At 40.7% G+C, this 72,089-nt stretch overlaps 1 protein-coding gene across 1 annotated transcript; it reads left to right on the forward strand.

The window, feature by feature from the left end:
* The first annotated feature begins 8,840 nt into the window (after positions 1-8,840).
* Positions 8,841-55,293, forward strand: CLINT1 (clathrin interactor 1). The gene is made up of 12 exons (XM_027682442.1): positions 8,841-8,950; positions 32,947-33,051; positions 33,689-33,785; positions 35,242-35,350; positions 36,238-36,402; positions 39,462-39,636; positions 44,102-44,342; positions 44,863-44,944; positions 49,181-49,258; positions 51,960-52,240; positions 52,668-52,869; positions 53,567-55,293. The coding sequence occupies exons 1-12, from the start codon at positions 8,910-8,912 to the stop codon at positions 53,926-53,928; spliced, it is 1,938 nt and encodes a 645-aa protein (XP_027538243.1). The 5' UTR covers positions 8,841-8,909; the 3' UTR covers positions 53,929-55,293.
* Positions 55,294-72,089: the final 16,796 nt, after the last annotated feature.

Here is a 72,089-nt window from a genome sequence, read left to right on the forward strand (position 1 = left end):
GATGTTTCTGTTATGAAACAAATGCAGGTGCATCCTAAAACAAGTGGCTTCGATGCCATTAGTGGAGCTGGCTTTCATTTGCAAAGCAGAAAATAAAAATTACCCAAAATAGATCTTTTACTAAGAGGGATTTATTCAGATAATAACTGTGGACCTGCAGAAATCAAGAAGAAGGCAAATAAAAAGTACACAGATTGCACAAGGTATAATGTAATCTCAAAAGAAGAGAGATGGCACCTAGTAAATATTGGTACAGAAAGATAAACTCTGAGCAGCAGATGCACACTAGACACTTGCTCACTCAAAATGGAAGACTGTCTTAATGACTTGCAGCTTGCAAGCTCCTTACTTAATGGAGCCTTGACTGGGTTAAACCATTTAACACAATCCTTTAGGCAATAAATAGCTTCTATTCCCAGTATCACAGAAACATCTCTAAACACAAAAGCATCCTTCATATGTGCTAAATACAAACTGCAATTGAAAAAGCTGTGATGTCAGAAAACTCAGAAGGATTTGAGAAATTCTTTTGAATGGCTTGTGCAGGATGGGTTTGTGCTCCAGATTGGCTCAGCGCTCCTGAGCCACCAGTCGAGGAGCCAAGAGGGTTTGCAGGGAAGTACACACACGTCACTTACAGTGGGGACTCAGTGGCAAAGAGCTAAATAGTTTTTGAAAGATCTGATTACTGAACGGTTCCCTTTTATTGGCCATGTGCTTTCTCCATGGATGAATTCATTGGATGTGCAACAATAATTGAGTTTCATCCCATGGGTGAAGTCCATTTGGCGACTTAAGTGCAGTCACTTGTCAGGATGGATTTTTCCACAAATGTACATTTTTCAAGTTTGCATGTCTTTTGTCAATACCTCGGCTCTCCAAGGGACAGCATGTCAACTTCCTACACTCTTACATTTGACTGGTACTGAAAATCCGTCTGCTATGGTTCTCTGAAGTCTGTTTGATGGGGAAGGCTTTTTGACAACTCCTGCCTCTCTAGAGCTCTTACCTCTTTGTTTCTGTTGTAGCTGGTTGGGTTTTTTTCTTTTCCCAATAACAGAACCTTTTATTCAGTCCAGCAGCATTTATACTTTCTTTTTCTGTTCCTGTCTTCCAAAACACCAAGGATTCCCCAAACTGATGAACTCTAATGAACAAGTGCCTCAAAGCTTAAGGGCTGCTGCTATCTTCTCTCAACTTAGCCCTCAGCCTCCATCCAAAGGTGAGCATTAAGTTCATGATACAGGGGGAGACAGTAAGTAAGAGTCACACCAATGGGAACAAGAGAGGAATTGAAACTATTGTAAATGAAAAAAGCAGTAGAACTAGTACAAAATTAACCAGGCCACTATATTAAAGTCTTGTGCAACATACCTGTTTTACTGGAAGGCAAAATTTTTAGATCTGTCTGGCAATTATTCCAGAAGGAGGAGACAGGCAGTTGGAAATGAGCATCACTTTGCTCCCAAACCTATCCTCAAGATCAGAGGAAGAGTAGATGGTAGTTCTCTCTTTCTTTGACATGATCTAAGAACTGAAGGTCCAGACACACTAAATTCAATACTGAATGAACCTCACAGAAGAACTTTGGAACTGGAGATAATCAGTATGTTCAATTCACTGTCTTTTACCTGATGGTGGCCAAATAATCCTAAAAAAGAAGCTGTAGTAAATGACTATGGATAAGGCTACTCAATGCTGCAAAGAAATGTCCACTTGAATCCTAGTGGATCAAATTTGCTTCTTGTAGACAGCACAAGAAATACATGCTGTTAGTTTATGATATTTTATCCATCTGACATTTCTTTCAACTTGACAATCAATCTCATCAGTTTCCCCTTTGAGACTGAGTTTGTTCTTTCAACTTTCCTTTTATTTTGCTAAAACCTCAGTAACTTTTGTGCTGTTGATAGTGTTTGCTTTTGTAGAACACTAACAGTCAACAGCAGCTTTTAAAGCTCTACTTTTGTAAAAAAAAAAATGAAGCAAAACAACCAGATTCCATGCAAGCAATGGAAATAAAAAAGAAAGAATAAGGGAAGCACAGGAGTAAAAGTTGTTAAAACACCATTTTTTTCCCCTCTACCAGAAGTTATTCTGGTGGGAACTCTTCATGACAGGATTTGCATTTGCACTGTTTTCCTGTTGATCATATAAGTTATTATGTAAACTGATACAAAGAGAAGAAACTCATTAAATGGCACTTTTAAAAACTATTATTTGAACGTAGAAAAATCAGCAGCACTTTCTTCCATTCTTTTCTTTGAAACATGACCTAATTAAAAATTGTCGTGGGGAAAAAAAAAGGCAGCATTTTAAGGCATTGTCTCCCACTTTGAGATAGAAAACCAGTTTCTCTGACTAAAACCGGCTGGATAATTCCAGTCCAGAGTGTCCCAGTCTGCCAGTCTGTGAAAATATCTCTATCTACTGTGTTTTGATCCAAATCCAGCGAAACAGTCTTAAAAAGGAATTTGGAGACCATCTTGTGATGTGTTACCCCAGCAGTTTTAATTTCCAGCCAGAATAAAATGAGACCAATTTTTGGTTGCTCAAACACTGCTTTCAGATCTCCCCATTTTTTGTTTGTTAGCTTGCATCCATGCAAATATGTACAAATGACCTTTAAGAGAAAAAGCTGCAGGGATTCCATTAACCATGCTTCACCAGCTTACCAAACAGCAGTTGCCCTGGACCACAGCTTGAAGATGATTCTGCTTTGCCATTTCCTTCAGCTGTTTTGGGAGCTATTTAGATGCATCAAGAGGGAAGCATGACCACAACTCTGTCCTCTCCATGTTCACAGCTGATGGAAAACCATAGCAGGGCTTTATCTGATAGGATATGTAAGACATTTATGGTAATAGTTAATCTATGAAATGAGGTCTTCAGAGAGCAATGAAGGAGACCTGTTTTCCTGTAGTTTTGTGGTCAGATTCTCCTGTGTGTAAGAATGAACAATGTCCCACAGAAGCAGGAACACTGGTAAGAATGGTCTCCGAGGGGATTCTTAGTTATCCAATTGAACTCCTACTGCAACCTTTCTACTCCTGCCACACATTTACAGGGGCATTCATATGTATCTCTCTCCACACAGCTGTGCATTTTCACAAAACATAACTTCAAATCCTTAAGCCTGCCATCCCTGTATCTCATTTGATTGAAATTGCCCCAACAGTAATTGCAAGGGGACTGAGAGACACAAATACAGAGACAGCAAGATCTCATAAGCTTCATATCCTTAGGAAATCAGGCAAACGAGACCTTTCTGGCTTGGGATCTGGCACAAAACTGAGTGACTTGGACTGCAGTCAAACTGACAACGTAACAAATGGGAACACTTACAGGCTGCATCCATCCCCGAGAATTCTGACCTCACTAGTCTGGCATGTGCTTCTGGTTCAGCCCTGTTCTGCTACCAGTTTTCTAACCCTGGCCACTGTCACAGGCATTTTGGAACTTGAAACCCAGACTGCTAACCAAGACAAATCTGTCAAGGGCTGACTGCTACAAAAAGCAGATGATGGCCTGTCCTTTTCCCCTCCTACTGACAGTTTAAATGCCAGAGAGAGGTGAATTGTTGTCAGTGGACAAAAGATCTTACTGGAACACTGCATAACAGCAAAGATCAGCAGCAATCCAGGCTATAGGTTCTTAGAATATATTGGAGCTATAGCAAAAGACTGGTGATTCTATTGATGAGTTTCTGTGAGAAGAATAAAGTTCATGTATGGTTTGTATGAGAGAATTCTATTCTGAGGATCAGTTCTCAAATTTCCCATGGAAAGTACCACATCCACTTTAAGGAGATGTCTAAGGGCATGGCAGAGATAGCTGTGACATCAGGACATAATTCAGAGGGGGTTTCCCCATATTTTACACTTCTAACAGTGGGAACATTTTACAAACTGTATCTCCAAAGCCCTCCTAAGAACAGTGTCAGATAATGCCACATCATCAGCCTGAAGGAAAGCCCAGAACATCTAATACCATCCATTAATTGGCAATCCCCAAAACCCCAAATTTCTATCCTAATTTGGAGACATACACACTCCGCCAGTTACTAATGTGGAAGAAAATGAGAAACCAAAAAAACCCCAAGTAGCTCTGTAAAAAGTGGAACTAATGAAGACTGCTTCCCTGGGGACATTTGTCTCACAGTTGATTGGTTTGATAATTAAATGGTAATATTTTGGCAGTGGGAATTCACCCCTTTCTAGACATCAGGGGATCCACAACAAAAAGCAACGCTGTGAATGCCCCAGGCACAGGAAAAGCCAGAATTTACTGCTTGATGGACAATGGAGAACCCCAAGAGGAGAACCTTGACCTTAAATGCTTTTCATTAAAGGTTGAGCACATCTTGCACTTCTTTTTCAGGAGCAGTGACAGGAAGGCCTCTCTTAGTCTGTCATTTATTTTCAGGAAACTCGTAAGAATTTTGCATAAATTTGTAATTCATTTGGAGAACAAACCACCTCTTCCTCATCTAAGCAAAATGGTTCAATTGTTTCAAAAGATTGTGAGGAGACAGAGTGAAATCCACAGTGTGAAATCAACTTTCATTTCTTCAGGCTAGAAAATAAAGCGGCACTGGGCTGGATGCAACCCGATGTTAACATTCAATCCCTCTCTACAGGGACTTTCTGCAAAAAACTGCCCGTGTTACCCTGGCAGAAGGAGCTGTCTGAGGGGCAGATTTGTCCTCCCAGCTCCTGAGATAAATCATCACTTCTTCCTGGCACTCCCAGTCTTCTGCAGGCACAACATGGGCAGTTGTAGCCTTGGCTCTAAAGCTTAAAATAGAATCATTTTCACTTCTTAAAAAAAAAACAACTTTGAAGTTTGCTACCTACATTCCTTTATAGTGAGTCAGACAGGTCCTGGACGTGCAGATGCTGGTAGTAAATGGTTGTATCATCTCAGCGGGGCAGCATTAGGAGGGATAACATTGAAACATCACTACTAGTCTCCTTTTCACTTCCCCCACACATTCCAGAGGGGGCATTCCCTTCCAGTATTCCCTGTTACTGCCTGCCCCCCAAGGTTCTCTCCTGAAGTGAGTGTGATATGGGTTCAGGTGCTGGGTGGTGGAAGCTTTATAGGCAGTTCTTAGTCCATGGAAGTGACTGGAGGATTTTGCCAAAGGCAGAACAATTCTGTGGCAGAGCAGGAAAACAGTTTCTGAAACAGCCCACCTAGGGACCTTCAGTTTGGAACATGATATGTGTGTGTGTCTATGGGATGTGTTACAGAAAGACAGATTTGGATTCGGAGAAGCTGCAATTTTTCAGAAAAGCCTGGATACTAACCAGTCTACAAAGAGAGGACATTATTCCAGTGTTACTTCTGCCCTACTGAGTAATTCTTAAAACAAACAAACTTTACGAAATTCAGATTTCAGCTGTGCAAGTGGGTAAAAAGTGGAGCTTTATGAAATCATGAAAACAAACACTGCTTTAAATGAAAAGTTTTTCTCAGTCAGTGCCATTGCCTCCCTCCCCTGCCACAATGTGATTTTCCTTGACATTCCTCTCTCCCCCCCGCATTTTAATTTTAAATTAATCACTGACTTGGATATGTCTCTACTGTGCGTTAACATGGTTGATATTAACAACAATATTGCTCTCCAGGCATTTGGAATGTGCAAGACTTTTTGTGCACCAAATGGCCCATATTAACGTCTGGAATAGCCAGGTGCAAACTCTATTGCAGTGTTCAAATTAGTTCAATTTCTCTAACTGCTTCTCCTGTAATTGATGGCTCAAATTATAATAAAGTACAGTTCCTCTACATGATATATGTTACAACTACTACCTGTTATGCTGAATATTGCATTGCTTTGAAACTGCATTACCCTCTCCCTACACTGATCAGATCTCTTTTTTTTTAAAGGAATTACTTATGAACCAGAAAGTCTCTTCACATCATTCAGAAATTATACATATGCTCATGCACTTTATCAGTAGCTGACAGAATGGGGATGGTAAAATTACTGTCAGTCATGTTGCATTCAATGTCACATAAAGACCTGCTTTTTACTATACCTTAAAATTGACAATAAATGCCAGTCATCTCTCCTTGCCCCATTACTGCATCCAGACACAGCGAGCAACGCTTGAAAGATACCCACCTTCATCTGAACTGCTTTTAAATTCCAGCTTCAGTCTTCCTTTCTTCTGCAAATACTGTAATTCTTCTATGCCTGGACCCAAAATACTCTGTACTATTCTCTTTTTTTTCTGAAGTGTGCAATTACAGTGGGTCGGAATTTTTTTTTTCACATGGAAACAAAAATTCCCAAAAAAACAAACAAATAAACCAAGTCCTGGTGGCTTATTGACCCCTAACTGTTTCAGTTCAAATGTCATCCCTGACAGGAAAATAGTGAGGAATGGGTGTGTTTGTCTTTGGGGGTATGTGCTCCTTGAGGTGTGGCTGAGCCTGGACCCTGGAAACTGCCTCTGGCAGCCCATCAGGAGTTGGCAGGTCTGGTCCAGCACCCAGAACTCTGCAGCTGCTCAAGGAAACCAGCACTAACAAGAACATCAATTCCACTGCACCACAGCAGAATCTGGGGAACTTGCAGTTCATCAGAAATGTATTTAGAAATTTGATTTTGATCCAATATGGACTGAAGCCAAACATTAAAATAACAACATTTCCAGCCAATCAGAAAAGCGTGTTTCTGCAAGCTCCAGTTATTATACTCTATATTAGTTCTTCATTAAACTGTAAACATCATCTTCTACTCCTGAAGACCAATGTCCTCAATTTTTTCACAGAAAAAAAAAGGGCAGATATTAAATGGCAGGAGTCCTCACCCAGCTTGCTTTGCCAGGTGTTACAATATGAAATTAGGGATGTCCCTTCTCCCAGTCCATAATGGAATGGCACATGGATATATTGGGGCAGCAAAACTGGTGCTGAGTTCAGTTACACACAAACCACAAACAGTCACCATAGGCATTGTGCTGCAGATTAAAATATCACCTCAGTGTTCTTTAGCATTCAAAAAGGCAAACTCTGTTAAGAACTCATAAAGGGAACTGAGAAAAAACTCATAAGCTATCACTAGGCCAGCCAGTGTCTTCAATCCTGCAGGGTCAGCTCCTCCCCTTCACTTTCAGATTCGATACAGCAGAATTGGAAAAGTGAAGCACAATTTCAGAACATGCAGAAATTAAGTATATTTCAAGTCTTAGGCAGTGAAGAAAACAGTGCAGTGAGAAATCTACAGATTCCTAAATTTGCAACTGACAGGGAGAGGAGCACTAGGGAATTGTTATGTCCTAATTCTCATAATACTTGAACTAGCAATGCTATTAAGCAGACAATTTAAAATACAGAAAAGGAACTATTTTGTCATGTGACAGTTATAACACTGAATTCATTGCCATGAGGTATTGTGTAAGGACTCAAAAAGCAATCAGTTAAACTCTTAAAACAAAAGTGCTCCTAAACAGGAAGCTTGAGGATGAATACTTCAGAACCATGGCAGGGGGGTGGAACAAGATGATCTTTAAAGTCCTTGCAACCCAAACCATCCTGTGATTTTATTCCATGATTCTATTCCATGATTCTACATGATTCTATTCCATGATTCTACATTATTCTATTCCATGATTATACAGGTTAACTACAACACCTGGGCACTCTGTTCATGTCCTGTCATGTACAAAGACATAGCCAACAGATTTCCCACTTCTCTTCCACTCCCTACCGTGACTGGTCATTCAAACTCATATCAAATACAAGTTGCTAGAAAATAAAAGTAAATGTATATAATGACACTCTCATCAATCCTGATTCTAAAATCATGTTAATGACTTTACTGTTTTCAATTCACTGTTTATAGCCAGAGAGCTGTGATTTCTGTGATTGCCCAATACCCTGCATGAGCAATATTTGAAGACGGTCTTGCAATGCCTGTTGGCAAGTTATGTTAAAATAGGCAATATTCTCCTGAGGCAGCTTTAATGTATGTGATTGCTCCTTGGTTTTCGTCAGTCAACTTGGTCTTTCTGGAGAAGTGCAGACAAGTTCCTGCATGCGCTATGCTCCAGCGGACTGTGGGGCAGCCATCATGCTGCATCCCTCCCACCTCCTTTCCTGTGTGCCCCTGCTGCAGAAATCTGGGTCTTGGAGGCAGGGGAAATTCAGGAAGTCCGCTGGAAATTCACTCCAGCCCTTACACAGTGACCAGCAAACGGGCAGCCATAGAGACAGAACGCTGCTCTTAACGAGTCCCTCGCACTAAAAGCAGGGTACAAAACCACATTCTGGCCCGACATGCGTTTTACACCAGTGCTTTGACTTTAACCACCTATTTCATATGCGTTTTTCCCTCATGTGCCTCGCCGGGCGGTGGGACAAGGCTGGCTTTTACAGGGGTGTGAGGGCGGGTCTGACCTGGGCTGTACCCGCCCATCAGACAGGCACGACGGCCCGGTGCCATCGCCGTGTGACAGTGCCCGCGGAGCCCTTAGGAGCCGGGCAAGCCCCATCCCAACCAATCCCGTCCCACTCCGACCCACCCCACCCTGTCCCCTCCCCTCCCCTCCCACCCCATTCAATCCCACTCCGCCCCCTCCCATCCCATCCCATCCCGTCCCACCGCCCCCTCAGGACACGCCCCCGCCCTCCCGCTCCCGGCAGGCCCCGCGCGCGCGGCCGCGAACTACCAGTCCCGGCAGCCCCCGCGGCTCCCCACAGGCCCCACGCCCGGCCCGGCTTCCCGGGACTACACCTCCCAGCATCCCGCGCGGCCGCCGGACCCTTCATTTCCGGGAGCGGCGCCGCGTCCCTGGCTCGGCGGAGGCGGCGGCGGCCGGAGCGCGGCGAGCGGGGCCTCCTGGGGCCGGCGGCGGAGGGAGCGGGGCCGGGCGGGTCTCCGGGCGGTCGGCGCCATGCTGAACATGTGGAAAGTGCGGGAGCTGGTGGACAAGGCGTGAGTATGGCGGGGCGCGGGCGGGGGGCCCGGGGGCGGCTCGGCCGTGGCCCCTCAGCCGGGCCCGCGCTCCCCCCGCCCCCCCCAACATGGCCGCGGCCCCTCCCCTGCTGAGGTGGCGGCCTCGGCCCCCCCGCCCCGTGCCCGGCTGACCCCGGCCCCGCTACCCCTGCCCGCCGCCGTCCCTGTCCCCCAGTGGCTGCCTGGGGTGGTCCCTGCGCGTCCTCCTGGCGTGGCTGTTTGGCCCCTCCGGGGCTGCAGGCGGGCAGGGGCTGCTTTTCAGGTGCTCTGTGGCCTTTCCATTATGGCTGGCTGCTTTCCCGCCCCTCTCGGGCGTATCTGGGACCCTCCAGCTCTTGGCGAGCAGCGCTTCTGCTTTGGCTTCCTCCTCCTCTGTCGGGGCTCTGTGGGGTCTGTGCATGTTTTGGTATATAAGCCCTTGGAATCTGTCTCAGCTGGATTTGCTCCCAACGTGGCCCTTAGGCCCCTTAGGAGCAAACAGAGAAGTCACTCAGAGAAGGAGGGGAATAAAGAACCACCTGTACGTTTTCAGAGTGCTCCCAAAGTCACCACATGCTTTCCCAAGTGTATCCCTGCTCCCTACGGACAGGTTCCCTGCTGCGATTGCCATTGACTTACTACCCTGGGCCTTTCAGAGGTGGGGCATAGTAGAGGAGTGAAATGCTCATTCCCACCCCTTAAACATTTAAATAGCTCAGATATTTACAAGTTTATTTCCTTGACTAGAACCTCCTCACACTGAGAACTTGGCTGTGGTCTTGGTTGTCGTGATCACTGCGTTTGCAGCTTGAGAACGTGACGTTGTTACGTGTGTCAACCACTCTGTTCTTGGCAGGAGAAAAATTTGACACGGTGGAGATCTTAACAAAGATTGTTTTGCCTCTTTAAATAAGAAATCTTTAGGGGCAAAGTTGGAGCACTTTTCCATCAGTCTTTTCAGTGGTGCCCAGTGACAGGACCAGGGGCAACAGAAACATACTGAAACACAGGAAGTTGTGTCTGAATATGAGGAAAAGCTTCTTTACTTTCAGGGTGACATAGTATTGGAACAGGCTGCCCAGAGAGGTTGTGGAGTCTCCTTCCCTGGAGATATTCAAAACCTGCCTGGATGTGATCCTGTGCAACCTGCTCCAGTGAACCTGGTTGAACAGGGGGTTGGACGGGATGATCTCCAGAGGTCCCTTCCAACCCCAGCCATTCCATTATTCTGTGATCTAGCTGAAGATGTCCCTCCTCATGGCAGGGGGTTGGACTAGAGGATCTTTAAAGGTCTCTCCCAGTCCAAACCATTCTATGAATTGTGGAGTGCTTAGAGGAATAACTGGCTGGAGGTCTGTAGGTTAGTATATACCAAATTATATTACCTGACAATTGTACCTGGATTCAAAAGTCAAAAGTCCTTCAAAACTGAGGTTCTGTTTTAAACATCTTTCGATTTTTGTTTCTCCAAACAAAGTTAAACTGGTCTACTTGATGTATAGGTTTAAAGATGGAAAACTGGAGAGAAATGGCAGCTTATTCATGATAATCATCCGTTTTGCTTATGGTACTGAATACCAGACTGAGACTTTTCTAGGCCAAGAATTGGATGACATTTAAAACCTACTGCAAATAAGACTTGTCCTGAAGAGGTTGTTTACTTTTTACAGCTTCTTGCATGCAAAGTCAGCCCTTGCTAAAGTAGCTTTTAACAATGTGACAAATGAGGTATTTAATAGTAAACCCCAAATAGGCCTGTCTTGAGTTCCAGGACCTAAAAGGACACCTTCAGGGAAATCAGATTTTCCTAAATTTTGCTTGTGTACTTTTTTGTGTGTAGGTTTAATGATCACGTCGCATTATAACAGTGTCACTGTCTTTAAAATGTTTACTTTTAAGGATATTTCATAAGTTTTTAAGTCAAACAGTACATGAAAATGGTTTGGAAAAGACATTCCATTTCCAAAACAGGTGCAAGAAGTGAGCATTTTAAATAATAAAAAATATTTATTTTTTTAATAGACTTCAGTTTGTGGGAATAACATTATCCAAATAATAAGCAGATTGTTTATTAAAAAAAAAAGGAGGGGGGGCAGGAGGAAAGTGGAGCCTGCAGAGTAAATAGTATTTAGAGACATCAAGATCAATAGTCCCATTGTGTGTGGTGCAGATTTGTCATAATGTCTTCTGTTTTAAGGCCATGACTTACAAAATTCTCTGCAGAGGAAGCTAAGTGATATAATCTGCCTCATAAATAACAGCTGATGCTGTGGCAGCAACATACTGAACTTTAACAAGAAACTGCCTTTCTTTCCTTAAAAAAGGAATATTATTATATGAGGATTTTGAAAATGTGCAAATAGCTTGAAATTTTTCTAGTTCCAACTTTGATAGGTTTGTAATGGTTGTGAGCTCTGCATCCTGGCTCCATATTCAGCTGATACTTATCTTAGAATTTCAACTTACTCATCTGAGGGGTTTTTATCCTTATTTGTACTTCAGGTGGCTGAGAGCTTGGTTAGGTCAGAGATATTTCAATGTGGAGGACTTCTATTAAACAATTTTCACATTTTTTGGTGTGTAAAAGTTTAGTAAGCGATGGTATGTAAAAACCCAAGTTAAAATGGTAACCTATTGAAATTTGTCACAGTCTTAGAACCTAAAAGTAAGTTAACAACAACAAAGTGCACAGGAAAAATTCAGATTTGTATTTAGTATAATTGGAGTATTTTGTTTTTATGTTTCTTCAGTGTGATTGAAATTTAGCAGTCGAGTTCATGAGGTCAATTTACTTTGTAGTTCTCTTCACATGAGAATCACCTCTTATTTTAACTCCAAAGTATGTATCTGCATCCTGTTGTGCATGCAACAGTTATTTTGGATACTGAGTGGTAGTCCTATTGTATATGAAATTTAGGAGGAAGACTGTATAGAGTATTAGATTTACTGTTCCAAGATATGACGAGTTACTTTTGTTGTGTGTCATGTTAACTTCATTCTTTTTAGATGCTGGTACAACTCTCCCCCCTTAAAATTTAAGTGACTTGATTAGTTTTGATTGAACAGCAACATCTTGTTTCTGATTGGGCATTGTGTATAAGTTTAAACCAAATAACTAATAAAACCTGTCTGTGCTTAGTAAAACTTGCTTGTCATAAGGTTTATTCTTACAGTTGCTAAATATGTGTAGAACTTCTTCCACCCTCCAATCTCTTCCTGGGTACTGCAGTGTGTTCAAGAGTTCTTCAGATGTGTGGAATTATATTGAATTTCTGGTTAGCTTGTAGTTTAGAGGGTGCAGGTCTACATTTTCTTATTTCTTCTGGAGTAAATTCTATTTCATGTTATTATGTGAATAAATAGACTTCAGAAGGCAGCTTGACACTTTTTTTTTTTTGATGTTCACTTGTAGGAGTTCTTTCTCCCCAGTAATTCAAAACTGAATTGGAAAGTAAATAAAACAATTGAAAAATAAATGCACCCCTCTGTGCTGAGCTTGTTGGCTCTAGAACAGTAAACTCGGTGTAAATGACAGAGGTTTCTGATGGCTCAAGTCCAGGGTGGTGCTTGGTGCAAAGTTGGTGAGTCAGGTGTCAGTTCTGAGTCACTCCTGAGGCAGTGCAATAGATTTCTTGTTCGATTGTGTTTTGTCACAGACTCGGGTTGGGGCTGCAGTGTAAATGTGTCGCCTCAGCATTCCAGGACAGTTCTTGTGACCTGCTGAGCTGCAGCTGCGTTACCGTGACACAGCACAGAGGCACACGGTGCACACTGGAGCTGGCTGGTGGGAGTGTGAGCTCCAGGAACATTTGGCAGGTGGGAAGTGTTCTGGTCTCCAGCTCTCCCACTGCTCTGCTGCACGATGGGGTTTGCAGCTTTGTCTCTGTATGATCTGGTGACAGTAGTCCTGATATTCTGTGGCTCCCGTGGCAGAGGGTTCAGGTTACCCCGTGCCTGCTCTGACACAGCCCTGTAGTTGTGATGAAACTTGAGGCCAAGTGTTGATTACAACTGCTTGTGAGCTGCAGGAGACTAAGGATCTGCAGGTTGGCTGTATGGAAGCAGCTTATACAAGAAATATCATATTTTTATTGGTGTAGGTGTACATTGATAATCAAACCACCAAAGGCCCTAAACAAGTATCTCCCTACTGTATGGTAACAGAACTGGCAAAAGTTATTTTAGTCACTCAGATAGTTTGGGAGTCGTGGCTGTGGAAATCTAGAGTATTATGCAACTTGGTAACTTCATTTTTAAATCTTTTCAGACAAGTATGTATTGTGCTTTGTGTTCCCTGTGAAACTTTTAGGGGAGTTCTACAAAGAAAACCCCATGGCTTTTTCAAAAGAAATCAAGGTATATTAAGAAACTCTGTTAAAACAGTTTCTAGCTTGGCAGAAACAGGAAGGTATTAGCTTGGCCTTGTGACCAAGTTCAAAAGCCAGGCCATCATCTCTCTCTAGTTCTGTTGAATTCTGTCTTTTTGAAGCAGAATCTGCTGATATTTCACTGAGGTGTTCCTGCATGTTAACCTGCATGAGGTGGCTCTGCTCAAAGCAGAGGACAGCGTTTGTGTGTGTGTTATGTAGTTAGCAAGGCTGGTTGGACTCATAGCAATAATTCCTCTCTTAATATAAGATGTGATAATAACATTTTTGCTGACTAGTTTCTGTCACAGGCATGTAGGACATGCAGTAAGCAGGATGAAGACCTTTGGACTCATTGAGGTCAGATTGCTGCCTGTGTCAGTGTAATAAGATCTTGCCCACTTTCTTTAAAATTCCCTTACCATTCTTTTGTGATCTTCTACGTGCATGATGTGAGAGAGCTCCTTTTAAGCACCTTCCACATATCAAAGGGTCAGAAACAGTCTAATTAAAGATTAGATGAAGGTGACAGACCTGTGAGTAGTAAGGACAGTATCATCCAGATGTTAATTTGTGTTAGTTAAGGTAGTTGTCACTGAGTTTTTGAACTTCTTGGATGTATACTTAAAAAGAAGAGGAGAGAGCCTGTGAATTTCTCGCCAGTATTAGGAGAGGACAGCTGCCATCCTCCTGTTTATTCCATGCCCCTCCCAGTCCAGATTTGTCCACCTAACTGAGCCTGAGCTGCTTTGCTTGTACTGCTCTTAGCCACACCTTTCTAGTGACCCAGCAGGAATGTATTTGCACTCCCTTGTGTTGTAGAGTGGGAGTTGAAGCATTACAGAGCTGTTTTCACACACTTGCAAGCTTGATGAATTGCCCCAGTATGTAATATTTTAATCTGTTTTTAAATGGAGAGCAAATAGTCTTGTTTAGAACTGATTGAATACTTATATGGTTAATAAATGCTGGAAGCAGTTATAACACTTCAGAATTTATTTGCCAAGTAGGCACTTGGGTCCTCTGTTATTTATTCTGATGCTACATCTATGCAAGGAGAAAGGATTTTTAGTGTTTGTGGAAAAGAAAGGATTAAAGGAGCTGTTATCATCAGCTCTAATACAGCTAGGTAGGGGAGAAGTTCTTATAGTGAATAAACAGCATGTTTTCTTTAGTGCTTCTAATTGTACAATCTGTAGAGAGAAGGGTAAATTATTGGTAAAATAGAGTGAATTACTGCTTTGACTGCAATTTCTCGCTGTTGTAGCCTAAAGCATCTAAATTAGACCTCACACTTCACTCCCACTTCACGGATGAGGAAAACTAATAAGATAATTGTGTCAAGTAAACCAAATCACATTGAGCTGATAACAGTGAAAACTCTGGATTCTCTGGCTTCCAGTCTCATGTTGTTGTGTGCTACCTCGTGCTATGTCTGCAAGATACTTATTAATGTGGGAAATGTATACCAGTGATTTACCCTACAATTACATGCCTTACAGTCAACTTTGGGTTGCTCATTGCCGGTAGTATCCTTGTGTTTGACCAGCACGTAACCAGGATCTGATGTATACTCAGCTGGAGGTTTTAAGTCTTTTAGTCTTACTGCTTTCTTTTTTTAATGTGCCTGGAATTGTTCTTGTTTACAGGCCATTTTCTTGTGGTTCATGGATTTGTCCACCCAGACTATTGAGCTCTTTAATGAAGTGCTGTTTGCTGGCTTAGTAATAGCAGGTATTATGGTAAATGATCCATCATATGATGTGTCCAGCAGAGGGGTAGATAACTGTCCAACACTTGTCCATTGCTGTCTGACCTTCCTGTAAACTCCTTTACTTGACTTCCAGGATCATTTAGTTTTCTTTATATTTAAGATTTGTCTTGGTTTGCATAAGCAAGATCTTCAGAGCAATGAACACTTCCATTGTTTTATGTAAGGGACAGTTAACCCTCACTGCATGAGTTACCCTCCCATTGCTACTTAAGAGATGTCCCGCTGATAACTGCTTTAAGAACAGCATTTTGTATCATTATTACAAGCAAGGTGATGATTATTATCTTCAGCCCTCGAAGGACTTGTCCTCTCCCTGGTTACCAGAGAGTGAGAGAAGAAAAAGTCTTGGCAATACAAAGGAAGACTGCATTTGAACATGGCATTTGGCTCTGCAGCCCTGCATGACTGGGTCTGCCAAGCACTTGTAACAGCAAGTGCTGTTATGTCTTAGGACTTTGCTCCTTCCCTTAAAAAACTTCCAGAAAGTTTATAAGTTAATAAATAATAAAAAGGCTTATAGTCCTTGGGCCATGTAATTTAGTATGGGTGATAAGCATCTTTGAAAGTATTATGCTCTGTTATTACATAGATGTGTCGTTCTCCTTTGAATATTCATCTGGTGGAGTAATCAAAGGTAGGCAAATATTACAAACTACGGTATATATTAAGGGTTGGCATGAGGCAGTTGTGGCCAAGCACACAGGTTTCACCAACACACTCCAAGTGGTGCTTTTGTTAGTGCTCTTTCAAATGTGTTATTGCCATTTTACACCCTGTGGAAGCTGACAGTAGTTTGTATTACGTTGCGTAAGACTGGCTACGGTGTTGGCTTTATGTATTTCCAGGGAACCTACATGATGTGTGCATGTGTGACAACTTCTGTGTCCTTCAAGTGTTTTTAAATCATAGTTTGGCATTGCCCTGCCAGAAATAAGACTGGGCTTCTGCTTGGGAAGTGCATGAAGCTGGTCAAAGATAAGAGCCTTACCTACATCACTGCAGCTGTGGTCAGAAGGATCAAGGTGCTTAGCTCAGTTCTGTGCTAATTCCTCTTGGTTGTGTTGACAGCTAGTGTATTACAAAATATTAGCTGATTTGCGTAATTATTTCATATACAAGATGTAATTACTCCCAAGCATTCCAAACACACTACTACTTTCTCTCCTCAGGCTTTGCTGTTTCAGGGTGCAGCTGTGTAAGCATTGCAGTTGTCCTAAAATAAAATCTTGACATTCCAATCTGATTCTGCTTTCTCATGTTTGTCTCTGTTCATTTCATGTATTAAATGAATTTCTGTATTTACGTGAAAATAAAAAGTATTTATGAAAACAGACTAGACATTGAAGAGTGAGTGGAGCTTTGTCTCGCAGGATGGTAGGTTAAGAACACAGAAGTGAGTGGTGAGTTCATTCTGGAACTTTTGGAATTTCTCTCATTGGTTTATTCTCAAGTTTGGGATACAGCTTGTCCCAAGTCATAGTACATGAAGTCTCATTTAAACTCATCTCCAACATGCAGAATGTGACCTGTTGCTTCAAGCATGTTTCAAATAGTTTGTTGGCATGTGCTTTGATGAAAAGCTTCAACTTCCAAATTGCCACTGTGTGCTCTGATGGTGGTTTGGGTTGCTGTGCAGTGAACCTGATAGGGGCACAGATCCAATGGGAAGTTGTTTCTCTGCCCAAAGGACTTTGTAGGTTATCTGGTTTGGGGCTAGATTAGTTCCCTAGACTTTTTTGCCGTACAGCTGTATGTTTGTGTTGCCCATCTGAGGAAGCAGTGTTGGGATGGGAGGGGAGAGGAGAAGGACCTGTAATACTTTAGTATAAGTGGAGGACACAGGAACACAGGGTTGTCTCCCCTTGTAGTTGCCCTGAAGTCTGTAACTCTGTCAGCACAATCACAAGTATGAAAACATAACCTAAGCCATGAAATCTTGGTTTGTAGTTTCACAGTCAGTGTAAGCGTAGGCTGATGGTAAAAGAGGTTTCACAGCCTCCCGTCTGCCACAGACTGCACACTTCTCTCCCTTTTGTTGGCACCAGCAGACTTTCTGCTTGATGAGAGAATCTCTGACTAACCAGTTGTTTTTGCCAATTTAGTTCTCCACTGGATTGGTTCCCTGGTATAGTTAACTCCATGGTCACACAAATATTTGTTCTGGCATAAGGGATGGAATGGTATTTGGATGGGAATAAGTGGCTAGGGGCAAAGTACAAGTTCAGTGCTTGAAGTACACCCTTAGCACATGGTTTCACAAGCAGGTTAAAGAATTCTAATATTATTCTTCCATTAAAAGAGGATGTCCCACTCTTACACCTGGCCATTCACTGTCTTTGCCTTCCTTATGCTGCTGTTGTGTGGTTCGGTATTTGCTTGTGCTCTCTTGCTGATATATCTGAAAAACCCCAAGGTTTTAGGGTTCAGAACTGATCTGGTGGGTGCTGCATAAGCAGCTGCTGATGGCACCACGAGCACTTGTGCTGATGGGGAAAGGACAGGAAGATGAGCTGTGGGAAACTTTTTAGATGAGAATACATTTTTATCTATTCTTATTATTTGAAACTGCACTGTTAGTGGTTTGTTAGCTGCAAGTTTAAATTTTTTTAGTTTGCTTTTCTATCTTATATATCACTGCTTGAAGCTCCTCAGCTAAGCTTTCTGTGTTTGTATCAGTGTTGTAATGGGGAGGGTAAGCATCAGTATTTGGTTCCACTCTTGGGTCCCAAACTTTGGAGAAATTATGTGGATTGAAATAAAATTTTTGTCTCGTATGGCGCTACTTTGAGTGACTCAGGCTGGAATTGATCCTACAGATCTTCATCTGAGAAGCTTTCAATCCAATTTGAAACTGCATATTATCATATTAGAAATGTTGGTGGCGTATATTGTGATTAGTCCAGAGTGGTGAGACTGGTATTCTATGTAGGCTGTTATTTTAAATAGATTAAATCTTTTTGGAGGTGTTTGGTTTGCCACTAAAAATAAAACTTCTGTGACAACACTTATATTGTCAGTGTCTATTTATGTGTTTTAGAGAAACCACTACAAAGCTGTTGTACTTTTCCCTCCCCTCATCCAGATAGTGTTATCTTGACCAGTTAAATATTGACTGCATGCTTAATAGATATTAACTGGTTCATTTGGGATACAATTAGAAATATTAGTGTATATTCAACATGTTTAATGGGACTGACCTGCATTTGTTTTAATCTCTTTTAATAATAATGAGACCTTTTGGGAGTTAGGGAGTAGTTTTTTCTCTACTCCATTCTGAGTCAGAGCAATAATGTTTTCCTCGGTGGTTACTCTCCCCATCCTGTCAAGCTGTTTAGAATCACCCTAATGTAGGTTACAGACTGCTCAGTGTTTCCTCTCAAGACATTACTTTAGTAAACAAATACCTCCCTGTGTGATTCTTGGGAGGGGTGTGTTTTGTGTTCTATGAGACTACTCAGTTCAAGATTTCTCTAAGACCATTTTGAATGTAAAGAGAAGAAAAAGGCTTTTGATAACTTTGGGTAATTTTATTGGAGTTGCAGTGGGTGGATGCATCTTCTGAAAAATAAATTACAGTCTGGGTAATTTAGGTCTGCAAATAGAGCTGATGTCTTAATGATTGGTGTCGCCTTTAATTATTTGTTGTTTTGACAATTATTTAATTATTTAAACTGTTTCTCTGTATGATCGTGTGAAGGGGGGAAGCCCTCTGTTCAAAAGTATTTATTGTCTAAATGAGTTAACTTCTATCAGAGTGGCTTATCTCTCCTTGCTATCAAACAGATGATTGCATTTCTTGAGACAGCTTGAAAACTTAATGCTAATAGACTCCTAATTGGCAAGTGGAGTCTCTCAGCTTTAGACTGCCAGCGTGGTGTTTTTGTTAATTACACGGTAACTGTAACTCATGTAGCTGCAGACATTAGCTCAGAAAAATCCAGTAATCTTACCATTAGTGAGTAAATAAATAAATAGTGCCTGTATTGAACTATAGTGAAATTGGTTTGTTGCAAATACACGGTGTCATTGGAAATTTATCATCTGTGTGTGGACAGGAACTGGAAACGGGCTCCGAGGCAAATGAAACGGCTCTTGTTACCTTTTTAGGACATAAGAGTCACTTGAGCTCCTGGAGGAACCAGTTTTACAAATGATACCTATGAAAGGAGAGGAAACATCATTATCCTCCACAAATAAACATGGCTTGGTATTTGGAAAGTTAATTTGTATGTTATTTGCCAGACTCATTTCACAACAGAACACTTGCTTTGAGTCAAAATGCATGTTCATGAACCTGAGGGGTTTTAGTTTGTCAAGCTACACTTTTTCTATAATGTGAGCTACCAACTTGAAAAGTTTAATGAAATAACGTTAATCTAACATTGCTCTTGTAATTCTTATTCTGAATGGTGTGTTCTCACTGCTTGTGCCCATCTTTGGATACTCTGCTGTGAATAGCTGTGGAAGGACTCTGCCATCAACTATAAACCAAAGTTACTTTGTCCAGTTTTTTATACAGCAGCAGAAGTATTTCTAGGTTGTCACCTGCCTTCATAGAAAATTGAATGACTAAAGACAATAGGTACTTAGCTATTTAGGATTATAGTGACTACTTTTTATTCTTGGATAGACTTGTAGCAGGAAAAAACCATTGTAATTCAGGCTTATTAACGGATGAACAATCTGAAGTAGGAAAATATTAGGGTATTTTTTTGTTAAACAGGCTTCTTTGTTTATTTCCTGGCTGCAATATAATAAGCTGTAAAGTAAATAATTGTGCCATTTGTAGGAACTGACAATTCAGGACTAAAGGTGTGAAGGCAGAGCAAGATCAGCAAGAGGACTGTATTGCTTGATGTCCTCCCGCCCCATGTGGATGGCAGAGAGGTGATGTGGGCAGGAAATGTGATGGCAGTGGGTGACTTTGTGTCCCATGTAGGTTAGATGCACATTGCATCAGCACCTTGTAGTTTAGAAAATAAGATAGTTAAATGATAATGTGGTTTACTTTATAAAAGCCAAGATGAAGATAGTGGCCTCAAGTGTTTCTTGGTCCTCCTGAATACATCCTGCTGAGCAATTCCACTGCAAGACACTTGAATAAATGAAGGAAAATAACGGGTTGTGAACCTGCAACTTGATAACTTTGTCTAAACTGTTGTTTCCTCTTCCTTTCTCCTACTCTAAGAAGTGCAGTACAGCTGCCTCAGCCTTAGGACATTTTCCAGGGCACAAGGCCATATTAAAAGTGCAGCTGAAGGTTTTCTCGTTTAGTTGCTTCGCCTGCTACTTGAGCCATACTTCTGTTGATGATATACATGTCTCAGGCTTTCTTAGGTAATATGATGGTAATACTTTGCTACCGCACAGATGAAATGTGAAGCTGTACAGAGTCATAGCTCTGGAGTTGAAGGCAGGAGAAAGATGGAAGCCCTTCAAAGGCAGTCTGGGTGTTGGGAAGAGAGAGCAACTTGTGTTTTTCTAAACAAAAACAAGTTTAATGTGTATAATTTCGGTAGAGTTGAGATGCTACTGCCCTGACTCTGGTTGCCTTGAGCCTAAAGGGACAGGGAGAGGAGCTGGTAGAAGTTGGAGCCCTCAAACAGGCTGGAGACAACAAGAGTGACACTTTGATCGGGACTCCAGACAAATCTGTCTCTGCCCCTGAATCTGATCAGAGGAGAGCTTGTGACAGGTGTTCACTGCTGGCTTAGAGGAGTTATCTGTGCTCAGGTTTATTCCTCAAAATGATTGCAGAAGAGGATTGATATTGCAAAGTACAGGGGTACGTGGGATGTCACAGTGCCAAAGTGATTATATAGTAACAGAGAATGATCAGTTTGTGTGTTAAAAGCTTCAGTGCCTGCATTGTTTAAACTTTAATCAGCCCTCCCTGGTGGAATAGCAAGCATGTGTTTAGAGTAATGCTTAATTTGTAATAAATTTGGAATTAGGGCGATGTTTTAATGGTACTCGGCTTGCAAGGAAGGGATAGCTGGAACTACAAGGATTGTTAAGCGTGGCCCCTTAATGTTGGGGGAGTGTTTATGTGTTTTTGGCAATATAAAACTCCATGTTACTGCATATGCATTCTTCTGTCCTCACCAAATACTCTGCCAGTTGACAAGTAATTGAAACAGTTCTTTGAGTATGTAAAATTTGGATTATTTTGAATTCAGTGTGATTAGTAGCACCAAGTAGGTCTGTGCTGTTTGAGGTGCCCTGGCTACCAGGCAATGTTCCTGCTTTTCCAAGTAAAATCTCTTACCTGTAACTAATACACCTGAAGCATATGCAGCATCAAGAGCTTTCCTTGACCAGTTGATGCACTACTTAGAACTGTTACAAGCTCTTCATGGTGTTAGAAAACCCTGGTATGAAGTTTTTTGCTGAACATATTTCACATGAATAGTGAGTGAACAGTTACAAAGAGCACAAAATTCCACAAGTTTCAGAGGTGAGTGAGGCTTATCAAAGGAGTGGTACATTTTGGGGATCATCCTAAAGCACTAATGCCAGGTCTTCTGACACTGAAAACTTGAGGTTTGTTCTGGGAGTGGGAGATACATCTTAAGTACAGAGGTCACTACAGTGCATTCTGGAGGGTTTGGAGTATCATATCTACTGTTAGAGCATTATTTTTACTGCAAGGTTGTTTTTTTGGTTTCTTCTTTTTCCCTCCCTATCTTCCTCCTCCATTTAAGGTCACTCTCAAAAGTTTTTATGGTTAAAAATAGGAAGTCTGAGGTGCACATGTGGGTTGAAGTTTCACAGCTTCAAAGCTTACTGTTGTTTCATGGTGAGCGTAGCTACAACTTCCTCGTCCTCTGAAAACTTTTACCCCTTTTATTTGTTGTTTTGAAAGAAGGATAAGACCTTATTCTTCTTGTAAATACTTCTCACTCAGCATTAAGATATTTTGCCCTAATCCTGAAAACTCAGTGACTGGCAGTAGTTGTGAGTCTCTTTATCTTTTGAAGATTTAAAATACTCGAGCTGTGGGCTTGAATGTGGTCTTTTAATTCTGTGTGCATACAAGGAAGGAAGTAGCACTAGATGCTTATTTGTAAGACAGCTTATGCAGCACATTATGAACACCTGAAACCAGCTTTTTATCTTCAGAGAAAGTTACTCTTTAAGTTATATGAATGAAACAAAGGGCAAAGAAACACAGTTGATTGGAGGCTGTAAGCTATGGGGAGGAGTGCTTCAGTCTCCTAAAACAATGTATTTAAATTTTAGTTTTATGTTATAATTGTCTACCAGTGTTTATTGGGATTGACATTTTGTGCTGGTATTTTATTCATATTAAAAGCACTCTAGAGAAGCATGTCTTTAATTAGATTTCACTTGCTCTTTGTCCTGCTTGGTTAAACATTTGTTTCCAGTACGAGTCCTGTTACCTGATTGGATCACAAATATGGAATAATTAAAGATAAAGCCTGTGACGGCAAATATGTGGCGTGGCTCTTGCTGACTCTTGAAGGATGAAGTGCAATCTGAATTCTGCAAACAAATGCAGTTAATTCTAAAAAAAATATTTTTAAAATTGTTGCGGCTTGTCTGTTACAGAAGAAAAAAAGTCTGAAGTATAAGAAGCAGAGTAGCCAAATAAATCTGAGGATTGAGCAACAGTAAACTGAGGCATGTGATTACAGCGTACATATGGAAATCTCTTCAGTTCTGCAGTTACAAAAGGTTACCCAAATTTCATAATTCCACTTCTTTTTTGACTGTATAGCCACTATTGTTTGAACATAGAGTGTTGAACTTTGAAAGCAATTAAATCCTCAGGAATAGGAGCTGCAAAGCAATGACTCCAATCCGATGTGCCAGATGTAAACTCACATGAGGCAAAGAGACTGAAAACTTGCACAGGGCAGTAACAGTGTTGCCTTTATGTCTGAATCAGAAACAGAGTTGCTGTTTTAGGGTGTAACTGCCCCACCAAAATGTCAAGTGCTGCCTAAAAGGTAGCTTTTTTCCACTTGTTTGTGAAATTGGTTTTTATGTTGTTTAATGGGATTTGTCACAAGAATGGCTTAGGTGTAATTGTCCTCTAATTTCAACTAAAATTTGAACTAAAAATATGACCTAAAAACTATTACTGAAAAACAGTGGAAATACTATTGTGTTCTTACTATGTAAGTTAAAAGGAAATATTTTGATTCATTCTACTTGCTGGAGTATAACATTTATTTTGGTAAGTCACCTTTTAAAGAATGTTTTTTGAATTCAGTATGCAAAACAAAATGACAACACATACTAAGCCTTTAAAAATGAAACTCCAGACATGTGTATTTGAAGGAAAGATAGGCTAATTGGTGAAGATTAGAGGATGCTAACAAGATGGTGAGGGTGGGTGCTTGGAATTAAAACTTCCCATAAAAAATGGGGAATAAAGAAATGGGTCAGGGCTTTAGACAAAGATATTTTTTATATAGAGGTGGTGCAAAACCACAATCATTAGTATTAACATGGCAAAATCCTTGGTGAGTTTGAGAAGTTATTTACTGCCACATATTAAGATATATAAAGCAGCCATGTATCTGTTGGTGTAAACCACAAGGGATTGTTTTATACAAGAATATGAAAATATTAACACTGAAATACTGCAGGGAATCTGCAGTAGGAGAGGTGAAATCAGTCTTAAATCAAGCGGGGGAGGAAGTGTTTGTTCCTTGCACAAATATGCTTTAAAACTGCCATGTTCCCAAGCTTCATGTTCCCAACATCTGCAAAAAATAATTCAGCTGTAGAAAGCAATTACAAAACCATTTAGAATAAAGCTTGCTGCAATTGGGTCACTTTTAACAGGGGGAGACTTTGAAAGGGAAGATTTCAGTAAGGTGCAGTCATGGTTTCTGTAAGTGAGAGAGCTTCTGAGTTCTCTAACAGGCTGCAATTTAATTCTTAAAGTCACTGTTGTTTTTGAACATGTGTGTGGTGGATTTTGGGTTATCTTGTTTACTTGGTAGTCTTTTGTGATTAGAAGTTGTAAGGCACAGGAAATAGCTTTATAGTTCCTTCCTCCCACAAGTTGTAATTCATTTGTGGCCATCAGGATGTTTTTCTTGGCTTATCTCTTTCTGTGCAGTTTGCCTTGCACATCTGCCACATAAATTATGAAACTGAACTTGAAAAGCTGAAAATGTATTTCAGATCCTACTGTCCATGATGCAGATGGTATCGTTGGTCAGAAAGAGCATGACTGTTACTTGCATGGAGGGTCTGGAATAATACCTGGTATTCATGGACTGAATTGACTGGTGGTGTTTTTGTAATGGTTCTGAGGAGCGGCTGGAAAATAAAGAATTTCAAACGGTCAAGTGTCTCTAATGTTGTGCTGTTACCTCTCTGTAACCTGAGGTATCTCACCAGGCATTTTGGCAGATGGGTCCCCATCTGTTTCTTTGTTCAACGTGGACTGCTGGCTTCATATTTGGTATCCATATGTTTCATCTGTAAGGCTCTAAATCTAAGCTGCATGTTTTATAACAAAAGTGACATTACTGACAGGAGCAAAATGAAAATTCATTAAGTTTGTTACGTGTTTTTTAGTTAGTTTGTCTTCACTCAGCAAGGAGAGAGACGCTGGTTGAGACTGAATATATGAGCTCACTGGGGGCAAGAACAGCACCATCTTTATTTTGAAGGCAATTAATGTCTTTTTCTCTGAATAATTATTGGTAGCATTAGGTACATAAATTCCTGAATGTCCATTGTGTTGTTTGGGATAGCAGGTGGATAAATGATGTCTTATCTTTCTGCCCTCTGTCTGTGAAACTGTTTGCATGTTGAGCTTTCCAAGGTAGTGACAGACTGTCACAGGGCAGCGAAATCTGGTCCTGATGTGCACCTTTCTATTTGATTTTCTTAAATCCTTTCAGCGTCTTGAAACACAAGTTTGGACCAGTGATCAGAGCCTGAAGGAAGGGATGCTCACAGAAATGAGTGGAGTTAATAGATGCTGCCCCTGACTATGGGGTGCTGCTTGCACCCTGGCCTGGCCTCTGGTGGTTTGGGAGGCGGCACTGTGTGGATTGGGATTGGGTCTTTTTTAGCTCACCAATTCAAGTGCTCTGTTGAAAGTATTTCATGCCCAGATGGATAAGTATTAAATGATTTTTTTTAATTGGCAAAAGTGTTTCTGGAAACTAATTAACAGTTTAATAGATGCCAAGATTCCCACACCTGGGAGTGGGGGAGACATATCCTGTACTCAGACAAGTTGTGGAGCTTTTTATTTACTATGTGCTCTCAGTAGTTGAAATTAACTTCTGCACATGGTTTAAAAATGGATCATTTAATATTAAAGCAACTTTTTTTGCATTCTCAGAAAGCTTTCCCTCTTATTTCCACTCCTTCACAGGAACCTTTTAATCTAGATACTAAAAATAGTTTAGATGCTTGACTCATAGGAGTTGAATGGTGAGGATGAGATGGTGTGTTCACTCTTCTCCAAGAGCTTCATCTTAAATGCACGTGTGTCTGTAGGTGGAGGTCTTCTAGATAACTGTACTGTGAAAACATTGCCAAGGTCTGCCTTATCTCTTCTCCAGATGTTGAATGTTCAGTTCGCTCATTTTATAGTGCAATAATTAATTCATTTATTCTTCTTTTAAAAAACAATTATGCCTACAATCTTAAATGTCTAGTAGCAAAGCTACACTATATGTTGGGTTTTTTGCCTTAAGTTGTCAGCCCTGTACTGATTTTTGGGAAATGTGAAAGCAAATTACTGCTGTTGTGTTTGGATAATATTCCTAAAACATGCACCATGGATGGGATGAGCAATAGCTCGTGGGTCCCTGTGTTGTCCTACTGGGTGACTGCTGACTTCTCAGCTGAGAGGGATCAGGCAGCTGAACTGATTGGAGAAAATGAGCTGCTGGAAGACAAAGCCAGGGTTGAAGTGCAGGAGCAGGGAGTTGGCTCAGCCTCCAGGTGTGAGTTACTGCTGCCTTTGTTCAGTTTATGTTGGAGCTACCACTGTGCTGGTAACACACCATCCGTATGAGGAAGTACTCCTGTTGTCATCTCTGTGCCTTTCCATGAAAATAGTAGGGATGTTTAGATGGAGAGAGGAAAGGTGAATAAGTGAACCATCTGCATATGTTCTTCTTTATTCAGTTCAAGTGAACTTTCCTTGTGCTGTAACTTAACTTTTTTAAACTATTTTATGCATTTTATGGTCCTTTCTGATTGGATAATGCAATTTATTAACTTAAATCCAAGAGACACCAGGATAGAGCTGTGCAAGTGTATTCTGACTTGGTTTGTCCATGTGGACTCTAAAGACTGTGACTGTAACAGTCTCCTTTGCTATCTCACCAAGTGAGGTGGTGAGATTTTATTCAGTCTGTAACATCTGTTCTGTCATGGACCAAACTTAAAGTGTGCTTTGCTTTCATTTGCTGTGAAAGTCACAGGAAACCTGAAGACTTTCTAAAAATAAGGAAGCTGCTAAAAAATTACAGAAGGAATGAAGTTAAAGTATTAGTATGTGAGAATTGCCTATTGAAAGGATAATGTTAAATACCTTATTCAGAAGATAAAATCATGTTGTGTCTGTTTTGGCATGTTAAATAGCAAAAGGTTAAAGTATTTGTTTCTTGTAAGAAAACTTTGGCACCAGACTTCAGAGTGCTGTACAATAACAGAGCTTCTCTTCTGTTCATCCAGACCCCTCCTGCTGTAACAGACTAATTTCTTTCTTTAAAAAGATAATTTCTTTAGCGTTGCTGTTTGTTTGAATAATATTATTGTTCATGCTGCATGTATGACACATACATGTAAGTAAAGCTTGAACTTTTTTTTTCTTCTGCACTTAGTCCTTAAACAGATATTTACAGAATGGGGTCTCATTGGAAACTCTTAATGGTGGTAAAATGTACAAAGTTTCTCATCTCAGCTTTTAGGATTTTAGCGTTCCCAGTAGTAAAATTAAAAAAAGGAAAACAGAAGGTGCATAATCCAGTGGTGTCCTTGGAGTAATAGTTAAAGGCATAATATTATGCACATAGGAGTCCCATGTATACATGATATTGTAATTGGTTTGAAATATACATTGAAAAATATTTGACTGTGTAACCGGGTTCCTTGCTGCAGCTGCCGAGTCCCTCAGCACAGTGGGCAGCTTCCCAGAGGTTTGAGAAGTGTTTCTAATTAGGCTTCCCCTGTCCAATCCAATACCTTTATCATCACTATAAAGAAACTGCTGTAATGTAGCCTGTCTGTGGCTTCTGGTTATTTTAGTTTTCATAAAATTAGACATGGCATTTCACAAATCTTCTGTGGATCTAATGTCCAGAGATGTACTTGTGTCCTCAGTGACACCACCCACATCAATAGCAACGCTAATCCTGATGGTGCTTTTAATGGAGTGGTCTGACTCTTGCCCCAGGGCTTATTCAGGGCTTTTAAGTTTGTGCAGAAACATAGACTAAGATCTGTTAGGCTTTCTGATTCCTTAATATGCTTTTCAAGTAAGTTCCATTCTGAATGAGTGGATAGATAGATATTTATTATTCTTTCATTACCTTTAATGTATAAATACCTTCTTTTCTCATGACGCTTATTTTCTCTAGTGCAGGTTTTCTAGGCACATGCTGTTGAAAGGTTTCTGCATATTTGAGACTGCTGATATTTGAGCATTCAATACAAGGTACTGAGTATGTGATGTTTGAAGGTCTGAAACTTTGAGGTATAACACTTTATTCCTTTCCCAATGAATGCTTATCTTAGGAATAATTCCTTCATTGCTCCCAAAAATCTAGCTATGAACTGTGAGCTTCCTTTACAAGTTGTGATTTCATACTTGAATGTATTGTCAGGCTGATGACAGAACAGAGCACCACTGACCATGGAAAAAATCTGAAAAATAGAGGAGATGCTGGGAAGCATGAAGTGGAAGTATCTGTGTGATGTTCTTTTGGGAAGACCACGGGGACTGAACTATTTACACTTTCTAGTGCTGTAGGCTGCCTCAAGGTTCTGAGCAAAGTGTTAAATCACGTGAACAAAGACAAAAATTGTTGCATCTTTTTCTTTAGCAGGTTTGTATTTAAATCACTGCTGTTTGAGGATTAACCTTGAAGTTTGGTGGTTAATTTTAGAGCAGAGATTAGCTGAGAGAATACTCTTCCATTTCTGTTGCTGTCTGTGCTCAGAGCCTTGTGTTTCCCCATCCACGTTTCTGAAGAGTTTCTGGTTCAAGGGATATGATTTAGAGAAATTTAGGGTGGGATTTTTTTCAGTGTGGAAGCAGCAGTGATGATGTGGATAATTAGTTCAGGCACAACAAAACTGATTGTAATGTTACCGATTGGAAGCTATTACTAGAAGCAGTACAGTTATAGTTATATATAAGTGATTGTAATCTCCTAACAGATAACTGAGCTGATTTCATTTACGGCATATGAATCTGTAGAGCTCACCTTTTGATCCTGAACAGTGAAAAATCTTCACTGTGAGACAAAACATTTCGATTCTGGATGTTGTGTTCATTTAATTTTTTTATTAAAATGTTGGGTGGAAACAAAATGACTTTGCTGGCATAAAAGTAGTTTTAAAAAAAGAATTCCTTAGTCTAGAAAAGTATTCTTTTTCAGTGCTTATTTTGTGACTATTCTATAGAAAACCCACTGAAGAAGTGCTGATGTTACTGAGAGCAGAATATACCTCATACTCACTTATATATTGTCCTTCTGATCATTAGTAGCTTGATTCATGTGGCATTGTGTAAGATCAGAGGCCTGAGCAGAGTAGCCAGATACATCTCTCAGAGCCTTACACTGGAGTATGTTGAAATCAAACACAAATAGGAGTTTTCTGCAGATGTTTTTATCACTTATTAGTGTTTCTGTGTATTTATGTCCACATTGTGGGTTATGTTCAGTGTCTGCTGGTAGGGAGGAGGAAGACAGGACTCCTCTTAAAATCTGTCTTTGTTGTATCTCACCTGTGAAGTGCTCCTGCAGTGTGTAAGGTTTTATTTTCATGCAGGCCATCCACAAGCTGCCTTTCATTTCCATGGACAATCTCAGACCTATAGGATTTTTATCCTCTTACACCTGGAAGTTCAGGTGCTTTCAGGCTGTTGAAACTGTGAAGGGTGAATTGGCAGGTACTTGGTAAACTTTTTGGCTGGACCTTGATAGCTTCTCTGATCAGAGTTTTATATGGGCAGGTACAGAACTTCTTGTTCCCTTTTGCTCTCCTTAACACCAGCTAAACATCATTCTTACCTCAAATAATACATTGAGGTATGTGCAGTGCTGCTCTCACCCCTTTGATCTCTCTCCTCTCTATCTTGCTTAATCTTCTGTTTGTTTCTGTCACCTGGAGCTGGGTGACACCTTTGTCTCAAATGCACAAATCTCAAAATGTAACTTCAAATAAAATTTGAACTATTTACAATTGGTTCAATTTTTTGAAAAATACAGACAAAATTGTGGACAAAGTAGTGTTGTGGAGGTACATGATACATCTATTAATTTTCAAAATATGTTAAAGTATAGTTTATAAAATACATGTAAAACTTTTTTTTTAAGAGGAAGTGTGCCTTATTGTCTGATGCAGTTGGAGATGATCATGACTTTTCATTAGCAAATGTCCATTTATTCACGTAGAGGAATTTAGTGTCAGACCTGAACTACCTATTTAGTGTTACTATAAATTGTAGATGCAAACATTTAAAGTTGAGCTTTCTCTTCCAAGAAATTAAAAGCTGTCATTGTGCTGCCTGTTCCATAGAGATCTGACAGTGCCCTCTCTTGGCTTTTCCCAACAGTTTGGTTTTTTTGAAAAAACAAATTATACTGAAATAAAATAATTTGTTAGGGGTACAATAAAGCTTATAAATCATCTGTTGACACTAATCTGATTTAATAAACTTGAAATAAATGTACGACACAGAAGAATGCAACAGTTTGTGATGTTTGTCAACTCCGTTTTTGCTGTGTCTTTATTTTGGATGTAACTTTCACAATATACTTTTAAGTTCAGTGTCTTTGTCTGTGTCAGAAGTTTCTGTAAATGTTCTTGTCACAAGATTTCAGTTGTGCAGGGTTTCAGTTAACGATTTGGGGTGAATCCAGTTTGTCTGGCAGATAACAGGGTGTTTTAAACACTGACTGCAAAGTTACTTTCTGTCAGCCTTGACTGTTGTAGTCGGTTTGTTTGCAGAGCAGACCGTGTCCATGCAATCCAGCACGATTCCCTGGAAGCTGCCCAGGATAAACCAATCAGAGAGCCCCCCCTGGTGTCGGGAAGTATCCTCGGATATTAAATTTATATCAATCACAGGAAGTCTTGGCAATCAAGCTAGTCACTTTTTCCCTTCACATCTGGACGTAAATTATTTTTTTGTTGCAAAGGTCACAGGAATCATGGGTAGGGCATGGAATGAGGGCCATAGAAAACATGGGAAAGGAAGAATAAAACTGTATTTCCACCTTTTTAGAAATGGTTATTTTTAAGTGCCCTGGAATGATGCCAAACTATACAACAGTGGTGAGGTTTTTTTTTCCTTGAAGTTTACATTTGTTGCTGAATTAAATGCAGCTTAAAGATGCTTTGGTTTGGAACGTTTTGTGCCATTAGATCTCAGCTTGGCATTTATAAAAGAGCTTTCTCCTAGTTGCTGAGAACAATAACTTTTCTGCAGGAGGAGTTTAGACATAGAGCATGTTTCTGTACTTAGGGAGGCTTAACTGCACCTTCTTTCTTTTGGCATTACTTAATTTCCCTTGTTTTCCTTCCGTTTCCCCCCTCCAACCCCGCTGCTGCTTTAGCCATGTGCTCTGAGCTCTTCCATAGCTTATGCTGCCATTTATTTTTTTACAGCAAATTTGCATCTTTTCATGCATTTTCCATTCTTAAAGTCTTTGCTCTAAGAAATTAAGGAAATGCTTCATTTTTGTGCTTCCCCCTCCCAATCCTCCATCAAGTCTCTTGAACAAACGCTTAAGGAGGGGTTATAAAAACAAGCAGAACCTTTCCATTCAGCTCCCTGCCTTTCCTTGCTTTGGACAAGGGAACCAGTGTGCTGGGAGCTGCAAATCCTGAAGCCTGTAGCTTTGGGGTTGTGTTTTTTTCCACACATAAGGGAAATAAAGATGGTATTAGTTCACAATTTTACATCTGGTGAAGAAAATATCAGAAACAGAAGCTTGAGGTGTGTTTGGCATAAATGAATTTGTAAAACCTTAATGGCTGTTGTTCCAAACTGCTGCTGTGTTCCTACATGCTTTTTTTTAATATAGATAGGCTCTGTTAGCTTGCTGATTATTTATTCAGTCATGTACCTTATGCTCTCTTTAGACACAAAGTTGAATAAAATCATACATCAGGATCTGACAGCAGGAATTCTCATGCTGAGAATCCAGGATAAGACCAGGAATTTTATTCTGTTTTAACAATTACCTTCTGTGTCCCCTTTCAGACTTAAGGGGATCTCATTCTTGTTTCTGCTGTTTATAACTCCCAGTTCCAGGATCTTTGCTATCCTTATGCCAAATAAAATTGAACAGGAATTGCTTGAATGCTGCTTTGTGCCAACTTCTGCATGTACAGAGGGATGATTATTGAGCATCTTGATGTTTGTTATTTTTTCTTCTTTTAGATATTTCAGGTTCAGAAGAGGTTTTTAAGCAGCAAATGACTTCTCCACATTGCATTATAAATCATTAGAACTTTCTTACAGTTTAATTAATTTGACTTTGTGGGATGATTTCTGTTGAAAGTCATCACCTTACAGGGTTTTTTAGCTTCTGAAACCAGTTGTATGATGTACTTTTAAGTAAACTTTCAAACTTCTGACATGATAGGTGTAAACATGTTATTTCAAATACATTCAGAGTATGTAGAGAAAGCAGAGGCCACTAGGTCTCCTTTCAGTGATAATTTCATTCCTGTTGTGGGCTCTTGCCCTGGAACTGGAGAGCTGGTTTTCAAACATTCTCTATATGAATGAGGCTTTGGGCCTGTTCACTCACTTAAAATATAACGAAAATTATTGTTTTATCAAATATATCTGGATGCTTTTAGGGGCACAAAGGACATTGCTGGTCTTATAGGTTACCCCTTTGAGAGATTAATTAAAAATCCCCCAAACCCCATATTTACTATTTTCATGTAAACAGCATGGAAAAATTGCCTCCTTTTTTTCCAAGTGAGGCTTTTCTGTGACCTCTTGTAGAGACAGCCTGAGCTCCTTACAGTACTTGCATTGCTGTAATTGTAATTGAGTGCTCTGCAGCTTTTCTTTTGCTGTTTTGCCTTAATTAAATAAATAGAAGCTAGGAAACAGGCCTTCCAGTGAATCTCCTCTCCCTTAGTTTAGTCTTCCATGTGATTGATTGTTTGTTTGTTTGTTTGTTAGTTTTTCACCAACACCTGTTTAGTACTGATATTCTTGAGTTTCCCTTGTAGCACTCATTCAAAAAGAGCCCAAACTGCTCCTGATTGAGTTATAAAGCCTCTTGCAAATACCTGTGCACCGTTGCAAACCATGTCTAGTTGCAGAAGCCATCAGCTTTGACTGTAGTGGTTTGGTTTGGATTTTAATTTGACCAAAAGCCATTTTTACTGGACTAAATCCAGCTGTAATGTAATCCCTAGTTTCTCATCTGTATTCTTGAAGACTAATGGAATAGTAAAACCTTCCTAAAGATAACTTAAATATGTTGTATGGTGTCCTCAGGGTAACTTGTGCACTAAAGCTGTTTTCTTTCCCACTCTGTAGAGGTATCTCATTAAGTGAGATACGCACTAGTGTCATTATTAAGTTTTCATGTGTTTCTCAGTTTTGATGCTAATCTTCATGTGTGTGAATTTTTTTTCCTTTGCAGCACCAATGTGGTTATGAATTATTCAGAAATAGAGTCTAAGGTTCGAGAAGCAACCAATGATGATCCATGGGGACCTTCAGGGCAACTCATGGGAGAGATTGCCAAGTAAGTGATAATTTGACTCAGTGATGAAGAAAAGAAAGGCGCATTTTATATAAGAATGTGAAATTTGCTGCTAAATCAACTCTGCGGTATGTAGACTGATAATGTTGAGAAGTTGCTGTAAATCAAGTCTTATTTTTTAATGAATAATCTTAGAATGTATTGAAAACTGTCAAACAAAAAATGAAGTCCAAGTATTTTTTAAATTCTTGATTTTCCATTTATGTAGCCTCAAAATTATTTCAATATATCTGACTTTTTTGGAGTGTTTATTTTCAAAGTGCCTTTTTGTGACTTTTCCAAAAAGAGCAAAACATGTCAAATTCTTCCTTGAGCTTTTTTGTCTGTTAAAATTAATTTGACTAGTCGCAGTGGTTATTAGGGTATTCATATTCAACGTTATTTTCGTTACAAATTAGTAAAGGTTATTTTACTACCTCAGATTTTTCGAATTACTTTTTTTTTTTCTTTTGTAGTCCTGGAATGTAAATAAGTAAAACCGGGGATAGCTTTTTCCCTTGTAATGTCACCCGATGTGCCTGGGCTTAGATCACGCTGCCATCTACTGCCAGCCCTGAGTCTGAACAAGCCGTTGTGGCAAAGCACGGAGAACATTTACTCCTTTTGTTTAATTCTTTAGGGCTACGTTTATGTATGAGCAGTTCCCAGAACTCATGAACATGCTTTGGACTCGAATGCTGAAAGATAATAAAAAGAACTGGAGGAGGGTTTATAAGGTGTGTATGTCTGAGACTTCGTCTTGGTGCTCGTACCGTGTAGTGCCTTGTTTAGATACTCCTACAGCACTTATTCCACCAGTAACCTGTAATTTCTTTCTTAACTGTTTTGTAATTCTGTTAGTGAAGTCAAAGGTGTCTTTCAAATGCTGTATGTGAAAAAACCACAAAATTTCTGGTTTTAGAAGAGTGTTTAAGATCCTACTTAATGAACGTAACAGAGCAATTACATTTTGCTGATATTCAAGTGTTGGAGTAGCATTCGCAGTTTGAATCTACCCAAAGGAGTTGTTACAGAGCTCCGGGAGAAGGAGGTAAGTTACTGTGCTGTCAGGAAAACATTTTTGAAGGAGTTCAAGAATACCTGAAATAAAATGCAAAGTAATCTTAATTTTCCGGCAATTCGTAATTCTTTAAAAATTGTAGTTTAACTTTAAGTGGACCAAATTTTCTTGCAGATCTTATAACACTTTTCCAAAACACAATTAGGACATAACCGAGTTATTTGCATTTTTCTTGTCTTTGGTGAATTAACATGGTACAGAAACTTTTTCCTTGAGATTGTATCATGCTGCACTTGAAGTGGTGTTCAGTGTTCACTGAATTATGCAAATATAACCTCATTTTTTAGATTTGATGTAGCAGACTAGCTTATATTCTGTTTTCCTTGATGCCAGGATTGTAGCAAGACGCAATTAATTCTAAAGCATGGTTTGTGCTTTTCACAGGTGCTTGATGTTTTGTAGTCATAGTAATTGTTTTCCCTGAAGTACAATAGAAATTAATATTTAATGCTATCACACGTAGCTACTTAATGTTATAAAGACTTCTTGGAATTGCTTATCAGGTTTGGATTGGATGAAATATAATGATAGTTTTAGCTGATAAAGGCACTTCTTCAGATAAGGTACATTATTTTTTTTTCTGGATAGAAATCCTCAACATAACGAATTGAAATTAAGGTATTATTTAAACTTCATTTGTTTTGTCACTTACTTAAAATTGTCCTGAAGTACAGTTTTGTGTATCCACGGAATCCTGCAGAAGGCTTCTTAAATTCCTGTAGGAGTTACTTTTCAGTGAAAACCATGGGAAAATTGTGAACAAAAGAGGCAAAAGAAAGTGCTTTGTTTTGCAGGGTTAACTTTTTCTCTTAAATTGTTACTGCTTTCTCTTAAAATAAGCAGTGGCTGATAAAGGTAACAACTTGTGATTTAGTAGTAACAAGTTAGGGTTTCACAAATACAGTTTTGATAGTCTAAAGAGCAAAAGGTTCATGTGAGGAAAACATGTTTTTTCTTTGTGAACCATATAATAAGCATTTATTTTAAAAGGGAAAGTCTTATTGCTTACTAATTTGGGGAGGGGGGTAGGTTTGGTTTTCTATTGCCTATTTAAAAAAAAAAAAGATAGAGCTTTTGTTCATGCAATCATAAGGTGCTTTGTATTTTTATAGTCTTTGCTGCTCCTAGCTTACCTCATAAGGAATGGATCAGAGCGTGTTGTTACAAGTGCCAGAGAACACATTTATGATTTGCGATCCCTGGAAAATTACCACTTTGTAGGTGAGCAATAGAAAAATCTTATAAGCAAATTAAAACAGTAGTTGGAGTTGTCAGTCACCTGAACCAGCTTAGAAGCTTCCCCAGTCTAATTAAAATGTGACTGTTGCCAGTTGTGTGAAGAGTGCAGAATCCAAGACGTGGGGCCCTAGAGTATTAATTAGTGAAGACAAGAACTTGCAGAAAAGACTGGCTAATAACAACAGAACCAACACAACATGAGTGTTCGGGTTTATATTAAAATATGCACTAGAGACTGGTCCCCTGTGGTGTCCGTAAAGGAATAGCTTTAATCATATGGGAAGAAAAGGTTAGAGCTCCAAAACACACACATCTGTTTGAAGCTGGGGTTTTTTTCCTCCCACCAAATAATATTTACAGTGCAAAGGCAGCAAGGCCAGTGTGTGTTTTGAATGTGAAAAAGGCTGGAAAGGAGCACATTTAGCTTATACTACTTCCCAACTGAAAGCAGTTTTTCAAAAAAAACAGTTTTACAGTGAGACAGTTCTTGCAATGAAACTTGCCAAAACTGTGCTAAAAAGATTGAGGGGAAAGGGGGAATGTTTTGAGGGGTTAAAATTGTTCAAGTGGAGAATATAAGTTCTGTCTCAGTCTTTATTAATCTTTCCAGTGTTTCAGCAGCAGTTAGATGTTTCTCAGTACACCGTTCAGTGAAAACTCATTTATCTAAGGATGAAAATTGGTGTTAAAGTGTTTGGTCCCTTTTAAACAGATGCAGTGGACCTCAGTAGCCATAAAATCTTTGATTGCTTTGTTCATAATTCAAATTTTCTTATCATTTTGATGTTCACTCTTGCTGCCTCTTATTTATTTTTTCCTTTTTCCCCCCATCTTCCATCCATCATCTCTATCCTGCATTACCTATACAGATGAGAATGGCAAAGACCAAGGGATAAATATCCGCCAGAAGGTAAAAGAAATGGTTGAATTTGCTCAAGATGATGATCGGCTGCGGGAAGAGAGGAAGAAAGCAAAGAAGAACAAAGACAAATACATTGGGGTTTCCTCGGACGATGTTGGAGGGTTCAGATACAGTGAGTACTGGGCTTCCTTGGTCAAGGATTGACAATCCCCACTTGGCTTAGATCACCTGAATAACTACAGGAATTTCTAATACGTTCCTGTTTGTGCTTTTTCTTTATGTTTCTTAACTGTCAGTGTTACTATTATAAAGGAAATCTTGCATATTTCCCCCCCATACAAATTTAAATGAATTACTTTAAAAAACATAAGTTAGTCTTTTCTGGTCATAACTAACTAGCAGCTTATACAAATAACATTAATGCATTGACTTAATCCAAACTTAGCTGTATTGTTTTTATCCATAGGCAGAGTCTCCTTGTGAAATGAATGCTGCTGTAGCAGAAGTAGATAAAGAAATGCCCTTGTAAGTTAGGGTTTCTTAGCCAGTCTTTTAATCAGAAAAATAAAAGTGATGATGCTTTGCACCCAATGTGGCACAAGACTTGCTTTACCTCCTCCTGCCAACCTCCTTTAGCACCACTAGTTAATTTGGGTTAGGGCTCTTTGGGTTAGGGCTTTTTGGGTAGTGATCCTGTTTGGGTGGCACAGCATGGGTAGATAGATGCCATTAGACATTTTGGTTTTCCAAGTAATACTGGAAAAATACCTGTGGATTTTCCGGGGTCTGTCAGATCTGACTTTAAATGTAGGCACTTGCTTTCTCCTTGCTCCCTAGTCCCTGTCATAGTGTGTAGCAGAGATCTGAGCTTGAACTGGCTTTTATATCTGATATATCCCAGCATGCCCTCCATGATCCAGCTGTCAGTCTGTGTTTTCTTTGGCCTGAGTAAATCCTTGGCTGCTTTTATTAAGGGATGAGTATCAAAGTCCCAATGGCACAAGGCTCTGGGTTGCTAGAATCGGGGAGTTCTTTGAGAAGGGTTTGGTGTAAGAGCTGAGCAGTAACTGTGCACAACTTAAAACTTCACCTGTCCCTCTCTGGTGCTGTCTGTGTGATTTTTTTACTCTTCTTCACTGGGAGCCTTAAGCTTAGATTTACTCCCTTCTGGTTTTGACAGATTATTTCTCTGTTCTCTATTTTTGTCATATGAAGAGTAATTGAAAATCTTTATTTCCATGGCAGGATATATCTTGTTTTATTATATTCCTTTAGGCTTTTGCTACCTGCTTGGAATTCTGGTGACTCTCTTTTTAGGGAATACTTATGAGTCACTGTATTTGTGCTTTGAGTACATGTCCCTCTGTTCTTTCCCTGAGCTTATCTTTTGACTTGCTCTGTAAAGAGTCGGGATCTATCCTTTTATGCTGGGTAGAAGCCTTTCTCCATATGCTCCTTAGTTATCACTCAGGCTTTTTAATTTGAAGGACTAGTTTCTTTGTCTTGTATTTAATTTTTATGATATTTTTTATTATTCCTTCGTTTGGTGAGTAAAGTAAAAAATTAAAAAAAAAACCCAAAAGAATCTTTCTAGCAGCAGAAAACAAACCTTTTCCAGGTGAGATTTGTAATCAAAAAGATTCTAGTTATTTAGACATAAATGCTTGTATATTCAGATTTTTCCTTAGTTCATTTTATCCTGAAGATACTGAGCTCTTAGTTGGTTTCTTTTTTAATTTTAAAATTTCTACTGCACAAGGAAACCCTTCTAAAGGAATCTGCATTAAAGTGCTTGAGAGCCTGGCATAAACTGAAATAAGGCCATTTTATTCTCCTGCAAAATTTAACAGCAGTACATTTCTTAGTAGTGTCTCCTTTTCCAGTGATAAAGATCTCACTGAGTATCTCAAGGATTTGTAACAGATTCTCTACTGAAAAAGTTTGATTGGTCTGAACAACTATCATTGGAGACTTGCACTTATGTCTTTAGTAAGGAAATACATCCTCTATCATACGAAATTATCAGGCAGGTATAACTTAAATTTTGCACCTTGTAGTGCTGGAATCCATAATTTTCTTTTTATTAAAAATGGCTTAATTGAATACATCTTGAACGTTACCTGAGCTGCAATGTCATTTCTGTGGAACTTGAAGTAATGATTTTTTTCACTGTTCTTCCATTCTGCTACTCAATTTTACTCAGCTTAAGTAAAAAAAAGTATAGAAGGTATCTTGTTTCGTGTGTGTGATGGCCTGGAATGTAAAATGTTTGTCTAAAAATGTTGTCTAGAAACTGAGCTGTTTTCCTTGCTTTTATACGCCTTTATATTTTGGGCAGAAGGTCCGAGAAGATCACAATACAAGTTAAAGTGTGATGTGCTCCTGATAGTTAAGTCTTTGTTAAAATGTTGGGGTCTTTTTCTTTTGAATTAAACTCAGGTTGGCTGTGTGTATAAATAACTCAGACTTAAGTGTTTTAACCTTCCTTGTTGGGATTGTACAGCAAATGTGCTTATTTCAAGTAAAACCGACAGCTGTTTGTAATCTAAGATACCAGAATGGAGGTCTTGAATACTTGATTAGAAAAAAAGTTTTTGATTCCTTGATAATAGTGTTCAGTAAAGATGTTCAGGGTACTCAGTGGCTGCTGAAAAGATGAATTGCTTTACTGCCTCTTTTTTTTTCATCTCTTTAAAAGGTTTCTTTAACTCCTAAGTGTGGAAAAGAAAACAGAAAGTTACCATGCATTGTACACATCTTTTGATATTTTATTACTGTGCTTTTTTGTATTCCTGAATGTCAGTGTAAAAACCCAGTGATTTACCTCTGAGCACACAGCTTGGCCAGGAATGGAATATTCTGCATTAAGTGACTGTTCCAGAACTGGCATGTCCCCTTTTTGATCAGCTGCTTATGCAGCCAGGGTTGATGGTGCCGCTTGTGCTTCTCCAGCAGAGTCCAACAGGATCCTGATGTGCTGTGCATTAGGGTTGTGTCATTCTCATAAACAAAAGTCTTTGAATCTGCATTTTTGCCACTTAATGATTGGCATTCCATGCTGTGCCTTGCTGTAATAGTGTTGATTCAGCACGGTGGGAGCTTTCAGATTGCTTTGAAAACTTGTAAGGCTTTATGTAAGTGGGGCAGGGGGGCTTGAGAGGGATTCCTGAAAGACCACAGGCATTTTTTTCTTGTGTTGTCTTTAATATTTCTTATTTTTGTCTTACACAGGTGAAAGGTACGATCCTGAACCCAAGTCCAAATGGGATGAAGAATGGGATAAAAAGCCAGCTTTTCCATTCAGTGATAAGTTAGGTGAGCTAAGTGACAAAATTGGCAGCAGGATCGATGATACCATCAGCAAGTTCCGAAGGAAAGATAGAGAAGACTCTCCAGAGAGGTGCAGGTACTAACTGGAGTTATTTTAACACAAATTTATCTGTGAAATCACTATTATAGAGCTGTTTGACATCGCTGAATATTCCTTACAATACTCTGCCATTCCTTTGTCCAGGAAGCCTGTTTGGGTTCAATACCTACGTCCTGGACTTCTTATGCAGGTCTTCCTGGCCTTAGGGAATAGTGTAGCTCTGGCAGTAGTTAACTACTCTTGGCTGCTTTCCATTATTGCCCCAGCTTAGAAAACTGCTGGCAAAGCAGGGAATTTGGCTGAAATTTTGTAAGCTTTTCCTTGTCTCAGCAATTCTGTGGTCTTATGCCAGAGTACCGAAGGCTGCCACTTAATGCTACACTTGCTCTGAACGCTGAAGTGCCGAGGAAGAGGAAGATAAAAATTGCTTAGACTTAACTTGATACAGGGCTGCTTCCCTGAGCTGATCCCAGGAAGAACAGCCTGCAGGTGGCTTCTTAAAAAAAGTCCATTTCAGTTGAACCTTTTCAAGAAATTTCTTGTATTTTACATCTGGTCATTAAATTTTCTCAGTAAGGAAGAAAACCTACCCTGCTTTGCCTCCAGAAAGAACTTTACATACATCACACTTCAACAGGTGCATTGAATTTAATTATCTGGAGATCAAGTTCGTACTTAACAGAATCTGAAATTGCTGTAGAGAAAGTGCTCAAGTATATTGAAATAATTCCCTTTTGGGAAACAACTTAAAATTCAAATTTGCACTGAGATTTGATTAATATTTTTTACAGGAATGTCTTTAGATACAGTCACACACATATATACATATGGGTATATATGAATATAAAAATACACATGCACACGTGTCTGTGGTGCAAGAATAAAGCAATTTTGCACAGAAACAAGAAATAATGGTAATGGTAGCATTTCTGGGGAAAAGGCTGGTATGGTCTTCTTGCTGGGGCATTAATAAATCATAAAACTGGTATTCTTTGCACACATCAGGGTTTCCTCTTAGAACTTGCTATCAATGGACTACAAAGAGAAGGGATCAGAAGGAAAGTAAACAATTTCAAATGTAACAATGGTATATTGCTGTGTGCTTTTCTGTTCTTACCTTTCAAAAGCAACTTGTCCCCTGATGTCTGCAAAGCTCTTTTTTTTTTTTTAATCTTATTTCCTTTGCTTTATTTCTGAATGGCTCCTGGTCTTTTACACTGGATAAATTCTTGTACTTTTCAGTGGTCTAGGCAGGCCTTTCTGAAGTCCAATCTTTATCAAAAGCAGCTTATTTTGATGACTTCTTCACTGTACATCTCTACCCCAAGTGACACTGATCTTTTTCTCTGGCTAATATTACATTTTTCATTTTTGTTTTGCTCTTGTAACCCTTGTCCCTTCTGTTTTATTTTTCTTCTTGTTTTTGGTATATGTCAGTTGGGGAATTTGTCTTGAAATTTGTGAAAGGACTCAAAATAGAAGGAGGGTTTTTTTGGGACATACATAAGCAAAGCCAGTTAGGTGATTGCAGGTTATCCTGTCCTAAGAAGGAATCCAGGTTGCAGCAATGTGGTTGCTTCAGCTCCCATCCTGGAATTTCCTTTTGGCTCCTCCTGGCATGGTGATTAGATAGCATGGAAGCTGTTTTATCAGAGTGTTCAAATGAAGGGGCTTCTTTCCACAGAAACCATCGAAGGATCGAAGAAGATTAAACTCAAGGTTATAGGCTGTCTGTATTTATACTTAAAGATGCTGTAACTACAAGCCTTAGTGGGTGCTCTATTAGCAAAATACTGCATTTAAGTATTGAAATGGAAAGGAAACATGAAATTTTAATTATCATATAACTTAAGCTCAAAATAAAAACATACTTTTATAAATGCCTCACAAAATCAGTGCATTTCTGTGTTTTCACACTTCAGTAATTTTTTTCTAAAAAATTTACTGGCTTATTCATAGCCTGCTGCTATATAATAACAATTAAGTTGCCATTTCACTTGGAAAAGTGACTAAATGGTGATACTCACTCAGCTGGCAAATGTGCTGTTATGTTCTATTGTTTCTATTATAATAACTTTATAAACATTATTACTTGAGTACCGTAAAGCCAATAAAGGCCTTGAAGCACAGAGAATGGGACTTACGCATCTTCACTGTGGTTAATGGAATTTGGAAGACATGGTCTTTTATGTACCAGAAGAACTTGGCCAAACTTCTGGATTTCTGACTTTACTTGCAAAGCCAGTAGTTTGTATAAATGGAAAAAAAAATACTTGAAGTAATGAAGAACTTTAACAAAGAGCTAAGAACTGTGATACAGACTGTTGAGTGTACAGTAGATTTCAGTGGAACTGCTCTACACAGCAAGCTCTGGAGGAGCTGGATCTGCTTAAGTCTCAGTAAACTACTTTTGTTGCCTTAAAGTATGTTCAAAAAAAAAAACCCACACCACAAAAAACTTCAGGCAAAGAGAAAGATTGTGTCCATACTTTGATTCCTAGAAGTTATAACCATGTACTTTCTTTGCAGAAATGTTTTTTGTTATTTGCTACACTGCTAGCTAGAATTTTTATTTTTAAGTTAATTCTGTAATTCTCAGATGAAGCACTGTAGTTTTACTGAGCACAGTAAACACACTTAAAGTGAACATTCATCTGTAATTATTTTTTTTGTTAATGTGACCATGAAAGGAAAATAAAAAGTGGATCTCCTGAGAGGGTTTCAAAGCAGTAGAGGTTGTCATAGAAAATTGAGTCTATAATATTTATTCTCCTTTCTGGGATATATGTTTGATTTCTTTTCTCAGAAGCTTTTAGTCCTTTATTTTGCTGTAGATCACCAAAGACTCACTTTTTCATCCTTGCATTAGTGAGATTGATCTGTAGCAGTTCTGTCAGGATCAGACTTCAGTTGTCAGTCGTTTCCTCAACCCACAGAATGTGTATGTGGACTTTGTGGACTCAGCAGTGAGGACAAGAAACATATTGCAGCAGGTTTTAAGAGACTTACTTTATGTTGTCCTAGCCTTGGAGGCTTTAAACACACATCTGAAAAGCAACATCATCCACACTCCTCCGAGGCTTTTCGGATGGATGTGCCATGTGCACCATCTAATGTGCAGATCTGTCTTCTCTGGGGGCTCCTGTTAAAATCCTGATGTCACAAATGGAAATGTGGTGAGTGGTCCCCTCTGTGTTAGTGCACACAGGTGGGTACCTGCACAACTCCAGAACTGGGACAGTGGGACTGCTGTCACACGTCAGGGTTGAAGTCCCTTGGAAGAATAAGGTTATGGTGGTGCCATTTGAGCTCCCTTGTCTGTGTAAGGGGAGCTCAAGCCAATCCCAGGAGTTGCTGATTGGCCAGCAGCTGTGATATTTACCTTTTTAAAAGTAAAAAAATTGAAAAAGGGAGGGAGCATTTGTGTTCAGTGATGTTACTGAATTGAGGTATCCCCAGTGGTGAGTAGGTAACGTGCATAGAGGAAACGACACAGGCAACATGTTCCAAAAAAGCCAACCATTGTTAGCAGAGAACAAAGGCTCCCCTCCAGAGTATATTGCAGTTACTGTCATATTCCCACTGACAAAGGGACAGCCTTTCTTAAATCTTGCAGTTTTAGTATTCTAATGCATTATTAAAATATAAAACCCTTCCACTTTCAACTCTGTTGCTAAGGGAATTACTATTCAAAATGTTTCAATGTGTTTAAGCTTTCTTTATAGCAGTTCTCCCTGCTATGTACAAATCTTGATTGTAAGAGGCAACTTGACTGTTGGCTGAGGCCAGTTGGTTTGTTTGTGAAAGACTTAAAATATAAAAGTGGAAAATGTAACAGATTAAACAAATAGTATGCAGTGGCATCTAAAGTTTTTGCCTAAAAGGGTGACATTTTTGGTTTTTTTACATTTTAAGAATAACTGTGTGTGCTCTGATAGAAAGGGAATAGTATTGCATTGCATAGTTCTGTAAGCATTCTTTCCCCACAAACATTTTAAAGAATATAAAAGCCTGTTTCTCTGGAAAAGGAAATGAGCTGAAATACCAATGGAGCTGTTGAAACCTGAAAGATAGTGCCTGTATTTGGTTCATTGCTTTCTGTCTCTTAGTATAAGTACTAAACAGAGCTGCCAACTTAGCTTTTTCTTGCTGAAGTGTTACATAATGTGTGGAGGAGTTCCTGTCAGAAGGTAATTCCGTGTACTGGATTTAAACACTGATTTCCTGTTATCCTCTGCTGTGGACTTGCAGTTCATGTTTAACAAAATAACCTGATTTTCTTCATCACATCTGCACAACAGGTGCAATGCTGTGTGATGTGATGGGTTATGTAAGGGGGAAACATTTCCTTTTTCAAAAGTAGCAAGAAGCAATATTTTTATTAGAAACTGTTGCTACAAGAAACTGCAGTAACCAAAACTCTTGTGGCTTAAGCCAGATGTCCACTCAAGGAACTGAGAAGTTCATCACGAATGCTGTGCTATCACTTTTGTTTTTCTAGTGACAGCGATGAGGAAAAATCTAGAAGAGGTAAATCTCCCAAAGCTGAATTTAAAGACGAAGAGGAGACTGTGACAACGAAACACATTCATATTGCACAAGCTACAGAAATTACAACCATCAGACAAAAACGCTCAGCAAATCCTTCAAAAACCATTGACTTGGGAGCAGCAGCACATTATACAGGAGATAAAGCAAGTCCAGAACAGAATGCTGCTCATCCTGCACAGCCTGCAACAAAGGTGAGACAGCAGGAGGGCACAGTAAAACATGATTTTGGAAACTGCTTTCTTCTGACCTCAGGCGATTTCTAGTTTAGGGTAGAATTTTTATTATGCAGCGTTCAAGGGAATTATTTTATCAGGAATGTTTAGTTGTAGTTTTCAAAGTCTGTGGAACAGTTTAATCTGTGTGATTGATTTAAGATGTAGAATATTTTAGATATAGTCATTACTATGTTTTACTCTTCAGAAAAGCAAAGAGAAAACCTTGGCCTGAAGTGTGAAGGATTCTCTGAACCTGCACAGTTATTAAAAAGTCACCAAATTCTTCAGTTACAATAAAAAAAACCAGACCTGAGTCATGAGTTTTTCTAGTATTTGATTTTACATTTAGCCACTTTCCACTGATTGTTGGCTTCAAAGACAAATCTGTTATCTCTTCAAAGTAAAAGAAAACAAAAAAAGCCTTCCAAAAACCTCGAAAACTTCTCAATGTCATTTGATTGATGACATCATGAGATCTGTTGTGTCATTTCTTCAGGCTGCTGTACCCTCTGGCAGCAAACCATCGAATGACCTGGTTGACCTGTCGTTTGATGGAGCCAGCCAGCCAGCTTCCACAGGTAGGCACATTTTGGTTTTATTTCAGTAATGCATATTTGGAACCAATTCTGTTTCAGGCTTGTTCAAGCTTGTTTGTTGCTGTATAGACAGAGTAGTAGATAAATGGAGAAATGAATACTGAAAAACAGTTTAGAACTGCCTAGAACCTTTAGTAGCAAGGTACTCTGTGTGCTATTGCGTGGGACTAATAAATGTTAGCAGCACAAAGATCAACTGCCAGATCAGTCTGTCAGAAACTGTGTATGTAATGCAGTTATTTATAATTAACTCTAAAAGCAAGTGCAATTCACTCACATTCAGGCATTTCTCACAGTGCAATGCAAAGGGTGGAGATGGATCATCTCCACAGAAGCTTTCATCTCAAGTATATGGCAAATTTGTTTCTCTTGGCACTTAGTTCATCCAAACCCTAATACCAAAAAGAAATTACTACCTAAAAGTAAAATTACTGTTTTTAAAACACATCCCCCTGTAAATGTGCAAGTATGCTGACCTTCATATGGACTTACCCTTAAGCTCTCAAAATGCACTTTTTAGGAGTGTGTTTAATTTTAGTGCATTGCATACAGGATTGGTAGAGGCATTCAGGGGCTTGGTGGTTTGCTTTTCAGAACCTAAGACTTTAAATTTAAAGGCATGTTATTGTGCTTACCAGTTCTTTGTAGTAAGGGGTTTGGTTGTGACATGGAATAGAAAAAGGGCTTTGTGCACTTGTGGTCTGCTGGCACAGTTGGGAGAGGGTTAACTGTGGGCAGAATTTTTTGTTTAAAGATCACTTTGAGTAGCAAATAAAATATGAGCATGTGCCTTTTTGTAGGAAGGAACCTTTCACAGAACTTCTCCCGTTTACAAATAAGCAGTATCTCATGATATATGGGTTCATATTGACATTGTTTGTAAAAGTGTATGTGTATATCTTAGGCTGACCTGAGTGTCTGCTGTCCCCTTGTTTTAAAGACAAGGTAAAATCACAGAGGCTGTACCAAAAAATGGCAGTCCAGAGGGGCTGGAGGCCATGTGTGTGGCATTTGTAAAGACTGCTCTTACTCACTTCTAGCTGAAGCTACACCAATTCTGGGGTTATTGTAGGGGGAACCCCTGATTTTGTATTGTAATGTATGAGCACAGTACTGTGACCACTCAGAGACACCTTCCTTTCATCACTATCCTACCAAAATGCTACATCTGTAAGTATTCAATGCACTATAAAATATATCAAAACTCTACTGGAGGGGAGGGAAATTGTCGTGGTAATTTAGTATCAGACATCTGTCTTAGTCCTTATTTCGAGTAGATCTTTAAAACTTTGTTCACTTTTGTTTTTGGGAAAGGAGATATTCTGTTCTGGAATGTGTTAATTCCTAATGGTTAAGAAATAAAATTCATTTCAAGTGCTTTGGTTTTGTGCACAAATGCTTAAATTTAAGGAACAACTTATTTTGTGCTGTTTCCTGTTTTGTTAACTTCATGTACAAAGGTGTTCATTGTACATTGGAGTTACCACAGTCCCATGAAATTTTAAGATCCTGGAGCAGAGCCACTACCCCAAAATCAATACTGAAACAACTTCTATCCAGTTTTTATGGCAGAAGGGATTAGAACCTTTTTTTTATTTACATACGTGTATGTGTTTTTACTTTTATAAAAATAAAATCACATTGAGAATAGACGTTTCCACTTCAAATGGAACCTGCCCATATTTCAAACAGAGCTATGGCAGTTTCCATATTACAGTGTATTTAAATCTTTCATCAGTTTGGCTCTTTGCTGTAGTAAGCCTTTTTCTCTTTACCTTTTTTTCTTCTTTTTCCAAAGCAGCATTTAGAAATGGTGCTGAGAAGAGGCATATTACCAGCTGGTCCTGCTAAATAACCTCTGCTGACCTGAGCAGGCAGATGGAAAGGGTTCATTTGTAGTGACAGATCTCGCATGGGAATCTTTGAGGCCAGCTCATGTTGAGAAGATTAGCACTGTCCTTCACGTGCAGGTCACTTGTTATGACCACTGCTCCTTGCAGCACAGGGTGTGGGAACATTCCCAGTGTCAGGCAAGACACAGGGAAAGGGTCAAATGCAGCCTTTGATCTGTCTTGTGAAGGAACTGGCAGGGAAGTGATGTGAATTCAGGGAACTCAGGATTTGCTTATCTGTGTATTTTCAGGTGCAGAGATGTGGAAAAGGTTGGTTGGGCTCAGTGTTACGTGTTACTGAAGCAACACAATTTGTACGTGAGGGGGTTGGTTTATTGCCATAAAGAAGACATAGAATCCATGGTTAGACCTGCTGGAAATAACTTTTTGGTGTTACTGGAACTGAGGTTCTTTAACCTTAGCTTGTGATACCTTTCTTTAGAGAGTTACTGCATTCAGCTTAATCTCTATCATCTGGAATTCGATTTCATTTGAGAACAGGCAAGAGAGGTAGAAGAGAAGTTTACTTGATGGAAAATGTTAAGGGGTTATTTTGGGTTTGAACCTTATTCTGTTTTTAAAATTAAATTAATCCCTAGACACTTAGTCAGGCAGCCCAAGGATAATGGGTATAGTATGAGACCATTAATTTTTTTTTTAATTTGGTTTTTTTTTTTTGAGCATGTAGTCAGCAGTATGTCATCTATGTTACTCATTCAGCATATAAACTCTCAAACCACTAACCTGTTGTGAACTCTGGAAGCACATAGGTGATGAAAAAAATTGTTTGAAAATGTTCATTGCAGTAGACAGAGTAAACAGGATCAGAACAGGGTTTTTTAGCTTAATAATTTACCAGCCCCTTTTCATTCTCAGGTTTCAGTCAAATAAAACTTGTATATAAACATAAGTAAGATGCTTATTAGATCACTTCAGAATTTATCAAAGAAATTCCTTAACTTTGTGTGAAATCTTCTCCGTCTTGGAAAGGTGGTGAAAGGGTTTCAGTAATGCTGTATTGGTGAAAATTCAAAGAGAGCATCCTTGCATTCCCTGCTCGTGTTTTATATCTGATATTACATTCTCAGCAAGAAGACATTTCCCCTTGGAAGAACAGTTGCCTTCCTGGCAACGTCTACAGTAGAATAACATTATAAAGAAATACAAGTACACATGTATTAGGAAGTGAATGGTTCCTTTTATTACTGCTGGCCATTTATTAAAAAGGAGATGGTTCTAGTTTAATTAACCCAGTTGAGAGTAGCAGATGGGGCAGAATGTCTTGCAGCGATAAGACAATTCCGAAATGGCACCAGATGTTGGAAACTGTCCCTGGTGGTGTTTGAGTGCAGCACAGATGTTCCAGTCCCACCTGGCTGGTTCCTAAGCACTGCAGGCTAAGCAGCTGTGATGTAACCTATATAATGTAGGCATAACACTAAAAGCAAAATAATTGAACTGCTGCAGATTCTTCTAAGGGTGGGACTGCTTGGAGGTGAAATCTTTGAGGACAAACAAATAAGGTCAACTTCTTGGCTTCCTCAGGTCAGGAATCCGAGCTTAAAAGCAGTACCAACAATAACTGGGTGACTTTTTTTTTTTTTAACTTTTTTCAGTTTATTTTTAAAAAGCAGTTTTACAGTATGGTTTTTAAATCTTCTGATTTTATACCTTTACGATATCTTTTAAGTGAAAAATTGTTACTCTGCTGTATTCAGAAGTTAATAATTTATATGCTGTATACAAATGTCTAGTTGGAAAACTTAATGTTCTCCTTCTAGAAAGGGAGCAAACTTATAAAAAAATGAACACAAATGCAAACTCTGTCCTTGAAATCCCAATTCAAGAACATTACAGAATCAGTCATGCTTTAAGTAACACAAAAACTAAATATAAAGTGACATGTAATTTTTCATAGGAAGCATAATAAATTAGTAGGAATGTTTGGCTTTTTATATAATGCTCTCAAAGTTTTAATTTTACAAACTGCCAAACTAGTAGCATTTCTCCCTAGTTAAAAACTTGTTAATCTTTTTAATATATCTACATTTATTTTTAGAGATGACAAAAACTTGCATATTCTTCCCTAGGAAGACAAAACTGCAAGATCTGCAAGGTAGTTGGATATAATCCAGTTTATTGTTGCTCAGGGTTGTATAAATATAGTATGGGGATGAAGAGGAAAACAGAGCTGACTTAGGGAGCAGAATCAATAAATCCATTGTGTCAAGTACGGAACAGCTTTTCTTCATAAATCCCACATGCAGTTGTTTCAATGGATCTTTGCACAATCCTGTAACAGCTTTTGGCTTCCTTCTGTTTCTAGGTGGACCAACTGACCCATTTGGAGGATTTGCTGATTTTAGTTCACCTGCTGCTTCAGCAAGTTTCCCATCATCACCAGGTAGGATTAATTTACAGATTGATTTAAGCGTCAGAAGAGGGGAAGAGATGCCACGTGGCATAATTGAAAGTCACCTCCCTTTGCATGGCAAACTGTGTGTGTAACTGGACCACAAGTGCTACAGGAGTAAGGAAGGTACCCACTGCCTGGCACAGCCTGTGTCTCCAGTGTCCACAGGGTTGGTTCAGTGCATGTGCAGTCATTTTGCAGGCAAACATACAAGCTGTTACATAGACATGGCCACCATCTGAACAAAGTTTCCCTTAAAATTGGACTAGAAAAAAATAAAATATACTGGGGAGCCACCTAAAGCAATCAACTTCCCTTTGGTGGAATGTTTTTGGGAACCTGCAGTGCTACCCAGACAGAAGAGGGCTGCAGACAAGCAGAGACTGGAGAGAGCTGACTGGCTGTCTTTTGTGAAGTTAATTTGGGCAGGAGTGTTTGTGACTGGGGGTTCTCAGTCAGAGTGTGTAGGATTAAGTACAAAATGAGAAGCTAATAGCAAAGAGGTTGATCAGCAAATCTACCTGTGAGCCAGCTTTTAGTCAGTGTGTTTATATCTCTTCCTTTATTTTGCTGTGTTAGGAAAGCTGTGTTACCTAGATTAGTTAATACACATTTAATTTGCTTGGTAGGAAAGAACTGCTCTAATTTTTTTACAGGCTTTCTTAGTCAAACCCAAGTTGTTTTGCAAACACAAAGCCGCCTACTATGCAAATAACTCCTGTGTTAATACAGTCTAAATTGATACAATCCTTTATCTGCATTAACATGATTAATCTATTCCAATCACCATTATGCAAGGGACAAGGAGTCCTGTGAAATGATTAATCATTCCTGAACAGTGTAAGCCCCTCTAGAAATCTTTTCCTTCTTGATTAATCATCTTTGAAGTCCTACTGAAGGGGCAGAACCTTCTCCCTTTTACCCCCACTTCCCTTATTGGTGCTCAGTGCACAGGTCTGAACACAGAAGGAGCACACTCAGCATTTACTTATCTATCAAGAATATTTAAAGTAGGTTTTAATTTTTAATATGTAATACTAATTGAAACATTCTAATATAGGCCCCTCTTTGTGAGGAAGATCAAAGCAAATGTTCTAGTAAGGCCCTGAGCTAATGAATATTAGCCCACTTCATGCACTGAAGTTGTTGGCAATACTTGAATTTTGTGAACAAATTTACTCTCCTGCTGTTCTTTAAATTGTAATGTGTTGGTAAAGATGGAGATGACTAAAGGTTCAAGGTGTGTGTTGATAAATATTTACATGAAGTGTGACAGACTGCTGCAGTTACACGTGAGTGGGTGGAATACTGATGTAGAAAATGGCTATGGGTGGCCCTTATGGAACCAGCCACTGGATAGAGCAGGAAATGGAAACTGGCACTGAATTAATCTACCCCAGCTCTATGTGTTTGAGTCTTCATTCACTCAGCTAAAGAAATTCAAGAGATTATTTAAATGTTCATTAGCATTCAAACTTCATTGCATGTGGCAACGATGTTGCTTGTGACTGCTGAAGTACCGAAAGTGTATCAGTGAGATAATCAAAAAGCTGACCTAGGCAGTGGCTCAAACTCAGAACACGATGCATTGTGTGGCATGAGAGCTTTTTAAATGCTGTTGCTTTGTATTCAGCATCTCCTGGAGATGATGTTTTTTAGCTTTTCTTCCCCCAACACTCCTGTGAAGCAACACTTTTCTTGTTAATCCAGAAACATGTGTTTTTAAGGGAGGTAACATCTCCTCCTGTTTGACTCAAAGGTTATGACATGCTCTCAGTTCACTGGTTTGTCTCAACATCTGTGATGCTGAAATAGGTGCTCTTGCAGGTGTCTATAAACAGCTCATACTATTGGATCTGTCCTCACAGTGGGATACAGTGAGAGCTGTGTTTTTATTTAAATGCTTGTCTTCAAAAACCTCGTATATTGAAATGAAACAATGTTTAAGTGATGAACTAAGAGTTCAGCAAAGCTGCTGCTGAGAGAAATGCTAGATCCAAGACTGAAATTCTCCTTCAAGCCAAGGCATTTCGTTCAGAAATCAAATTTAGAAAACCTAATGTGTTTTACATGAGCACTTCATGGAATGGGAAGTGCTTATTCCTTATCTCAAATAAGCATTCCCTGACAACCTGCTTTCAAAGTTCTGGTTTTTACTCCCCTCAGCATGGTTTTATACAAAGAGCTACTAGTTGTATACAACCAAATTTTTTTGTCTTTGTTTTATCGTGATGGAATTTGCTTTATCAAGTGGCTTGTTCCTGACAACAGCTCTCTCAGCAAATACCAGGATGCTGAGATAAAAAGCTGATTAATGTTATCAAAGTTCTAGGTGTTGTTTTGACTGTAGCCTCCTGTGTACCCCTAAGTTATCTTCCAGTTATACTTCAGCCGAAGAAAACCTGTCCCTGCTGGTCTTGCATCCACAGGTGACATGTTATCAAACATCCTTCTACTTTGTGTATGGGTGTTTCATATTTCCTTTCCTACCTTGTTAAAATTGTTGGAATATTCATGAGAGGGAATGATGTCCAGATGGAGGTTCTACCTGCAGATGTTAATCTGGACGGACACAGATCAGCTCTCATTTGTTTCAGTTCATGGAATATGGCATTTGCTCAGCGCCTTTCTCTAAGTCTTCTGCCTTTCTTCTCTTCTCTTCCTTCCTCCCACACTGTTGCCTTTCCTTCAGGTACAGCAACAACTGGAAATGGAGACTTTGGTGACTGGAGTGCCTTCAACCAAGCTTCTCCTTGTCCCAGTGCTTCATCTGGAGAGCTCTTCAGCAGAACTGCACAGCAGCCAGCTCTAGAGCTCTTCGGTAGCCCACAGCCAGCTTCGGGCCAGCCTCCAGCTGCTTCAAATTCTACAGATCTTTTTGATTTGATGGGTCCCTTTCAGACAACCATGACCACCACCCAAAGCATGAATTTCACCATGATGAGTGCCAGTTTACCCATGTCCAGGTCACAGGTATGCTGTTCTTAGTACTACTTGCTAATGACCTACCTGGTTTCATCTTTTTTCTTCTCCTTAGTCACAGCATTGAAAATTAATCCATCTGACTCCTGGAATGCATTAGACCTGGTCATTCAGATGTGATCAGCATGTTGTAAGAAAGTTTTGTCCATAAATGTTTGAATAGCCTACTAAAAAGAACAAGTCCTTTATAAGCCAGTGTTCTCAGAGATGGTCTTCATTGATCTAGGAAGTGTTGCTGCTTTTTTGGAGAAGTTGAGGTTGATATTTTAAAGCCATTTTCTACAGCATGTTACAGGTTTCCAGCCTGTTTTGTTGGGGTTATTTTGTCTTCTGTGGGAAAAATTAACACCTCTTGTTTAGTCCAGTTTCCTACTGGTAAATTCTTTCAAGTGAATCCCAACAAACTTCTCTTTTTTAGCCTCTGCAAACCATGAACACGATGATGCCGAAGTCTAACTCTCTTTATAATGCGACAGAGATGGTCCAGAAGAATGCAAGCAAAACTCTACCCTCAACTTGGTCAGATCCCAGTGTAAATATCAGTTTGGACAATTTAGTACCTGGGATGCAGCCTTCAAAACCCCAACAGCCATCGCTTAACGCCATGATGCAACAACAGAGTAAGTCATCACTGCAGTGTTTTGTGTGCACACTGAGCCCTGTGAGCTCAGGCTGGCCCTGAGATCTGAGTGCTCTATCCTGCTGTTTTCCTACCTTTAGTCACACTGGTTCCTGAAACTACTGCAGTGTTGAGACACAAATTATGTTTTCTAAATGGAGATTGATGTGCCAGGAGGCTGGATCTGTGCAGGTTCTACTGCAGAGCTTGCACCATTGCTGTATCTTGATTTCAGGCTTCCTAATGCTTAGAACTTCTCTAGAATATGCAGAGCAGCATGTATTGGTAAAAAATTATATTTAAAATTTTTATAGAAGTTTTCTGAGTCTTCACACAGATAATAGGGAAACAGGCAAAATAAAACCACAGAATCATTAAGGTTGGAAAAGACCTCTATGAATATCAAGTCCAACCTTTGACTGATCACTGCCTTGTTAACTGAGTGCCATGTCCACTTGTCTTTTGAACACCTCCTGAGATGGGGACTTCACCACCTCTTTGGGCAGCCCCTTCCAATGCCTGACAACCTTTTCAGTGAAGAAATTCTTCCTGATGTCCAAATCAGGAAATAGCTGTGGGTTTGGCCATTGTGTATCCACGCTCACAGCAATTACCACATAAGTTTCTTAAAATACCTGAGCACCTTCAGTGCCATCAGATCTGATCAGTGATTTTTGTGTGCTTTCCCTTTTCTGCAGATATGCAACAACCCGTGAATGTCATGACTCAAAACTTTGCAGCCGTGAACCTCAGTCCTCAGCCCAACGTGATGCCTGTGCGACCCCAGAGCAGCACGTTGATGGGAGGGCCCATGCCCGTGGGGATGGGAATGCCCAATGTGATGACAGGTACAATGGGAATGACTGCCATGGGACCCACACCGATGATGAACCAGGGAATGATGGGAATGAACATGAACATGGGAGTGCCAGCTACAGGAATGGGTTTGACGGGCACAATAGGAATGGGGGTACCCAATATGGCTATGACCACTCTGACTCCTGGGACTGTACAACCCAAGCAAGATGCCTTTGCAAATTTTGCCAATTTTAGCAAATAAAGATTGTAAAATAGATAAATAAAATGAAATTAAAATAAAATAAAATACAATAAATGGGCAGGCTGAATGAAGGATTTTTAGCTGCACAAATATAGCTGAGGAAGGGATGGAAAACACTGATTAATACTTTTTTTTTCTTTATCAGTTAAAGTGTCTACATAAAGAACCAAAAGCTATTTTCTAAATGTTGAAATAACTAGTGTTCAAATTCTGGAGAGGTGAAAGATTCTTCTAAGGAATGTGTTGGATGATTTTACAAAATAATTTGTATTAAGACCATCAAAAAACCTTTCCTATGTAGAAGAACCAATTTTAACTTTGAGACTTGATGGAAGACTGGATTGGGGACTGGATAAAAATGTTTGAATCTAATTTTATACTTTTCTTTTTTCTTGAAGAGCTTTGACTTTCTTTTCCCCCTCTCCCTGATCGCTTTGTCATAATTGGATCATTCCTTTTACTACCACTGAGTCCACAATTGTGAAGTCACTCAAGTACTATGATCAGTTTTTTATAAGAATATATATTTTTGTCCAGAAATGGCTTACATAAGTGACTATGGCTAATTCAAAGGGACCTGGAATGTATATATACTTTTGCTAATGTTCCAGCCACGCTGCTGTATTACCCAAATTTTTATTGTAAAAATTCTCTCTCAGCAATTTGGTAATCAACAGATTTTTGGGGTCTTAACATGCTTCTAATGTTATATCTGATATCCCGTGGAAGTCTAAGAGAATCTTTATCCAAGACTGCTGGAAGGTTTCCTTTCAGAAAACTCCAGAAAATGTGCTTTCTTGGAGTTCTTTTTCCAGTGGCACTTGGTGTCCTTTGTAGCACCAATGTCCCTATGGAGCCACTGGTTTAAGGCATCAGCAGCAAGTGAATCACACTTCAGTGATGTAAATCTATAACCCAACCTAATCCAATGGCATTGGATCTTGGCTTTTATACAACACTTGGTGATTCTTTTGTGTAAATATGGCATTAGCAGCTGTGGAATCCAATAGAGGAGTAAAAAAAAAATATATATATTAATAAAGGAGACCTGTAGCAGTCAAAGATTTTACTGATTTACTGAAAGCAAAAGAATGAATTAAGGTTTTTGGGGTTTTTGTTTTTCCTTCTGTAATTCTGCATTTAAGTTCACATGAATCAAGATTTTAGAATCTGGAACACAAAGACATTGTTATATTCACAAGCTGGGAATATTGTTAAGAATAAGCACTATACTATAGGTATGAAATTTATTGCCTCCCTTTTCTTATGTTGAATTTCTTTTTTATTATTAAATTGATAAAACTTTGTTTCCATTGTATTCATAATGTTCTGTTATACATAACATTAAAATGTTCATTAAAATCAGTGTTGGGCTGCTTTTCCTTTCATTCCATTTGACGTTTATGAGAGCATTTGGGGAAAAAAAAATAATTATAATTTGGGCAAAGTAATTTTTATAAATAATTTAAAATTGTTTAATGACTTCTTATCTGAAGCCTTTCCTATCTGGCTCTACTGTTAGGAATTAAAAATGAAGCAGGCAAGATATCCTGACCCGCTCCAGCCTTGCTAATGCTCCATCTACAACATTTCTAATTAGGCAGAAATTCATGTACTTCAGCTAAGTGGTAATGAAAAGTGATTCATTTGCTGAATAAGAGATGAGAGTGAGTGTAATTAGCTGACTGCGGTTTTTAATCTTTCAACAATTCAATGTGTTTAAATTAGTTTCAAAGAATAGGAGCTTTCAAGTGTTGTTACATCAAAGTAATCAAGGCAGGCTTCAGCGGCTGGGTAGGAGAGATCACTCTGGTTCCTGTTCTGAAACCTTTACACTTACTTGGAATAATCATCTTCAGACCCTTTAGTTGGAACAGATGGCAAGACTCAAACTGGTTCAATCTATGCAAAATTGTGGTGGGAAGAAAGCTGGTTCCAGAGGTGGTAGGTGGGGGGGCAAGGAAAACTAAACCTGTAGTCAGTGTTACCCTGTCATGCTGGAGGGTTGCAGTGCTGCTCAGTCCTCTCTGGAAGGTTTTTGGATGAGTAGGATGGGTATTCCTCCTGGTGTTCTTTTAAGGTGGGTTTGGCTGGTGAAATAGTCAAGCTTTGAGTTGAAGGATCATGTCCCTGTTCAGGTTGTTCACATCTCACAGAGCAACCAGTGATTCTAATCAAGACAGTGATAACAAAGCAGATTTGTGGGGGGTTAGAGTGACTCCAGTGGAAAACATGTGGCCACTTTGGAGTGGACCATTGGGATTGTGCCAATTACACCTTAGTCAGGGGTGCACAGGCTCAGGGAGCAGCTGCAGTGCTGAACTGATCCCTGTTCATCCTATGGATCAATATCCTCATTACGAAGTAGGGTGTATGGAGTGGGAAAAGCAGCTTTGTCAGCCAGCCAGGTCATCTGCAGGTGGATGAGAACAAAGTCCTTTGATCCAAAATAAACATCAAAAAAAACCAACAAAGATTCCTTCAGAACATGGACCAGGGGCATCCCTGTGCATCTTTTCTGCAGTGGGGTAGGTAGCCTGGGGCATGGAATTTTTGTCCCATTCTCTCTCCCAGTTCAGGCACGTGGATCACAGGTAGTAGTGCTTAGCAGAATATAGTTTACATTTTTAGATAAAGATCAAATGTAATAAAATGGGTTGGTTTTGCTTAAAATAATATTGAACTTGTTTAAGATAAATATCATAATATATTTCCATTTCTGATATTTCAGGTATGAGCAAAACAGCAAAATAATATCTTTAAAAATGATCTTTCCAGGTGAAAAAACAAATTAGCTACTGTGGGAATGGGGACAGACATGCCACCATTTATCAGCTGCTGCTGAGTAGAGTTTGAATATAACCAAAATCATGCCACTGTGTTACTTAGTACAACTCCTTTCTTAATTTTTAAAGCTGGGTCCAACTGTACCTGTGATCTCTGGGTTTGGCTGGCTGGGTGCTGTGCAGCACTTGACTGTATATGTATATAGAATCGTGGAATTCTATATATATAATTTTATGAATTAACTCTGTGTCTGGTCCTAAGAGGTAAACTTTTACCACCTCTGGATTCTGTAGCTTCTGAAATCAGTAAGAGTTCAGTTAAAATGAGTGAAATCCTTTGTAAACGATATCTATACTTTAGAAGAGGAGAAAGGGGCAGCAGAATCCAACTCTGTGTTTGGCTTTTTTTATAGAATCATTAAAAAAAAGGCATCTTGATGTGTACAAAGGAGTAATAAACTCCAGAACAGGTGCAGGTTCAGTGATAACTTGAGCATCCACCATGTTCTACAAAAGAAATTATATTCAAAACAGCTAAACAAGGGTATTTATAGCAGCATCTGTTTCAGCTCTATCTGTCAGCTAAGAACAGTCTGACACAGCTTAGGGGAGGTGGGGGAGGGATTTATCAATGAAGTGTTTACATAATGCAGGCAGGCATTGTATACTCAAGGTGATACCAGCTATAACAGGATAACAAATATCTAAAGACACTTTTATTCTCAGAGGCCTTTGCTCCAGGAGTCGCTCTACAAAATTGCCTCCATGTTCCTCTGTGCATGACTGTAAACACTTTCATAGCAGATGACATTTTATAGTACCATCACTTGGTTCTGATTAAAGCTTTTAATGCAGAAGGGTTTGGTTTGAGGGTTTTTTTTTAATTTTTTTTTTCCTTGACCCCGAGTTTTCTTTCAAGATGCTACTGACTAAAATTCAGGATTGTTTCAGGTCTGTTGGGTTTGCAGACATATTGAAACTCTTTATTTTAGGCAAAATATTTGCATGCAGAGGGAACTTTTTTGTTAATACAGAAATGTCAGCGCAGTTAAAAAATCTCTCATTGTGCAGGGCCAGGTGCTTGCTGACAGACTGGACTGAGGGAAACTAAAATTATGAATGAGAGATTTGGAAACTAAATCCTGAATACCTGCATACTTCCTCTTATCTCCCCTGAAGCTCTACCTGCAGCCAGGGAAAAGTAGTCGCCCTCTTCTTTCTCTCCTGGTAATGGAAGTGCAGCTCCTTGGGACAAAGCAGGGCTGATGGTCCTTGTTGGCTGTCACGACTGAGGGTCTGTGCAGTTCCTGCCCATCAGCCAGGAACAGAATCCCCATGAACCTTGCATTCAGAGCTGACTTTGACATTTTAAACATTTCTGTGAGCAAAGAGCTTCCTGAAGGTGGTGGCAGGAGGATGGTGGTTGTTCCAGCCCTGCTTTTGGGAGCTGCTTTTAGAGCTTGGAGGAAAGAAGTTGCAAAAAATAACTCGGTGAATCAGGTTAAGGTTGTAAGACTGAGAAGGATGCCCCATGGAATTTGTAAGTCAACTTGTACAGCCTGTTCGATGATCTGGTCACAGTTTTATCTAGCTGGGATGTCATGGAATTTTGCTTCTCTGTGTAAAATGACCGTTAAAAACTTAGATGTGTCTCATTTCATTTCTCCCTGTGTTTCTATGTCCATTATTCACATAAAGAACAATAAGAGGTAAGAGAAATTCTACAGAATGGGGAAAATGAAGAAAGATGCTTTTCCAGAACTCAGTGTTTCCCAGGATTCTGCAGCTGGGGGTTCTTTACATGGAGTAATCCAGTCTCTACATCCATGTAAATTCTGTGTGTGTACAGCACAGCAAAGCCTCAGTTCATCTTTGTTTTTAAAAATGTCTTTACTCCTCACAAATTTGCAGATTTTTTTTTTTTAATCATGCCATAAGGTACTGGTTCAGTAATTAACTGGTTCTTTAATCGAGCTGCAATTACTTTGTTTCATGAGAAGGGAAAAAAAAAAAGAATGTACACCAAGACAGAGCTACTTTCGACATCTGGGAACCTCCTAACAGCTGGCTATCTAATGAATATGCATCTGCTTAAGAGGCTGTAGGCCATTAATAAACCAATAGATATAAAACAGAAACAATCTTTGTCAGCTTCAAATGAGATTGGATGCAATGTGCTGTGAAGTGTCACTGTCACATTGAATCCAGCCGGGGAGGTTAATCCAGCGGCTCCGCGGTACCGGCGGCTCTGCAGCGGAAAAGGCGGATGCAGGGAGAGGGCTGGGCCTGCCGAGCTCTGCGGGTGGTTTTTGCTGCATTTTGCCTCCTTATTTCTCCTGGTACCAGTTGGGTTTGAGCCACTGGTGACCTCTTTATTTGCCATTCCAGCTAGTCTTGTCTTTTTTCGTCTGACAGAGGAGGATGTGGGGTTTCCCTCAGTTTGATTTGAGCGACACGGAAATCGATCACATGAATAAATGACGGGGGAGAAGTTACAGGAATGTGATAAAAATGCACCTATTGACTGAGACCTGGGGCTTTGTAAGGAGGCTCAGAACAGCCCCTGAGCCATGTTGTACAACAGGATTGTTGCAGGGTGAAATAAATACTCTTAAAACAGTGACAGTGACCTCATGTGACTATAGATATCTCTGACCCCTTAAGAGTTCTATCTGCACTTGTTCCAAGGTGTGTAGCATCATACGTTGTCCCGAGCTGTGCCAGCATTTGGTACCTTATAGCTGTGTTGTTCTGCACCTTTGTTTCCTGTGGCAGCTCCTGTAAAGTATGAAATAGATTTATTTTAGACATTTATTTTATGCCTTCTGCACAGCTCAGGTTAGTCCAGTGTGTCCTTCCTTCCAAGGGATGATCACACCGAGCAGTAGCCTCTCACAGCAGTGAGAAATGTTGACTGGGTGGCATTTTCCTAAGTGAAAATCCATGATTTCCTCTCAAGCCCCAGTAAAGGAACAAGGCACTGTCAGCTGCAGAGGAGCTGGGCTGCAGATGCCCCCGGGACAGGAGTAGGGACAGCTTTTATTTTTGGTTTTGAGAAACCGGAGTAGCAGTTTTGTACCTCACCTGGACCTTGCTTTAGAGCCAGACTTGAACCATATATATTTCAGTTCTCAGGCAACTCTTTAAATTCAGATTTGGATTAGTTTTCTATGTGGCTGAGTTGTAAAGGGCAGTCTTGGTTTTAGTAGAAAGATCACTGTAACATTGAGCATTTCCCCCCCAATTTACAGGTTTTCATTATGAGAAAATAGAAGCAAGAAAAGTTAATATGGGAAGACGAGTGCTCTGTAATTACTGCAGATCTTCTCTAGCATCTCCTCAAGAGAGAAAATTATTGCACTTTGTATCATCACATGGATATAATTTAAACCAAAATCTGTTAAAAAGATGACTTAATTCTTGGAATAGCGTTTGTCTTACCCTTAGTTTTAAAACAGAAGATTATTCAAAATCTGTTTTAGAGTTGCACCCACACTGGTTCAAATTTAACTTAAACTCCAGGTCTTACATCAAGGCTTGATATAAAGGGGAAATGTAAACCTCTGCACTACAGCTGAGCATCTCACTGGGTTTTCCAGGGGTGGAATTTTCTCTCCTTGCTTCAGCTGCAAGTGCTGCTGCTCTGCCACAGCCCCATCTCTGGGCAGCAGCACGTGCTTGTCCCCGTTGAGTGGAGCAGGTTGGTCACTGCTCAGCCGCCCACCTGCCCTCCCCCCGAGCTCTGCCTTTCATCCCAGCATTAGCAGGACTCTCAGATGCGACAGTTTTATCTTTTTTTGAGGCAGACAAAAGAGCTCTCTGCAAAGGAGGGCTGTCCTTTTAAGTACTTTCACTTTTCAAGGTCATTTGTGGAGCTTTTATCAATCAGAAAGCTAAATCCATACAAAAAGCATCTATAATGAACCAAGCGTATCTCAAAACTTATCCCTTCAGTTGAATACGAATTATCCAGGAAGGTGCTTCCGTGGCCACGTTCACCAAGTTCAGCATCCCTGTGAACATTTATAAAGTAAGCAGAGAAGCCACTACTATTGTGTTTTGGCATCTATCAATTTCTTGTCTTTTTTTTCTGTAATTGATTTATTAATTACAGCATCTTAATGATCTATTTAAAATAAATAAACCATTTACACCATTTCAAAGGTATTTTGTGATGTTCAGCTGATATTAAAATAGCACCAGCCTTATGTGCTTTTTCAGCAAGTGACCTAATTAGTTAATAAAGTAATTGAATATTAAAAAGGATGTTGCAAGTGATTAAAATTTAAGAGCCTTCAGAACATTATTAAAGCTATAAATCATACATCACTGTTTTAATTTGCATAGCTACAGAATTACTAATGGTCCCACATGCATAAGCTACTTGGCAATTAGTCTTTTAACAAACTGTTGGTGATACTACGAGGTTACCAAAATCTTTCCCCATTTTTGATTTGCAAACAAATTCCCGGATTGGAGAACAGTAAGGGTTAAATTCCTAAAAGCCAGGAAATCTGGTTCTTTCAGTTGTCTCTCTACCTGCCTCTATTTGCCCCTTGTCTCTTCACCTTCCCACCAGGGGACCACATTCTCCCAACTCCCACTGAGGTGTGGCCTCCAGATGGTTTTCCAGCCTGGTCTAATGCACATGAATCTCCTTACCTGGTGCTGGAACATTCTCCATTTTTATCTCATGCCTACAACTGTCATGGCACCACTTTCCTTCCCCGGGACTCCTGGTCCATGTTGGTGCTGGGCAGACTGAGCAGGGAGAGTTGCTGACAGCCAGCAGTCAGACCTGAGCTTTGTCCCATGGACTTGCCTTTGGGCTGTGGGAGAACCACACCAGGTGCTCGACACCTCCCACTCCCTACACTGGGGCTTGCAGCTCATGGGAAACCTGAAGTATCTGCAAACAAAAAAAGGGTGGAATATGTCACTGATGGGATCTTCCTGCCCTGTGCCAGCTGTGGCACTGAGGGTCAGCTGCCCATGGCCCGGGGCCGAGGCCTCAGGTTGGTGCAGGCAGAGGGAGAGACAGGATGACAGTTTTCACCTTAATTAGACACAAACTGCTTTGGCCAGATGAGCTGCCCTGGTCTTTCAGCAGCATCCCGCATCTCTGGATAGCGATGATTCCTGGCCCTGGGATTATGTCCAGCGGAGCATGGTCCAGTGCTCAGTCAGAGAGCGGGTCTGTCTCTGGCTTCAGGACTTGCAGCCTGATAGAGGAACGACAGTGCTGGGGGCAAAACCAATGACCCAAAACCCCGGCACCAGCAGCTCCGTGCTGGAGCAGCCGAGAGCTGGGGAGAGGGAAAACAGCCGGAGCTCCAGCCACGCCAGGCAGCCACCAACCCCCTGTGTGAGCTCCAGGGCCTCTTCCCCAGGAGCAGTGCTGTGGATTGCACCACGTAGCCACCTCCTCCTGGGCCCACACAGCCCCCGGGCTCCTCTGGGCCCCCAGACTGGTCTGTTTGCCCCCACTCCAGGGCCAGAATCACTGCAAAGGTGCCTGAGCAATTGCTGATTTCCCCATCGTTTTCTTTGAGGCAGGGTCTGCATAGAATCACAGAACCATGGAATGGTTTGGGTTGGAAGGGGCCTTAAAGATCATCTCATTCCAACCCCCCTGCCATGGGCAGGGACATCTCCCACTAGACTAATTTGTTCCAAGTCCCATCCAACCTGACCTTGAACACTACCACAGATGGGGCATCCACAACTTCTCTGGACAATCTGTTCCAGTCCCTCACCACCCTCACAGCAAAGAATTTCTTCCCAATATCTAATCTCAACCTACCCTCTTTCAGTTTGAAGCCATTCCCCCTTCTCCTGTCACTGCATGCTCGTCTTCTCTCTCTTTGGGAGCAGGGATTTCAGCATCCCAACCCATTGCAGGGACTGGAGCCTGTGTGGCTCTTGCTCCCCACTCCTGCCCTCCCACCCTGCCTGGCTCAGTTGCTGCAGGTGGTTGAGCTGGTACCTTCATCTTGTCCTTTTTCTTTTTTTTTTTTTCTTTTTCAATGGAACAAAAGAAGAGACATTACAGAACAGCATTTACATGCAAAACAAAGATGTTGTTTCATCCAGTCAGCAGAAGCCTTGATGTAGTTTTAGCTATTAAAGAGCTACATTACCTGAAGAATTTCTTTTCTGTGCAGCAAAAACTTTCCAGGAGTTTCCTTTGAAGCCTTTATTGAGGTCAGGGGCTGCAGCCTCTTGCAATCTTTCCACATCAGCCTACAGCAGTTTTTGAAAGCCCTTACACTGGATATTGTGACAAAGGCCCGCTCTTTGTTCATTAGTTTACACTTGGTAATAGATGTGAGGCCAGGCTGGAGGATGCTCTCGGCAAGCAATTCACACTCTGCTGCACTAACCTTTGTCATGGCTGGAATAGCTGGAGACAGTACAACCCTCTTTTAAAGGTCTGTGTTTTTAATTAAAACACCAATCTGAGGAATGGGTGACTGTGGAGCATTTTGACCCAACAAGGAATGACAAGCACATGTCTGCTTTTAAAATAAATTAATTAATACCCACTATCTTACCGGTATGAAACTGTCAGCACTCGAGGAGGGTGGGCAAACCCAGATGCAAAGCATTTGTAAACCAGGCTACACAGACGTAAATGCTCCTGCAATACCAGCAGCACACCGAGGCACATGCTTTGGAACACCCAGCTCCAAGGGTGAGCTGGAGGGGACTGGAGCTGCTTCCAGTTCGCACCACTGGGCTGATTTTAGGGCAAGTTACACACACGACCTGTTTCAGTGCACTTTGACTCCACCACCCAGTTTCACTTTGACGTTACAACATCACCCACCAACGTGAGGAGGGGGCCAGGAGCCCACGCCGGGGTGACAGAGGGATCCACTCCTGCTCGGGGCCTTTGGACGAGCATATTCTGCCCTACTGGGATATTTCATTTTTAAACACCTGGTTTACAAACACTACAAACACATGCAATTCCAGAAGCAAACACAGCCAGTGCTTCTCACCTGATAACTCTTTCCCAACGCACGGTGGGTAACTGTGCCACAAACCACACGTGAGCACATCAGCTCCTTACGGGAAAAGCCCATTCCATATGGGACCCCTTCCCTGTGGGACATTCCTCCAAAGGAGAACAACTAAAAACTATTTCCTTGCTCTCAGATTTAAACACTTTCATGGTTATGGTAGTGGCAAGAGGGGACTTGTCTCACACACCTTCAGCTCAGGCTCTGCTGAAAACATTTGGGAGCAGCTGGGCACGAGGGCTGCTCATCCAGCTTCATGTGTGCCTCTACAAACCTGGGAGGTGGTGCCAGGAGAGGAGTAAACATATGCCCTTGGGCACTGTTTTGGACCTGTTTATCCCTGTGTTTGGAAGAGCCTTCTACCAAAGCCCTGGATGCAAGGAGGTCCTCCTGAGAGTCCCACACACACCATTTTTCAGCTTTCAGTTCTGATTTTCAAACAACTACAAATAAGTATCCTCCAGTTTGTTCTTCCACCAATTTTGGCATGTTGCTTAACAGTTGCTTGCTTTTCCCCCAAAGAATCAGCAAAGAGCCCTTTTTCCCAGCAGAGAAGTGTAAGATCAGGAGTGTTCTGCTTTCTGGTCCAGCTTGTCCCATGGTCCCAAGAAGGACCCCGGCTGCCTCCAGCCCCTGCAGCTCTTCCCCCCAAGCGCGGTGCACATCCTGTTTGCCATCCTTCCTGCTGCTCGCTGCCATTAGCACGATACCATCAGTTTTTCCACTCAGGCTCCCACATCCTTTTCCTGATCAACACGTTGTACAATTGTTCCATTGACTACACTCTGATGGAAAAAACGTACCGAGCTTGAGCCTCATGCCCTGAAGGGCAGGACAGCAAGGGGTGGTTTCCTTCTTCAAGCCTGTGCTGTTGCATATACAGATAACTCTGCCACAGCATCCATATTCTTAAAGAACAGTATTTTATAGGATCTACTGCACATTGTGTATAAATTATTCCTTATTTCTTCCTGTAAATATATGACAAGATATGGGCACCCACGGAGCACTGTTTCACAGCCTGGGCAGCGCTGCCAGTGGTCACTGTTTCCAGATGTGTTCCAGCAGACCCAACAGCACCGACTTCTGTGCTCCTCCCACAGCTGATATTTCCTGCAGCCATTATCCTCATCCACGCTGGACAGCTACAGGACTCCTCTTATACCCAAACCACCCACAGGAGTTACCTGGGAGAGCTGCTCCTGCAGCCTGGCCCAGCCATGGCTCCCTCCACCAAGTGCTGCCTCCCATCGAGTTCTTCAGATTTGTGTCTGCACATTCTCGTGACAAATTCGGTGATGTTTTGCCTACCCCAGGGTTCCCTTTGCAGGCTCTGGTGCAAACCCAGAACTCAGCTTGCAGAGACACCCTTAAGCCAACACATGGGGACTAATTTTTTGGCCCGTTCTGCCACCAACCCTGTTGTCAGACCTGGCCTGGAGGTGAGGGCTGCCCAGGGAAGTGGTGGAGTCACCATCTCTGGAGGTGTTCAAGAAACGACTGGATGTGGCACTCAGTGCTCTGGTCTAGTTGACAAGGTGGGGATCAGTCGAAGATTGAACTCGATGATCTTGGAGGTCTTGTCCAACCTAAATTACTCCGTGATTGTGGGAGGGCTCAGCCTCAGTGACTCCAGCCATGCCACCACTCCAGAACAGCTGTTTTTAGGGGGGGAAACTTGATCTGGCCAGTCAGGAGGGAGGCGATGCTCTGCAAACACATCACCGCTCACACGATGACCTGATCTGCGCCCTGTGAAGCAGCCGGACTGCGGGGAGCGCACACCCCCCAACACACACTGCCGGTGTCCCAGCCCGGTGCCCGCAGGAGCGGTTCCCTGGGCGGTTTTTGGGATGTCCCGTCTCTCCTTTTCCCGGGATCCCGGAGCCGCCGCCGCGGGGTTTCCCTGCGCGCTGCTGCCCCCTGGCGGCCCGGGGCGCTCCCGCTCCTCCCGGCCCGGAGCGGGAATGGGAGCGGGCGGGGCTCCGGGAATGTCAGCCCGGGAATGTCAGCAGCTGGGGTACCTCCGGGGTGTCCGAATCTCACCTGTATCCCGACGGAAGCATCAGCGGATTCCTGCTCGTTAGGAGCCCGCCTGGCGCTTCCATGGCTGCGCTGCCTGGACCTGAGGAGAGGCTCTGTCCGAGATTCCCAGTGGAACACAGAGCAGCCTGAAGGGCTGCAGCGTGCAGGGGAGTCTTTGGACAACCTTTCCGGAGCATTTAATGCCCATGGAAAGGAGAAATCCAGAACCCTGAAGATATCCCCTGCTCTCTCCCAGAGAACAGGGCTCCTGCTCAGAGCAGGATCATCCCTCCACCCACTGCCGTGCCCATCCACCTCCCACCTGGGATGGGGTTCCCTGGAGCAGGGTCCCTGCACAGAGTAGGAACATCCCTTACCCCCATGCCCACCCACCTCCCATCTGGATGGGATTCCCCAGAGGGAGCACTCGGGCTGGGTTCTCCTTTTGCTTTGACCCTCTGGGCAATTGGCAGAGAGAATTTTTATACAAAACTATTCACTCTCCCAAACCACCCTTTAAAAGGATCTGCACAAACAGGAGTATCCCAGAATGACTCCTTTACAGCTGGACTCTAAAAGACCACGAGTCTACTGCCATACTGGCTGTAAATCATCTTGTAAGAAATCAGGGAAACACCCAACACATGGAAGACAGGGCAGACTCCCAGTGTAAAACAACACTTTAAAATGCAAATCAAAGTCAATGGGTTGCAGACCTCTTCTGTGAATTCTGTCAGATCCTGCTCATTACATGCATCCTCATATTGCCACTCCTGGCTTTAAACTGCAGATTTTGTTCTTTGAACAGTTCCCATTGCAATGGGAACTACTCCTTTTAGCAAACACCAGAATTCCAGAGCATGGGTACGTTACCATCTCCAGTGCTAAACCATAGAGTTAACACAGAATCCTAGAAGAGTTTGGGTTGGACGGGAGTTAAAATCATCTCATTCCAACCCCCTGCAATGGGCAGGGACACCTTCCACTATCCCAGGTTGCTCCAAGCCCCAGCCAACCCAGCCCTGAACACTTCCAGGGATGGGGCAGTCACAGTTTCTCTGGGCAACCTGTGCCAGGACCTCACCACCCTCACAGGGAACAATTTCTTCCTAAAAAAAATCTCTGATCCAAATACATCAGCATCGCTTACCTGGGGAATAGAAAGATTCCTGGAAGACAGGTTCTCCACTGGCTATGCACATACCAGAGTAGATGCTTGGATGCTGGCTCTGGACCTTCCCAATTCCTGAAAAACCATCTCCTGATGGCGTGCTGGAAGACCACACACTAAGGAAATAGATCTTTGAGTGATCAGGTCAATGGTTGTTACGTTCTTCAACATGAAGTTCACTTCCCTTCTGCACCTCTACAAGACAGGTGTAATTACATTCCTATTTTGTAGATTAATACCCTTTTGAACACACATGAGGGGTTTATTCACAAACCATGTGACTAGACAGCAATGCTGTATCCAAACCTGGTGGTCTCCACATCCTGGTGGTCCTCACCACCACAGTAGGAGCTCCATCACTGACACAAGTGTATTGGCAGAGCACAAAAAAAAAAATCACGCTTTGAGGCAAACTGTTACACGGATATATTTATTGCATTGCAGTCGTAGCAATTTTAAATATAAACATTTACATCTGGAAAGCAGAATATTGCAAATTCAGTATTATTCAGTATGTTCATAGCAGCATCAGCTTCCTAAGAAACAAAATATTTAGGAAGAGAGAGAAGGAATTACAAACACGTTACACTCTCATTTATCACCATCTGACCCAAACATGGAACTGCAGCTGTGAAACAAGATATTGAAGTCCTTGAAGACGTCAGTAATTTCAAGACTGAAGTGCATTGTTGTACCTGATACCCCGTGCAGGTTTCATGTGCCGAGGTGTGAGTCTAACAGTCACGTGCCTGGAGAGGGCAGATGGTGGATGTACCTGCATTACCTGACAGGGATAGTTTTAATAACAATACTTTGCACTTACCACCTCCCCAGATCCTTGCAAGACAGGCAAGGATTGCTCTCAGACGTGCTGCAGCTGTGGAGCGTCAGGGAGAAGGAACAAAGTGACTTGTGAAGGCCACAGTGAGGAGTAGAGAGATAAGATTTTGTCAGCCTCTGACTCCCAATCCCATGTCAGTCTGGCAGGTCATGCTGCTCCTCTGTGGTTCCTTAAGGAAGCTCTATAGGTGACTGATTGGTCAACAAGTCCCAATCTGTCCAGCTACAGTGGATGTGTGCACTATCTGAAAAGAGGTCAATGCATCTGCTCCCCTCCTAATGCCCATTTTAGTTTCAGGCAAACCAAACACTTCTCTCATTTCCTCCTCTCAGAGTGATGTGTCTCACTGAACACACAGGACACAGCTGCACTTTGCTCTGAAGTAGTGAAAATCAGAAGCAGTCGCTATAGGAGCAGCTTTCATTTCTTTCCTGAGGGAGAGCACTGATCTTTTGAGAGGAAAACAGGATGGATATGTTTTCACACAAACTGATCCAACTATTTTTCATTCTAAACGAATACAAGACTGACTGAAAGTCTCAGGTGCACTGATTTTTTTCAACAAAGTCATCCAAGTGTACGCTACGAAGCTAGAAGCTAACAAGATAGTTATCCAGGAACATCAGGAGGCATTTTCCTTCCCTGACAGGCCTTCCCTGCCAACAGCTAAGAGCAAGAGCACTTAGTGACATCTAAAAGGACTTGTAAACATCACCAGACAAACATCTCTGCTATTTCTCCACTAAAGTAGTCCTTTCTCCTGCACCCCTGGGAAGTCAACAAGGACAACCAAGTCTCCTCCATTCCTGCCTCAACAGGGCAAATTTGCTTACTTGCTTTTATCCCACTGGATTTCCTCTGCAAAATTTTAAAGGTAGGATCAAACATGTCAGTTTTTAGCGATGGAGCCTGGCAGATATTCCAGGGGCAGTTCCTGTGCTGTGAAAGGCTCACAGAAAAGGGAAGCTGCACTCAAGGGCTGTCTCTGCATCCCCCCCTTCCCCTACAGAGCACAACTGGCCAGTGCTGGCCTGATTGTGCCCAAGTTCACAGGCTAGAAAGCCACTTTCCATGTCAAGGAGTCCAAGTAATTCCTCTTCACTCCTCTTTCTTTGCCTGCTTCCCCACTTTCAGCATGCCATGAAAAGCTACAGTTGGGATAATGTACAGAGATGTACGTGTTATACTTACAGGAAATTACACACCTTTTTTTTTCCATCAATAAAGTCTCCATCAAGTGCACCAATCCTGCAGTGCCTATCCAGAGGAGGACCATCAGACTGCCTTGCCTACCCTTTCCCAAAGGGCTTAGTTTTTTCTGCTACTAGTAAGTAAAAAAGACAGCAGCAAAGGATGCTCTTAAATAGTAACATTTTTCTCCACATTTCACAGAATCACAGAATGGTTTGGGTTGGAAGGGACCTAAAAGAACATCTCATTCCATCTTGCCATGGGCAGGGACACCTTCCACTACACCAGGTTTCTCCAAGCCCCATCCAATCTGGCCTTGAACACTTCCAGGGGTGGGGCATCCAGAGCTGCTCTGGGCAACTTGTGCCAGTGTCTCACTGCCCTCACAGTAAAGAATTTCTTCCCAATATATAATCTAACCCTACTCTCTGTCAATTTGAAGTCATTCCCCCTTGTCCTGTCACTACATACTCTTGTCAATAGTCTCTCTCCATCCTTCTTGTCGGCTCCCTTCAGGTGCTGGAAGGCTGCAATTAGGTCACCCCTAATTGTCTCAGCTGAGAAAAATCTCAATTCTCTCAGCCTTTCCTGGTTTGCAATATCTTAATTACAATAAGAATTCCACAAACTCTGTAATACTCTAGTTTTCCAATACAATTTCTAGTAAGTAATAGCTTTTCATAATGTTATAACGAAGACTGTCTTAGGATTGCTACAGTACACACCTCAAATTTTTAAGCCAATGTCAAGAAGCAAAAGCATGAACTGAAATAGTTCTGGGCTGCAGATGATGCAGACCTCAGCATTTACGTTTTACACTTGGCTGTGCAGGCAGGAGACAAAAATCTTCATATTAATTGGCAGTATTTTGCAGTTATGCTCTGAGGCAGACACTGGCATATGCCTCAGCAGCTTCTCAGGGAACAGCTTGCCTGGCTGAGGGAACCACTGCATCACCCCTGAAAAAGTGCAATACTGTGCCTTCCAGTTCTATCCAGTGGCAGAGCTTGCAGTGTAATTTGGTAGTTATAACTCTGATTTGTTTGATCAGAGATGGGAAGTTCACCTGGAGATAAACATCTTCAAAAACTCAGTTTGCTGTCCCTGCTGCTTCTCCATTTTCCTTCAAGACCATGGATGAAATCATTTTCCACCTGTGTCATTTAGGTCAGTGGCAGTAAGAAACAGAAAGGGTGAGTATAGGCAGCATGTTGGACAGAATGTCAAATTTAATAAAAATTAGACACCTTTTTTTCTCTGCCTCTCTTTTCCTGGACACCTCTTCACCCACAGTGATTCACAGGTGCAAGTGGGTGGCTGCAACAGCAAACAAGGAAAACCTACCACTGTGGGAAGGAAAATAAGTAACAAAATTATTTTTCAAAAATTTTTCAGTTTAATTCCAAAAGTATTATTATCCAAGACAAATAATTCTTCTGACCAAATAATTCCAGAAGTGTGAAGAGAACATTATGAAAATCAAGAATAGGCAAAGGCTATCTGGATTCAAAACTAGGTGGGCTAACATTCCTTAGGGAGGGGGAAAAGTCAGCAGGCAGCCAGGTTTATTCCTGGTGAGATCTTGCCCTGCTGAGGGAAAGCTGCAAAAGAAATGACGAATCCAAAAACTGAAGGACAAGAAGCAGATGGAAAACAGCACTCACTGATTAATTCATTAATCACCTGGGGAGGATGTGCTAAGTACCTCTCTAGATCAGGAAAAAAACTTCCAGGCAATTAACAAGCTGGACAAGTCAGCTGAGAGAAGGAACTAAAACCACACTTTTTTTACAAGCTCCCTTTTTCCCTCAGCCTTACCTCTTCTACTACCACAGCCCTGTTTAAGAAGTGTTAGGTAAGAACTGGGCAAAAACACTTCACTGTACAAATAAAACTGCCACTCTTAAAATTGAGACTTGGCTCTCTGCTGGACTGTGTTGGGAATGGAAAGATACACGATGACACCATGAGATATCTCTGTGACATCACGTTCCAAGACCATGGCATTACATCATTTCTGCACCTGGCATCGCCACATTTCACAAGTTTCATATTTGTCTGCTGCTTTAGAAATTATCCTAAAAATTTCTCAAATTATCCCAACACTCCTTCAAAGTTAGTTCAGGAAACTGGTCCCTATAATTCGGTACCTCACCACAAACAGACTTTAGGAACCACCGCTGAGCACCAGGATGAGCAAAGTCCTAGAAATGTGGGACAGGGAACCAGTGGATCCTTTTCAGAGGTTCTTCATACCTGCCCAAACCTTCTTCACTCTCACACATCTTTCTGTCTCCTAGGACTGCCTCCTGCTCCTACTCCTCATACCTTTGGTATGTCTTTGCTCACAGCATCTTTGTGACACTGCAGCCAAGAGAGAGAAGGCTGGGAGTAGCCAGCTTTTTGAACAAAAATTTGATGCTGAGTTTGGAAAAAAAACAACCATGGACAGAAAAACCCAGAAATAAAAAAAACAAAACCAAAGCTCATTTGTTTCCAAGGGTGGTTTTCTTTCTCTTTTTTTTGGAACAGATTTATGTGAATACTTAGGTGAGGTAGAAGAATTCATTTCAAAACAGGACATTCAATTTTATTTAAAGAGCAACATTATCTGAAGTTTTAAACATGCAAGTGACAACACACATACAGGATCACTTGCTTAATCACAATCATGATGCTTGAAAGAGACAAAATCCATAAAACAGCATTTTAATAATGCGCTTTGATGCCAGAAAAAGTGGGAAAAGGAAGACATTTTGGAAGATCTGAAGTTGTAGAAGAGGCAGCTGTATTTAGGAAGCAGCTTGGAAATAAGGAGAAAGGTGGACAGGAAAGTAGGAAACAAACAAAGAACCAACAAGTAAACCATAAAATCTAAATTGGAAGAGAGAATTTTAACCAACTTCACAGATAAGAGGAGGAACATTTTAGTAATGAGGTAGTGCAAAAAAAGTAGACAAACTATAGTTTTTAACCAGGTTTGCTGACCAAGGTGATGATTCTGGAAGAACAGGTTAGGGATGATACAAAAATCAAGGCACAAACGCAAGTCTAAGCACCAGTATTTTTCATAAAATGTAAACAAAGAAACTTGTAGATGTGAAGCAACAAACACCTGCAAG

Source organism: Neopelma chrysocephalum, unplaced genomic scaffold (assembly GCF_003984885.1).
Source record: "Neopelma chrysocephalum unplaced genomic scaffold, ASM398488v2 Primary Assembly neopelma1_63, whole genome shotgun sequence".
NCBI classification, from domain to species: Eukaryota; Metazoa; Chordata; class Aves; order Passeriformes; family Pipridae; genus Neopelma; species Neopelma chrysocephalum.

Excerpts from the sequence above, each read along its gene's own strand:
- CLINT1 (XM_027682442.1), top strand. The coding sequence starts at position 8,910 with ATGCTGAACATGTGGAAAGTGCGGGAGCTGGTGGACAAGGC. Across the intron at positions 49,259-51,959 it reads AAGTTTCCCATCATCACCAG|GTACAGCAACAACTGGAAAT; the intron begins GTAGGATTAATT and ends CCTTTCCTTCAG. Across the intron at positions 52,241-52,667 it reads TACCCATGTCCAGGTCACAG|CCTCTGCAAACCATGAACAC; the intron begins GTATGCTGTTCT and ends TCTCTTTTTTAG.